This window comes from Zeus faber (assembly GCF_960531495.2).
Source record: "Zeus faber genome assembly, chromosome: 5".
NCBI lineage: Eukaryota > Metazoa > Chordata > Actinopteri > Zeiformes > Zeidae > Zeus > Zeus faber.
In genome coordinates, this window is record NC_137192.1 from 16,414,812 (window position 1) to 16,486,900 (window position 72,089).

General features: G+C 42.7%; 3 protein-coding genes across 3 annotated transcripts in view; 1 reads left to right on the top strand and 2 right to left on the bottom strand.

Annotated features, from left to right (window-relative positions):
- Positions 1-2,136: 2,136 nt before the first annotated feature.
- trim62.1 (tripartite motif containing 62, tandem duplicate 1) lies at positions 2,137-29,726 on the bottom strand (the record flags this gene model as incomplete). Its single annotated transcript, XM_080000826.1, has 5 exons — positions 2,137-2,687; positions 4,962-5,077; positions 7,188-7,444; positions 12,661-12,756; positions 29,319-29,726. The coding sequence occupies 5 exons, from the start codon at positions 29,724-29,726 to the stop codon at positions 2,137-2,139; spliced, it is 1,428 nt and encodes a 475-aa protein (XP_079856952.1).
- Positions 29,727-40,258: 10,532 nt separating this feature from the next.
- On the bottom strand, positions 40,259-43,671 carry miip (migration and invasion inhibitory protein). Its single transcript, XM_080001665.1, has 9 exons — positions 43,561-43,671; positions 43,284-43,468; positions 42,824-42,926; positions 42,616-42,727; positions 42,435-42,511; positions 42,043-42,169; positions 41,488-41,584; positions 41,035-41,142; positions 40,259-40,651 (listed from the first exon to the last, which is right to left on the bottom strand). The coding sequence occupies exons 3-9, from the start codon at positions 42,876-42,878 to the stop codon at positions 40,502-40,504; spliced, it is 726 nt and encodes a 241-aa protein (XP_079857791.1). The 5' UTR covers positions 42,879-42,926; positions 43,284-43,468; positions 43,561-43,671; the 3' UTR covers positions 40,259-40,501.
- Positions 43,672-68,054: 24,383 nt separating this feature from the next.
- mmel1 (membrane metallo-endopeptidase-like 1) overlaps positions 68,055-72,089 on the top strand; it is a gene marked incomplete at both ends in the record, with an annotated part of 6,923 nt that continues 2,888 nt past the window's right edge. Inside the window, 13 exons of the mRNA XM_080000500.1 lie at positions 68,055-68,211; positions 68,471-68,515; positions 68,853-68,912; positions 69,009-69,170; positions 69,288-69,368; positions 69,510-69,605; positions 70,101-70,219; positions 70,356-70,421; positions 70,527-70,661; positions 70,839-70,928; positions 71,517-71,653; positions 71,749-71,842; positions 72,037-72,089. The exon at positions 72,037-72,089 is cut by the window's right edge and continues 76 nt beyond it. Coding sequence (XP_079856626.1) covers positions 68,055-68,211; positions 68,471-68,515; positions 68,853-68,912; positions 69,009-69,170; positions 69,288-69,368; positions 69,510-69,605; positions 70,101-70,219; positions 70,356-70,421; positions 70,527-70,661; positions 70,839-70,928; positions 71,517-71,653; positions 71,749-71,842; positions 72,037-72,089 — 1,295 coding nt within the window. The remainder of the gene's footprint in view (positions 68,212-68,470; positions 68,516-68,852; positions 68,913-69,008; positions 69,171-69,287; positions 69,369-69,509; positions 69,606-70,100; positions 70,220-70,355; positions 70,422-70,526; positions 70,662-70,838; positions 70,929-71,516; positions 71,654-71,748; positions 71,843-72,036) is intronic.

Genomic DNA, 72,089 nt, shown 5'->3' on the forward strand with positions numbered 1-72,089 from the left:
AGAAGAGTGATCGGAGAAAACCAATAATAACAGTTTGTTTTGGGTGATTCTGGCCCTGGTATTACTTGGTATCGGATCGAAAAACAATTTTGCCGTATTGCCCACCCCTACCGCACTGTTTGGAACGGGCTGCACTGCCAGACGTAAGTGACTCAGTGGCAGATCACCTGAGGCCCCGCCCCGCTGCTGCTGCACTGCCGCTGTTCGCTTGTTTGTTAATATTACACGTGTCCAAATTGCACAAAATTCGACACTGCACGTACCGTGGGTCCCCAGCAATACATACACACAGAGATTCCTTCCTTTATAGTGAGATGCATTTAGTGAGTGCAAAGAAATGCTTGGAAGGCCGGACGGGTCGTTTTTTTTTTTTTTGTCAAGCTGGTAGGATTTGAAATTCGATTTGACCCAGGCCAGTTACACGCACACACGCACGCACGCACACGCACACACACACACACACACACACACACACACACACACACACGCACACGCACACGCACACGCACACGCACACGCACACCCCCCCCCCCTAATGGCTTGTGTACAACCAGTGAAAAAACAAGAGCACTTGAGGCACAAGGATAAAATAGCAAAGATATAATTAAGCCTCAAAGGACATTTTCAGTGATTGCACTATTATGTAATCCAGTGACAGCCATCTGGATGCCAACAGCGGTCTAACAATCCATCAACCTTTTCATTGGTTACTGCAATTTTCTCCCGTAGCCATCTCCATCTATAACAAAAAAAAAAAAAAAAAAAAAAAAAAAAAAACACGATGCGAGAAGAAAAACAGGGACCGTTTGTCTTGATTGCACAAACGACGAACACAACTCTTCCATAATTCAGGATCGGCAAAGTCACGCTGCCTCAATCAGCGACGTCCTTTTAGTATGGAAAACTAGTGTGAGGTTGGTTTTCTATTCATTACGATTGACCTTTTTAACACCAAGAGGGAAACATCATCAATGGAAGCGAGGGAAGTAGGAATGTACTTGAGAGTTAATGGGAAGTCGAGAAAAGAAAGCACCTGAATACTGTATGCAGAGAGGCATACCTGTGGTTTAAAAAGAACACACCAAAAGGTTAGAAAATAGAAGGGGAAACGTATGCCATAAGATCACCTGATATTTACATACGCTAACATGCACCGGCAGTTTCCTACTTTCCAAATAGCAGCACGTTTCTAGACAACTCCTCGCCACTTGAGACAGGGCAGTGAAACTCGACGGCAGAGAGACGGGGGACAGAGCGAGGAGTGTGAAATTTCCTGATCGACAATTCAATCGATTTCTCCTTCCCTAACAAGAGAGATGCAACACTGCCGGAGGAAAATGGAAACCGTGAGCGTAGGAAAGTCATTAAGTGACGCCACTGACTTTGACATCATTTTTTCTCTTTTGGTATGAAGTTATAATACGAACGGACAGAAGGAAGGAGGAACACGTTTGACGAGCTCTGAGCGGCTGAAATGCTGGCCAAACAAAAGGAAAAGGGGGAGGGAGTCGAAAGTCAAAAGTGCTGCCAGACACATTCCACAAACACAGTGAAGCCAATGTAACAGCACAGAGGAGATACAGTAAGTGACCGGTCCTCGGGCTCGAGGAAGAGAGGGCCTCTGCGCCAAACGTGACGAGTCTGTGGAGCGTGTGAGCGTGGCCCGCGGCGATGTGCAAGCTGGGTCCCAGAAAAATCCTGTGCAGTGTTGCGCCGATGACCCCGGTCTCCGGGAGCCCCGGGGGGGGGGGGGGGAGGGGGGGGGTCCTTCTCTCCACCGTCGTCTCATCGGCTTTGTAACCGCAGAAGCGGAATGAGACGCAGGTGTAGGCCAAGCTGCGTGGTCACTTCAAAAGCCCCCCCCGCCCCCCCCGCCAAAAAAAATAAAGAAACTAACAAAACAACACGGACTGGACACGGGTGAAAAGAGTAGCAGCACGCAAAGGCCCTCAACACCAAACTGAAAGTAAGTAAGATGTCCAACACCCTTGTCGGACAATTGCCGCTGACAATTTTTTTCTTTCTTTTCCGACCCATTAGTCCTGTGAATCTCATCGACGGTGGGAAGGGCCGGTGGTCTGAAAGGATAAAACATCACGTCAGGTGAGGTGAGCGCGCGCTCGCGTGGGAGGGCTCTTAAAGGCGTACGGTGTTGATTCGCAGCGGCTGCACGTTCTTGCCGTTGGCGTGGCTCTGGCCGGGGCTGAAGTAGGGGAAGAGCTTGGCGGGGAACTTCTCCCTGTAGGTGTAGAGCCAGGACATGTCGTCGGCGTTGTAGAACACCAGCAGCCCCCGGGGGTGGTCCAAGTAGACCCCCACCTTGTCCAGCTTGTTCTTGACGTTGAGGCGCGTCCACGGCTCCGTGCAGGCGCTGTACTGGTTGCCGTCGTGCATCACGATGCAGTAGAAGCCGCGGCTCGGCTGGATCTGGATGCTGCCTTTGCGGCTGACCGCCTCGTTGGCCACGCCGATCATCCACTGGGTCTTCTCCGACACCATCACCTCCCAGTAGTGGACGCCCGAGCTGAACCCCTCGGCCCCCAGCACCGACACCTCCACGTCGAAGCGGCGCGGGGAGTCCTGGAGCGGCTGCGGGTGAAGGTTTCCGTAAGCTACGATGGTGCAGTCGTCCGACAGAATGAGTCTCTGGTGGGCCGTGATGGGGTCAAGGGTCAACGCTGCTGGCACTGGGAACCGTGAGAGACAGAGAGACGTTTAGTGCGGAGACAGTGGATGTACTTTAGTTACTTCTGAAGGGAAACGCAGAAAAGACCTGTGGTGTGGAAGAAAACGGTTTCATAAAATTTTTTTATTGAATTAAAACGTGAGATCCATTTCTGAGGACAGTGGTTCTGAACTGGTCTAACCTCAGAACCCACTTGAGTCCTTTGAGTTAGAATGTAAACTCCTTTAAACAGAAATGAAGTTCTGAACCATTTCATTTTTTATAAACAGTTATTAGTGCAGTAAACCACAATACTCAATAACAATAAAAAAACCCAATAAAAAACATATTATGGTCAAAATCCCAACTAAACAAAAACAATAGCTACTAATTTCCAAAATACAATTTTATCTGAACTGCAATAAAATGAGACCAAATGATAACATTGGCAAAATAACAAGTAAACTGCTGAATTGCTTTACTTCACGAACATACATATACCGTGACCCAGTTTTGGAAGAGAATCCACCAGTTAAGAACTGTGGCCACACAGAATGGTTGGAATTGCAGCGTCACTCTTATTCCTCTAGTTTTATTTTTCCATATTTTTTGCAGTTGCTGAGTTGAGAATTAATTCTGCTGAGACAGTGAGTAAATCCAGCCTGGATGTACAGTGAAATCAGACCACTAAAAAAAATATATATACATATTTCTTTAGGTGATTGGGTTTTTTAGGATGTGTGTGCTTTAAGTTTGGAGCATGGAAGTAACTGAAAGGGTTAAAAGCCAATGGACTGGCGGAATATTTATAGCATTTGCTCCTCATAACGTGGTTAAAAGGAGCTGATCACAGCTCTGCCATAGTGGGAGATGACTGATGGCTTATTACTGTGACATGCCCTGCTGCCTCTCTGGTCCAAGACTTCCAAACAAAGAGAGCCCCCGTTGTGTGTGGCGACGAGCACGTCAAACACTCTTTGGATTTTAAATGTATTATGCATAATAAATTTAGTTATTTATATATATATAAAAAAAAATCTTTCCTCCATATACATAAAACACAGTCGTCCACCCTCCAAGCCAAGTGTTCTCCAGAGGCTGACAGAGTGGTTTAATTTGAGCAATGTCACACCAAGGTATGCAAATATTGCTGAGAGCAGTAATTACAGCTATGGGAGGAGTGCAGTTATGTGGGTGAGGGAGGGAGTTTTTTCCGTGAGTTTCCAGCCCAGCCGGCTCCACACAACGCGGGGTTCAGTTCAGTTCAGCTCAGCTTGGTCCAGGCAACGGGGATTGAACCATATCGGGCCAGAACCAAAAAGAAAAAAAAATGTAATGAAAAAACCTGTTTCCACACTCTCTGGTGTCCAGAGTAGTCTGAGAATAGAGGTGGGAAAGGAATTTCACTGAACCTCCTCTATCTCTTCCACGCGAGTCAGAGGAACCTCTGGCAGCTGGCCAGCGAGCAGGACAATGTTGTTTGCAGCCGGCGACGTCGCCGGTGCGTGGGTTACAATCGATTCATTAAAGTTTCATATTGCCAGAGCCTGTTGGTGTCACACATGGAAACGCCAAGGTGCAAGCACAGGCCTGTTTCTCTCCCCGTTTCTTTTTTTACTCCTGGATGTGTGACAGCAAGCGCAGGGCATCACTAGTTATCCTCCAAAACCCATCACAGAGAGGGATGATGGGAAGAATGTCTTTGTCCTGTCTCCCTGGCAGCTACGGGTGATGGATCATAACCAATTGTTCAATTTGGCAGGCAGTCAAGGGAGGCCAAGAATCTGCCCTGCTTCCCTGCAGCCGGGAGGAGGCTAAAAATGGGAGAATTGATTGAGAGGAGTAGAAAAAAAAAATTTTTTTCCTTGGCACATTATTTCAAATAATCTCCTGAGAGAGAGAGAGAGAGAGAGGGAGAGGGAGAGAGAGAGAGAGAGAGCGAGCGCGCGCTGCAGGCGGACTGTGCAGGCAGCGCTCCCTCTACACAGAAGGGCATCTCAGCCCCCGGGGACACAGCGCCATTTCTCATCACAGCCCACAATAAGGGCTCCAAAGCATCCCAGAAATTTTAATGCAGGCCAGGATTAGTTCTCCCACCGCAGTGACTGCACATTTCATCATCCCGGTCAAATATGCTCCTACCACCGCTGAGAAACTTTTTAATAATCTCTCCCATTTCAGTGACAGCCTCCCACAAGGTCCACAATACGAGAGATTGTGTTGAACTCCTATTCTCATGTTTGTGTAGAGGCTAGTCCAATCTGCCAGTAGTGTGCATACAGTAGTGGCTACATACCTGGTGAAATATCCTGGAACAGGGACTTCCATATTGTGTACTGTAATGGCCCCATGTACTTGGACGTTGGGAAATCCTCATAAGTCAGATTGGTTTCATGGATCTTCCCCTTAATCCTGGTAAGAGGAAACAGTTGGAGGTCATTCAATAAAAGTCTCTGTGCCCAGTGTCGCTTCCTTTAAGTCACTGCATCTATTTCACATTGGCAATTTAAAAAGAAAAAAAAAAAAAAAAGGAAAAAGGCCCAGATGCCGTGGCCATATTCTGACAGCAGAATGGATTATTATCAGTGAGTGGGGAGGGGGTGAGATTACTGCATCAGCCCCCACATGAATCATTTTCTACACTCCCGCGTGAAACCGGGTGTTATGTGGGTTATGTGTTATGTTCTAACGTCGCAAATATTTTACACAGCTATGGTCGGCGGCAAATTTCCTGGACCATTTCCACAACATAATGACCCAAAGCTTGTCTAACAGCGTGTTTTTTGATTTAGTGCCGCGACACATGTAAGGACTGTTATTCGAACCCGAATATGCGTTATGAAGGGCTGCTGAGGTATTAAAGTGTTTAATTAAATACCACCTGAGCCCCCTTCACACCACCCCACCCCCACCCTCTCTGTCTCTCCCCCCCCCTGAGATTAAACATTCTGGCTGGTTTATATCTGACATAATACCATCTGCTCCAAGGATTAGCTCCTCCTGTTGCTTGATTCTCTTCCTCCAAAGTGTCAGCAGGTTCACTTGGAGAGGAAGGACTAGGCTTGTGCAGATTTGCGATCCGATCGCATATCGACGATCGAAGGGATGACCGGCGAATGTTTTTTCCCACGCCGATATTCAGGCGATTATTATATATTTTTTTAAACTAACTTACTCTCAGAACAAAGATGTTAATCGCTTGAACCTGCACCCTACTGGGCATTTAGAGATGTTTCTGGTGAGTCAGCGGGAGGAACATGCCACTCCATTATTTAACGGGGCTCAGCAGCAATGAGCCCCGTTAATCAGCACGAGTGACGAGTGAATTTTAAATCCTTAATTTGCTCTGTGGGCCATAAGAGTAGTCTGGTCTGCGGGAGAGAAGATGCTCGTTCTTGGGTGCTCAGAATCCGCGTCACCCCCACCCCAAAAAAAGACACCCTTAATCTTTGAATGCTTCTCAGATTGTACGTGCGTGCGTGTGTGTGTGTGTGCGCGCGCCTCCTCCTCTGCGCCCTCTCGGAGATAGTGTTGAATGGGAGTTGACGGGACAAAATCAATAACAAGGGCTGAGCATTCATCCACCCTCGCCCCCTACTCCCGCCGCCTCCCAGGGATCGGATATCGGTGATCTCGAGTAGCCACGATTTGGATTTGAAAATAGAAATAATCACCAAACCCTAGGAAGGACTGGACTCGTCACGGTTGCAAGGTCTTCACCACTGCACTGATCAATATCCCCCCTCAACCCTCCAGTGTCTCAACACACACACACACACTTTACGGGGGGCATGGTTCTGTAGTGTATTGAGTCACCTTACCCTGCAGAGGTGTGATAAAAGAACTGCCATGTAAGAAAATACAGTATACATTTGTGAATCGGGATTCTTTGTTTTCAATAATTCATCCATCCTAAAAAAAACCCCAACATAATATAATTTATTGATGAGTGTGACAGACAGGGGGCCCAGCGGAACCTAGCGCAGGCTCCTTCCCACGGTGGATCGGCTAATCTGTACTTTGGCCGCCGAGTTGGTCCGAGCGATTGGGGGCAAGGTTTTATATGTGTCGTGTTCCCTTTCAGTGAGGAACTTGTGGGGCAGGAGCCTGCCGGACCGAGCCGGCAGATTAATTATCGAGCGAGCCTTTTTGTTGTCTTGTCAATAAAACCCCACCTTGTCGGCACCTCACTGCCAGAAAGTCTCTGTGTCTCCCTAAACCCATACCTGTGGGTGAAGTCTCCTAAAACGAGAAATGCAGTTTGTTCCTGTACTCAGCCCCCCCCCGACTAAGTTGTACAACAGTACTGTAATATTCTGCTACAGGACTGTATCTGTTGTACTGACCATAATGTATATTACTCTATTACCTGCATTGACAGTATTAATGTACAATGATGTATTGAATTGAACTGTAGGCCTTGTATCGCTAAACTCATCTTTTCCCACCAGATGCTTGCAAACACACCACCCTCGTTATGAGTGCTGCATTAGAAATGTGTTGGGTCAGGCAGGCAGAGCACCTATCCGACGTGATGGCCACGCCCTCCAGGAAGTCGTGGCGTCCAGTCTCGTTGAGCCGCTCCTGCAGGATCTGGATGCCCTCCTTGACATCACGCAGCTGCTGACTGTAGCGCTGGATCTTGTGCTCGATGTCGGCCAGCTTACGTGCCGTGTCCATCTCCAGCTCTTCCAGCATGCTCTTCTGACGCTCACGCAGAAACCGGTGCAGGCGCTCGAAGGCGTCGCCGATGGTTGCACGCAAGCTCTTGGCTGAGGACTTAAGAAAAGAAGGAAAGTTGGGAGACAATTCTCCACTGGCGCTCCACGTAGCGCTAGTGAAGTGTGACAACAGGCTTTGTACACGGATACCACAGAGGACTTTGTCTCGTGTAAACTCCTCAGCCTGACTTGTAATTGGAAACCAGTCCGCATGTCAAGTTAATGTAAGGTGCCTGAATTGCATAATAACCATCATGTAAACATTTATTCATTGATTCAAATTCTATCATGTGTGCAGATTTTAAATGAGCTACTGTGAAAAAAACCCATTTGTATATTAATAAGGTGCAGTGTGGCATTTTTAACAAGGAAAAAATGTGAGACATATCTCAGCAGCAACACAACTGTGAAGTGTGTGAAAGGCTGGTCAGGCGGGGTTGGCCGGGGACACACCATGTTCAGTCGGGTGATTACGAGCCCGTGGATAGACAGATAAGCTGATGCTATTACAGAAGGAAGCCAAGTGAGCTCACAGAGCACTGGGTGCTGAAGAGAGAGAGGAGAGGGACGGGCGGGTGGGCTGTTGAAATTGATTTCTACTTGCAGTAGAAAATGGGGAAGCTGGACATGAGAGGGAATGAATCATCTGAGTGTTAGAGGCCTATCTCAGAGACGGAACAACAGGCCTGAGATGGGAGAGCTGTGTAATCAGGGTAAGCAAGATGAGCATCTCTCTGTATAATGGCTGAGCACGGCCTCAAAGACAATGGCTGGGAAACTTTGCTCATTTATATATGTCTATATAGAGCTGTCATGATTAGGAAAATGTAGTAGGCGATTGATTATCATGCAGGTAAAAAGGACCATATCGGTGTCAAATTGAGGATTTTTTTTATTTTGAGGATAGCTTACAAGTTTAGATTTTTATTTAGTCTCCATTGTCAAGGTTTGGAAAATTATAACAATACGGTGAGAACCCTTCCCTAAAATGATCTCCTGGTCCAGCAGACATTTATGGCACACATATCTTTGTCGAAGGTACCTAAGTTTGTTGTATTTTGCATTTTCTCTCCATTTATGGACATAGTATAAGCCTATAACAGTGTAATAATCTTTATAAATAAGAGCCATGTATTGATATTCCACATTAAACAATTGGGTAGACTAAATTGTGCCAGCTCTATATAAAAAAAAGTTTTTAAGTAAAGAAAAAAACATGCTTTCTAAATGAGTAAAATGCTTGTTATGTTCATTTTTCAGATCAAATCTTTGTGAATGTTTGATAAATAAGACTTTCCTCGGCTCAGCAGTTGTACATTACTTGCGTGCACGTCCCTTCAACGTGGGAAGAGTTGCATAAAAGGAACAATGTGCCATGACTCCAGTTTCCTGTCTCTCCTGCTCTCTGGGGTTCCAGAGGACAGATGTTCTCACCCAAGCATCAGCCTTTTCAGGACCAGCCGTCTCTCTGCAGGGCTGTGACATTAGGGTGGGCGGTGACCGAGCCCCCCACCTGGTGAGAACTGAGGGTCAGTGACATGACGGAGGCAGGAGGGGGGTGAGCCCTCATGGAGCAACTCCACTCTCTGTTCTGACTGATGTGCCCGCTGGCCCCGCAGACTATGGTGGCACGAGGAGCTGCAGCTGACAGAACGATGGGGCTGGCTGGCTTTCAAGGCAGCATGTGCTTATCGGAGAACTTCCCTTTGCTGTGAAAATGGGACACAATGTCTGCTTGTTTTGTTCTCTCCCGGGCACACCCAGAACTGGAGCACGAGGTGGCCAATGCTGAGGCAATGTTGAGCTGGAGGAGAGCCGGGCTGCTGCAATGTCATCTGTCCTGTCCTCCCTCCTTACCTCCTCCTCGCCCTCAAGTCTCAATAGGTGGAAGCACTGGACAAGACCAGACAACAAGGCTTAACATTTTAAGTTTGTGCTGATGAACTGAACTTTGCATAGTGACATTGCTGTGTTTCTAGCAAGAGGTCATATCAAGTACTTTGTATTCTAATATCTCTAAATGAATGAGAAGCAGATCGGTTTAGTCACAGCGGCATTCTTGAAAGAATGGATGTAGAGCTAATGAGATTGAGGCAGGGTTGGGATGAAAGACCTACAACCGGCCAGCCGTCAGACGGCTCAGTCAGATGGCAGGATGACAGAGAACAGGGCTGGTTCCCTCTGGTAACTGGGGGCTGGAGGGGTCCTATACTGCAGAACCCTGAAGGCACACAGGAAACTGCTGTGGCATCAGAAAGGGCTGCTAAAGGAGAAGGGAGGGATGCGCTCTGGAATGACAAATACCACTGATGGCACAATTACCCCCCTCCTTGTTCAATAACAGTCGTCTCTGCTCAATAGCTGCTACAGGGAAGAGACACCTCTCACTGGGGGTGAGAAATGTGTGTGTGTGTTTGTGTGTGTGTGTGTGTGTGTCAGCGCGCACCTATACTCACGTTGGAAAAGGTCTTATTGACTGGATGCTCATTCTACGCTGATTAAGATTAAAGAGATTAAAGACCTATTCAATAAACCAATTTCACCGTCAATCGAAAACACTTGGGAAGGTAGATAGAGAGTAGGGGTGTCACGATTCAGATTCAAAAATCACCAGCAGTTTCGTGATTCTCTGCGTATTTTTGTGGGTTATATTGTCTGACATGGATCTTGACCACCAAGAGAAAATAAATATGATCTGTAATTTGTTAAACTCAAGCCACAGGCGCCGGAGTTGAGTTGGCAACTTCCTATATCTACTTATCGCATGACGCTGACGCATATACGCTGACGCATATACGCTGACGCATGACGCCTATATCAACATCCAAGCGTTTCTTTTAAATATGGAATTGTATGAAATATTTTGTTTACTACAAATTCCACCGAAAGAAATAATATTATTCATAATGACTTGATGTGACTGGACTCAAAATTACTTATTGAGAGTGTTTTTCTTTACAAATCAAGACTCTATAGTCTACAATGGCATAGCCATCAGTGAAAAATAATACATATGTTTAAATAATCAAATCGAAACCTTAAAATCGAAAGTCAGATTGAATCGCCCCTACTAGAGATTAAGTAATTAAATGGCTGCACACATTGGAAAGGCCGGCACCGTGGTCACATGAACTGCAGGTCTTGATGACTGATTGAGCTGAATTTTGTTTTGCTAGAATCTAATCTTCCGTCCATTATGTTTAAATAATGCCTGTTTGTATACACGCTGGTTCACCTTGCAGGTCGTTGTGTCTTCACATTGTTCAAGTTGCTGACAGTAATGCATGTGAGGTTGATATACTGTATATAATGCAGGCAAAGAACAGACAGCAACACACTGAGCCAAGCAAACTGAAAAGGCTTTTCTTGATCAATACCCTTTGCTTCAAAGGCAGGTCTCAAATCAGGCAGTTTGCAATTTGAGAGATGACAGAGGAGCTTTGGGGTTCTGTGCTTCATCATTTGCTACAGCATTATGCCCCCTCTGCCAATAGTAGATGCACAGAAAGAGTCTGTATTGGTGTTGTTGTGCCCTGAGTTGTGCTCACAGTGTGCTTTCGATTGACTTGGGCGTTTATCTTTCACTGCAGGGCAATTTATTTTGCCAGGCAATGTTTAGGCTGTTGAAGGCCGTTAAGCTGCAACGTGTAGGTCCCCAGCAGTCTGCTTATATATTAATTTTATAATAATGCCCATATTTTAATAAAGCATTTCACTATTACTTTCTAGTGAGTGCCTTGGAACAACTTAAGTGTTGAATTTCAAGGTGGCTGTTGAGTATCAGAATTTTATCAAAATATATTACTGCATAAGAGGCCTGCATCCAAACTCCGAAAACAGAGACCATGTGTTTTTAGCTGTTTCGATTCTGAACAATGAATGATATGTAGAAAACAGTCCAAAACAAATTCAGGTCACGTTAGCTTAGTAGTGACATACACCGATCAGCCACAACATTAAAACCACCTGCCTAATATTGTGTTGCCCCCCCTTCACCAATACAGCTCTGACCGTCGAGGCATGGACTCCACAAGACCTCTGAAGGTGTCCTGTGGCATAGACATTAGCAGCAGATCCTTTAAGTCCTGTTAGTGTGTGAGGTGGGGCCCCCATGGATCAGGCTTGTTGTTCAAGCACATCCCACAGATGCTCCATCGGATTGAGATCTGGGGAATTTGGAGGCCAAGTCAATACCTTGAACCCTTTGTCATGTTCCTCAAACCATTCCTGAACATTTTTTACAGTGTGGCAGGGCACATTATTCTGCTGAAAGAGGCCACTGCCATCAAGGAATACCGTTGCCATGAAGGGGTGTACTTGGTCTGCAACAATGTTTAGGTAGGTGGTACGTGTCAAAGTAACATCCACATGAAGGCCGGGACCCAAGTTTTCCCAGCAGAACATTGCCCAGAGCATCACACTGTCTCCGCAGTCTTGCCTTCTTCCCATAGTGCATCTTGGTGCCATCTCTTCCCAAGTTAAACGACACACATGCACCCAGCCATCCACATGATGCAAAAGAAAACGTGGTTCATCAGACCAGGTCACTTTCTTCCATTGCTCCATGGTCCAGTTCTGACGCTCACAGTCAGTGCAGTCAGTCAGCTCAGTGTAAGCACTTTTAGCGGTGGATGCAGCACCATACACAGCAAGCTGTGATGCACTGTGTGTTCTGACACCTTTCCATCATAGCGAGCATGGATGTTTTCAGCATTTTGTGCTAAAGTAGCTCCTCTGTGGGATCAGACCAGACAGGCAAGACAACACTCCCCATACACATCAGTGAGCCTTGGGCACCCATGACCCTGTGGCCGGTTCACCAGTTGTCCTTGCTTGGACCACTTTTGGGAGGTACTAACGACAGCATACGGGGAACACTAGACAAGACCTGCCTGCCTGCTCTGACCCAGTCGTCTAGCCATCGCAATTTGGCCATTGTCAAAGTCCCTTAGTCCTGATGTCGCAAAGTCCTCACGCTTGCCCAAATTTTCCTGCTTCCAACACATTAACGTCAAGAACCGACTGTTCACTTGCTGCCTAATATATCCCAACCCTTGACAGGTGCCACTCGAACAAGATGATCAATGTTATTCACTTCACCTGTCAGTGGTTTTGATGTTGTGGCTGATCGGTGTAGTCTATATATTTCTACCTATTACAGATATGCTGCACGTGGAAAGTAGAATGCCTGTTTCCAGGAAATTCCTGCCCCCTCTCCATGTAAAAGAAGAGATCTATCCATACAGATAAGTATAAGGATTGTATGTGTGGTACCTTGGTCTCAGTGAGTTGTCTCTGCAGGAGCTGCAGGGCCTCGGTGTGGCCCTTCTCACTGTCCTGCAGTGTTGCCAGCTGGTCCCTCATCTCCCTCTGCAACACATATGACAACAGACCATCAGCAGCTGGAAGCAGAACTTAATTCTCTGGTGAAGGGACACAGTCGTCACATTTACACTTACAGCTACATTATTGTAGTTTGAGGTTTATCCTTATTTTCTACCGATCTGTAATGCTGTTAGATAAATGTGATTTTGACGTTAATTTGAGATTCGCTAGGCTACATTACGGAACAGAGTGAAGCCAAGCATCATATTGTTCCAAAGCACTTAAAAATAATAACAGTGTACCTCCATCACATGCACTGATCTATTGTTGCTCATGCACACATTTATTTCATTATTTCTTTGAAAGAAAATAAGAAAAATAGTAATAAATAAAGATCTTTCAACTCTGTTTTGATTTGAATTCTGCATGGATGAACCTGTAGCAGAGGGATGTTATACAGACACTACAGAGAATAGAAAAGTCACATGAGAATGATTCTCATACACCATGAAGCTTAGATTGTGAACAGATAATTGAGAGGGAATGAATCTGAATCAGATAATCTTGGCAAGTACAAAGAAATTATGAAGCTTAACATTTGTTCAATTTGTACAACTGCTAATTTTTTAGTAACAACATTTTAAAGTACTTACAGTATATGACAGTAATATTTGTAAAAATTATCTAAAACATTAAAGGTTCTATCATTCTTATTTGTATTTAGTATGGGACTAAATTCAGTGTAATTTTATATTTCTGCACAGATGACGTTGAGTTGACCAAAACATGTCAGCAGCCAGTAGAGTCCGTCTTTGTCAATTTAGAGAAATTTATCATTTATTTTTTTCCCCAATTATATTACATAAATAAAATTTGGTTTATTAACCTGATTTGCGAACATGCAGACAGTATGATTCAACTTGTTGCTAGGAGAGACCAACAAACTTCGAGTAGACTTCAAGGTTGTCCGCACACGGTCTCCTCCTCCTCCTCACACGGGCTCAGAGGGAGGTTCAGGTGTCTCAGATAACTGTTACTGCTAAAAGGTTTTATGGACCTATTGATCAAGGTGGGCTCTATTTAGGGCGCCGCAGGCTCAGACACAGCAGAACAAAGGTCACGTCTGGGATGAAAACAGAACGGGGGAGATGGAGGAGGTCGCTCGAAGACATGGGCTCTGAAAAATAAATTGGTCCTTGTTGCTAGACAGACATAGCCCTGGAAGAAAACAGCACTTAATAACCACCTGCACAGAAGAAGGGGGCGGCTGTCACAAATTGTGACTTGTACAAAGGTCCCTCAGGCCCCCACAGGTGCCTTCTACCAGTAGGATTCAGGATAGCAGCGACAGAGCGCATAGACCCTGCGGCAACACTTTATATGGATGGACAGACAACAATATGAGAATTGCGGTGCAACTCTGCTCCTCGGATGGAAAAGACACTCTAATTTCAGAATGATCTGGCAGCTATTAGGCAGACATGTCCAAATTGTGTCTAGATAAGATTGAGATGGATTGCAGTCAGATCTGGCATCGACATGCGTCTCCAGTGACCACTTGAGATTAAATTTTGCTTCCTCGCTCAATATGCAAATAACTGCAGCGTTGTTGGCTCTCCTTTAAGCCAACTGAAGGTGTTTGGTTCTTCTTTGGGCTTTTCTGCCATGATCAGCTGTAATTCTTTTTTTATTCTTTTTTAAACTTTTTTTTTTTGTCAATGTCCTGTACTGTATCTGCCGTGGTTGCAATATGATTCAAGATTCAAGAGGTTTATTTGTCATATACATATATATATACACAGTACGTTCATACATATATGCAGTAAAATGTCTTAACTGCAGATATTTATGAACGTATGTATCTTCAAGATGAATCATTACTGTAAATAGAAGGTAAACAGCTGCTCCAACCACGTACATCTATTGTTGTAGTTGAGCAGAGAGAACGATTGCACTCTTTTAATGCAGTAAGGAAGACATGCATTCATACAACATAACAATGTGGCTACACACATCTCTGACCAACTCCAAAAACGGTTTGGGCCATTAGATCCCTCAATGCTTCTCAGATGCATTGACACCTGTATTCATTTTGCGTCCAAATGGCACACAAGTGCAGGCAGTGGTTCAGCGTCTTGCTCAAGGACACGTGAGCTGCTAGGAGACATTGACTTTTGCAAGAAGCAAACCTCTGACCTTTCGACGACGAGGTGGACTCATTAGACCCTGAGCCGACCCTTACAGAGTTGGAGAGAGTGAGTCACGTTGGTCTGTGGTCCAGGAGAACGACACCTCCCAAAGCATCAACACCTGCCGCAGCAGAAAACCTCAAAAGTGAAACCACCGGTAAAGCAGGTCCATTAAAAATGCCATCACTCAGTGCCCAAACCAAATGGAGTCACAAAGCAGTAACTCACAAAGCCAATAACAGGAAATAACTATAGTTGCTGGTCTATTGAGATCTTGTCTCTTCGAAAAGGTACAGATTCAACAAGAGGAAAAGAAGAAACCATAACAATAATATGTTTAAAGAAGCCCATGAATAAAATTCTGTTGTTTTTGCCTTTGATAACACAAAATGTATTTCCCTATGGCTTTTGCAATACTGACATAGAAACTATGAGGAGCCTAAAACGCTGATTTATGTACAAAAATAAAAAATAAAAAGAGAAGAAAATGTAAATTATTATTATGCTAATTTATAATATTATAATTTAGATCATATAATGGCTGGATTGTACTGTTGTATGAAAAAGCTGCCTTACAATTTATTACCCCCTCCCCCCCTCAAGGATGGAAACCCGAGAAAACATTCCCTATGGCAGAAGGGGACGTGACTCTCCATGCTAATGATATAAGTGCAGCAGGATCTGCAGGCTCTACACAGCTCACCGGCAGGCTCTTGTCTGCAGCAGGTCAAAGGCCACTTCCAGCGGCTAGGAAAAACCCATTCTGAGAAATGTGCTCTCCTTCTTTGGATGCATCGCTGACAGACAAGCTTGGAGGGAGCCAACTCAGATTTTCCCGACTGTCACCGCTGTTAACAGATGAGGTACTTTTTTAAAATGTTTTTTTTAATAACAAACAAAACAAAACACAAAGCGCAGGTTACCTACCAAAATGCTTCCTGCAATAAACAGAGCATGGGAAATACATACTCTGTAAAAAGAGGATTAATTTGTGTTGCAATACAGTATATCAAATATGAAACACCCAATATTGACAACTACGTAGAACAGTTATTGAATTATATGTTTCCTTTCAAAATATTTGTTGCATTATATATATGTAGGATGGGACTTTTCAATCAAGAATTAAAAATTGTCCTTCCCTGGAGCTACACTGCCCAACACCCGACTGATGATCCGTTTTAAGTTGCCCCGGGGTGAAACGATGCCTTCGGTAGCTCACAGAGAATTTCCGTGATCACAACACAGAAAGGCTACAAATCAGCTACCACCACAAGGTCAAACAAGTGATGAAAGGGATTATTTTAAAAACAGGGAACGGATGCGTTCCTCAACACTGGTCGCACTGATGCCGAAGATATGCATGACAGTGAGCAATGCTTCATTATGTAGCATTAAAATCACAGAACGTTGGTCGAAACTTCCACCCCTATTCAAAGACTTTCTCACAGGACTGGGTGTGCATCCGGTGCGTCAGTGTTTGCTCATCTTGTGTGCGGAGGCGGCTCTCTCCCGTCCATCTCATATGGCCAACCAAATTCTGATGTGACATTTTCCCCAGGATACAATGCTGCAGGAAGCGGAGAGGTGGGGGTGGTCGTGGTGGTCATGACTGGGGGGGTTTTACAAATTTCAAACTAATTTCATTCTGACCCCGCTCCTTTTCTTGTCCCCTCTCATGCTCTCACAAACAAAACCTTAAAAACTGCTGCCTCACATTTCTGCTCAAATTCATACAGGGCTTAAAATTCCACAAACTTTCCTCACAGCGAGAAGCCTTATTAGATTCAGCAGCTCATTCAGGAGTTAAGGAGGGTTATTGGCTTCAAACTGCCAGCCCTGATAAAAAACAGGAACCGCACAGCATGAATATTGAAAAAGCCAATGTGAACAAGGGCGCACACACACACACACACACACAAACACACACACACACACACACACACACACACACACACAAATCAAGAGACTGCAAGTCTTTCCAAACGGGTTAGGATGATAAATCCACTGAGTTCAGAGGAAAACACAATTTCATATTCTTATCAATAAGGTGATGTACTTCGCCATATCAGTGCTCAAATTAACACCTATCGGTGACTTTTTACAAGGATAGATAAGTGTAACCTTCATCAAGTCTAATTCTGTCAGGTAGCATCAGAAAAGGTCCATGGCAGTCAGCAGCCAAGCTGTAAGCACACATAAGCTGCAAGGATAAGCCATTTTGTTTTGCCTTTCACTTTTGTAATTCACTACGGATGGATTCAGAAATATGCCACCCACCCTCAATCGGCACTCAACCGCACCTACAGAGTGATGACAGCAATGACCTAAGTCCAAAACTATGAGATTATATTTTACAGGAGAGACACGTACACTGCACCCATATGAAAGCTAATTAAACCACACTGCTGTATTACAGATTATTATTATAGCACAGCAAGTGGATTCTTTCCATCTTGGATGAAAAAATACATTATCTCCCACTCTACAACAGCAAGGGTATCGATGACTGCTGGCTGAAGAAGAAAATGAAATATTTATCAAATTGCAGGGGGATACAAGAGAGGGCACAGGTGTGTATCAAAGGTTCTAGTTCTGGTCAAACAGGATGACAAGTGACGCACGTATGCAAGTACACAGCTTGTGCATGGTCATGGCTTCACAGTGCCACAGCTTTGTCTCAGGAGTCGATGGCACAGAAACTTAAGGCTGGTGGGAAAGGGCCGGCATCAGACCAATGGAACGGGGAAACGGGGTGTATATATGATGTATGAATCAGGCATAATAGTGTTTTCAAGTTCTGGCACGAGTTTGAGTTGCCATGTGTGTGATGGAAGGAATGCTTCTTTGAATTACTCTTCATTGACTCAGAGAAAGGCCATTGCAGTGCATTGTCCAGTGCAGCATTAACACCCACAACACTGAGGCATTGTTTAGTACTCATATAACATTGACAGAATTGGATCGATACCATCAAGTGGTGAAATGTGTGGCATTTAAGACCACATTTCCAAGTATTTTATCTCTTGAGTGGCAGTGAGCCAAAAATGGATCTAGACGTCTGTACAGAAGAGAACAGACATGCAATGCAATAGCTTTTGTTGAAAGTCAAAAGCAAAATATTTTAATTAACTCTAGGCAAATACCATTTGTATTTAAAGCAGCGCATTACCCTTAAATTATTATCATTAGTTCAAAGAAACATTTATATTGGAGAGAACCTGTATCGAAGTTAAGATATCAGAAGTTAAGATATTTTAAATGTACCATTTAAAAACTTTAAACAATACCACAAAACATTTTAAAGTGTAGGGCACTGACATATAATTCACATTTTCATGGGTAAAATAATGCATCCTGAATAGCATGCAGTAAGATGTCTACATTTGCAGATGGATAACCTTGGGAACATTGGGTATTAAGGTTAATATTTACCAATAGCTAAAAAATAAATAAACAAACAAACAAACAAACAAATAAATAAAGGCTAAACCACAAACCTCTTCCCTCGTTCATCTGGTTATCACTATCGCTATGTTGACGCTGGGACCATAATAATAAAACATAAAAATAAAAACAAGGGGGAAAAACAGCTTATAGACACAAAAATGCTTTCTCAAGCTGCGCCTTCCATGCCACAGCCAGTCTCCCCAGTTTCCCCTGGCGTCAGCAGAGCCTGCAGGCCTCCTCATACTGATGGTTTGATGGTAACACAAGAGAAGATTTGACCCAGATCTTTAAAACATATAAATCTTTAGGTTTTATTTCAATACTACAGTTTTGGTCCGATCATTATTGGCAGTACAATAAAATAGTTGAATGTGATGCTGCTCAGTTGGATTCTTCAGCATCAGCATATTTTTATATATTTTGTAATGCATATTGATATTGTGTAAAATTAGCAATGATTGCAACAATAAATAATTTCCACCAAATTGCCAGACCTCAATCTGCCCTCAATGTTCACACATGGCAGACTTTTAATTTCTTGTTGTTTACCAGGCAGCTGGAATATTAAATACCAATGCCAAAGGGGTTGATAGGGAAAACACATAACTGTGGGGGTTGTCCTCTCTCTAAACAGATTACATTCCAAACAACAGAGCATAACAAATCTGAGCCCTTATGAATACACCTATGCCAGAACCCCCAATTCCAAACATATGACAAATCCCAGTTCAAGAAAAAGCCCAATGCAATTCATTGATAATAATCTCACTATAGAGAATATTTTGGGCTGGGTATTAAAAAAAAGGTACAAGAATGTGTACAGACAGCATAAACAGGTCCAGTACTGTATAGAAAGTAGTACAGATACTTATTTGAAAAAGAGTTAATCGATCAATCTATTTTTCTTAATCTGTTTGTTGAGATCAATTCACTGAAATACTCATACGGTTCTGAAATAAAAAACGTGAATTTAATTTGTAGAATTACATGGCACCTACATTTATAGAACACACACACACACTGCATAAGACCACAAGTTGAAAATACATATCTAAAAGGGCAACGTTCGATTTTGATGAAACACTGCTTCTATAACTATAACATAATTGGCTAGTGAGCAATAAGATGTCTCAAAACACAAAAATGTAAGGTAAAAATCATATTTATCAACCAACACCACAGGCTCAAAGAAAATAAGGATAAACATAAAGAATTCAAAACCGACCCTTTAATATTAAAAAGGGGCCATCATAGACCCCATCTGGTCTCAAAGCAACCCTTACTCTCTCCGCACACACAAAAAAAGGAAATCTAAAAGGAAACACTGGTTTAAAGAAGTGTGGGTGCGGGTGGAAGTGCTGATGGCTGCTCTAGTCGTTAAAATGCAGGCCGTGTCATGTAAATGATGAATGTCCACAGTCTGCTGCCCCACTCCGAAGAATGAGGAAGGGCACAGTGTTTGCCATGTACCCACAACAAGGAGAACCAAGGATACAACATACAGATTATGGTAGTATTAATATTTTCTTCCCCCCATCGTCATAACTTACAAATGTGTGGTTGCTAAATTGCTAATGGGAGCTTGTAGGACTGTCTTATGAGAATTATGCTGAAGAGGTAAAGAGAGCAGAGGGTGTCAGAGTTTCAGCTCAGCATAGTGGGTGGACACCAGAGCTCATCACGACTCATTCAAACAGGCAAACGGATCTCAGTACTTGATAGTATGTTCAATATTTCCGCAAAACAAGATATATATCATGGAGATTTGTCGACATTGTGCAAAACCAACCTCGACCAAGCTGTTGCAAAACTAGCCATGCCAACTTGGCCTAAAGGAGAGTGTTTTTCTGCTACTAAAGCTATCTTCAATGGGTTAGTGGTTTTACCCTGTGGCAGAGTAAATACACCCTGAATATGACCCTCAGATATGCTTGAATGTCAGGAGATTATCACCATAGCCAAATACATGGTCATGTCATCTTTTTTTTTTTTTTTCTTAAAAAAATAAAATAAATAATAATAATAAAAGCCTCTTAGGATTAGGCAAGCATCTGATAGATAGCATGTTGTTTGTTTAAGAAAAGAAAGAATTAAATAATACATGGGCAGCATAAGCACATCCTCATAGAATAACATTATGTCTTTGTATCAATCAGCACCACGGCAGGATTAACAAACATTTAATTCCCACTCTTTTAACATTGGGCCTTTGAAACAGAACTATGTTCTGCTGCTACGACTCGCCAGCATTGCTGGGTGACCAAATAAGTGCATCTGCTCCTTCTTCACTTAATCCCTTCATTAGATCCTATTGATCGTATTCTATACAAACCATTTTCACACCTAATATAGGCATAACATTTTGTTCAATATTTTTTGTTCAAATCCTACATCTGTTTTAATAAGCCAAAAGTAGAGTAGGGTTGTTGTTGCAACCTTCGAGCCAACAAATGGAGAGTGTGCACCGAGGCTTTGAACTAGGCCATGAACAACTAATAACTGCCTTTTTTAAGCATATCTAGCAAACGCAGGAATAGCAAAACAGATCAACATGTCTGAGCAGAGTTCATTATACTCCTATTACGAGTGTCCTAAGGACAAGGACTGTGTAGTGAAGAAACTCCATTTAGTGTGCATAGTTCCACCCGCCTCCCTTTCTACAAACAGCTCATTAATGAAAAAGATTCTTGTTCCCAGCAATTTTATTCCTAGTTTTGCTTGCACAATTTACTCAATACCGTTAAGAGTGCTTAAATTGCCCTAAAATAACAGATAGAAAATGACTGAGCACTTGGAGGATTGGGATTTACCTATACCTGCCTGTCATCTCTCTAAACTTTTGACTCTAATAAAAAGTCACTATGTCAACGAAAGCATTGCAAGGTAGTGGCAGGTAAAGACCTTCAAAACATAATGATCTTCAGTATTTTTCTTTTAACATTCCTGCTATGGACTACTCTGCCTGAAGTAGGTTGAGTCGTGCTGAGAGTTGAAAGACTTGAAAATGAGAAATGCCTAAATATAGCTGCAGGCAGCAATACACAGGGACGAGGGTAGTCGGCCCTTCGTTAAAGTTCAATGGACGAGTGTGCTTTGAGTGACTGCAGAAGCTCATTTGTTCTGGCCTGGTTACAGTGTAATTCTATGATTGGGCGCTGTTTGCGGCTGTGGGTGGGTCATTATTTATTTATTTATTTTTAAATTGCAATTTTTTTCTTAAACCTGTGCTGTCAGTGTACTGGGCATACAACACAGAGTACTTGTATGCTACTGCATCTCGGACAGAGTTAGTCTGCAAGTGGAGTTCAACTTCTCAACCTGCAATGCAACTCTTTAAAATAAAAATAACCTACATCTAAAATAAACAGACACTGTTGTGGCGCGACGATCGCGGGCACCCCCGTCGCTGCCGCACGCATTGTCAGTACCGTCAGAGAGGGAGACAGGTGCGCAGATTGCGCCCTGATCGCTCCCTCGACGCATCCCCCTTTCCGGGTTGCTGCCCGCTGCCTATCTCGCCTATAGGAAGAGCTGGCGCTGACTGCACCTGCTCAGCTGTCGGATAAAAAAAATTATTTGAGCGCACGGACAAAGCTCATTCACTTCCGCACACAAAGAGGATGTATGTGGACGGATGCACGCAACATTTTTATAAATAAACATTTTTTTTTTTGTGTTAATTTTCATATTCGAACTTCATTTGTTTTTAAAATTTGAATATCGAACCGTCGTTTGACAGCCTGTGTGTGTTTGTGTGTCAGAGAGAGAGAGAGAGGGTGAATGAGATAGATATAGATGGAGAGCTGAGGCTCTTATCATGGTTGTTAATGACAGTAATGTATTGACTACATACCTTGTTTTTTGTTAATTTACTATTTGTACATTTGGTGTCTAGGTTTAAAAAAAGAACAATTTCACTTCATGATTTTTTCTTGTTAAAGCACTACTTCAAAATTGTGACTTTTTCCCTTCAAAATAAAACAGAACATTGTCATTTCTGTAAATTGTAAATTTATTACCAAAACATTTATCACTAATACAGTTAAGATGGAAAAAATATGAATATGTTGTGTTGCATGTCGATATCAGTGGTGCTCCAAAATTTTGTGCTGCTGCTCCAAAAATTTTCAGTGGGGAGCACCAGTGCTACTAGTGGAAAAAGTTAGTCTGGAGCCCTGCTATGGCCTGCCAGACCAGTTCTCTGTAGCAGTAGTAGCACTCCCAAATCAAGCAGCTCTGCCTACCGATACCATGCGACGCATTCCAATTTAAATCTTCTCCAAACAAGCATGACGGATCGTCAAGTATTGCTGGTGTTCCTATGCCTGTGGGGCCTACCTAAATGTGTGGCATTGATCATAGAATAAAACACAGGAATAGAAACAGTACATGAAGGACAGGACAACCTTTACAGCAAAATTGAGGATATACAGTAGATTTGAAAGAACAATAGTAGATGTACAGCCTTCTGACTCCGCAAACCATTCAGAGTTTAAAGCAATATACAACTTACTTGGATGATTGGACTAATACTTACTGTATCTCTACATAAGACATTACACTTCCACTTGCTACAACCAGTAACTGGTTGTATTTTATTCTTGTAAATGTATTCTTCTGGTTGAAGAATACATTCCCCCTCTCCACCACAGCCTCTTCCTTGTAAATAGAATCTCATGTTTCTCAAGGTCTCTTTTTTCCCTTAGTTTATAAAAACAAATATTACTCTCGTTCTTTTAAGGAATGACCAACAAAAATAATTACAAATCAAAAATATTTAAGTAAATAATGGAAACTACTAGTAAAAATATATATATTAAAATGTAGTGAATTCAAGTCAAACTTTGGAGCGTTTGCAGCGGTCAGCCATGGTCCAGGTCGTAAACAGAAGTGTGTGCGCACCCCGATACCGTTTCTATCGTTATGTTCCTAATCAGCGGCAGAAGCTTTACGACAATATTTTATGCGACAGTGCTTTGTCTTATCTGCAGGTGTGAGCAATGTAAACAAATATTGGGGAATGTGACGCTTCGGGACATTACTCATTGGATGGATTATTACAACATTTGCCCATCTGTTACTGCGCCGCGACAACACAAGGTGAGCACGTCGGGAGCACGATTATGCTAAAGTTAGGAACCGATTAACCGAATCGAAATGCAAGTGTCTCATCGAATCCACGGTTCTTGTAAATTTTGGAAAAATAAATAAATAAATAAATAAAAAATACTTAAATCGAGTAAATTCTGTTATATCAGACAGACTTCTCTTGTAGATTAGTCATGGAAAATAAAACCCGTGCAAGCTTTCCTTTTGCAACAAGCAGCAAAAAGAGTTGTGTTTGAGTTAATTTGCCTTGACATTGCACGTCCTGCGATGTGACTATTGCGCATGTGCACATCACGATGACGATGCTGAAACCATATATCGTGCAGCCCTAGTATATTGGTTTATAGAAAATTAAAGAACATAAAGACTACAGTCAAATATGGTACAATACTTTCATATTACATATTGCCAATTATTGATACCGATCCCCAAGTTATCAACAGGCTTGGTATCCAGAATTTGTAACAAAACATTTCCAATTTGCCTAATTCCGCAGAATCTATAAGTCACCAAATTAACAATTCCTCTTATCAATATTAACCAGCTGGACGCTTCTGGAAAAGCATGTGTGAAATTGAAACAAAGCAATCAAAATTGCAGGTCTACTTTAAAAGAATGTACTTTAGAACAATTTGGCAAAATATAACTGTTGCTCAATTAAAGGGAACTACAAACATGCTCAAACATTTGTTGACATAACATGAAACTACATGAATGTAGCTCTTGTTATGCGCTGCTTTGAAACGTCATTGTCACATACTGTAAGCACAGCTACTACATGGAAGCATCTTTCCGGGTAAACATATTTTACTCTATCAATTCATACTGCACAAATTGTCTGGAGTAAGCAGGAGGCTCTAAGATTATCAACAGTCGTCACCTAAACAAGCACCCAGCCAGTCACAGCACCGTCTTGCCTTGAGCTTCCTCAGTGACAGCAGCACCAAGTGCAGCACAAGCCACCGCATCTCCCCAGATGAGGATGAAACGCCTGCACTGCTCTAATACAACATGACAGTTCTGCCTTTCCCCATGGCTCCGTTTCTGCATGAACGCAACTTATTTGTAACACCACCTTGACTGACCGCCAAGCTGGACATGCTTGTTTGTTGAAGGCGGTGGGGGGGGTTCATCTGGCACCCATTTCCCTCCAAAGGATGAGTTAACGAGGTTGATCCCTGGTATTTAACCAAGCACATACCTTTGGAATGAGAGGAGGATGAAGAAGGAATAGACAGAACAAGAGTAAACGAGAGAGGGAGAGAGATGGAGATGGGGGAGGTGGACTAAGGCAAGCCACAGGAGAGACAGCAGGGGAGGCAGCATCCGTGGGTGACCTTGAAATCGCCTGACTCATTACTGCAGCAGAGATGGCCATGCGTGCTGATGGCAGGCTGGGAGAGAACTCTGGGCTCTGGCTGTCGGAGTGAAAGACAGCCCTGCATGGAACCCACAGAGGAATACCTCAAAAGGTCGGCCTGCTCTTTCTGCTCTCCAATCTCAAAGTCGTAGTGGAGCAGATGAAGAAAAGGCTTAAATATTTTCGTGCTTTACCTCCATGGGTGGAGACTGATAAGGGGGGGTGGGGTTAACGGGCTGTAGGGATGATTTTTGTGAGGAACATCCCACTCCCGCTTCTCTCTCTGACTGCTGACAGACCTGAGTGCAAAAAAAAAAAAAAAAACCCACACAAAATCAACAGTCCAACTCTTGAGGCAGAGGTGCTTCACTTAAACTAACAGCACAGCACAGCCATCTGCTACAGCCCCCTCTGCCATCAATCTATATTCTCTAGGGCACGGTTAAACCTCCACACAAACAACCCCGGATGCATAGATAATGAGGATGAGTGTGTCCATGTCAGTCTTGGATTCTTCACCACTTGCTAATCAAGGCTAATGACTTGCAAGCCAGCCTATCTCCCTAAGATACATAGACACAAACACACACAAGCACAAGCGATGGTCTCATATAGACTCCAGTGGTGATCATTACCAGTGTGACAGCAATCACTGTGGCTCTTAGTTTGTCCCAAGTAGAAACATGTTACCAACCATGAACCAAAGTAGTCAAACCCTTCTGCTAAACTTGACAGACTGAGTGCAACACTGAAGCACGGCAGCACTGCAGGGAAAAGAAAGGTGCGGCTGTTGCGTTCAAGCCAAAGTTGTCAAGCTAAACTTATTTCACCAATTCATCAAATGGAAAGGTTAAAAAGATAAAGAGAAGTGACGGCTGAACAAGAAATTGTATGAACCCACAAATGTGTGAAATAAGTGAATGAGTTTAAATAGAGCTCAAGCATAACTAATGTATTTTCTAACATTTTGTCTATTGAAAGAAAAATTGCCATTTATCCGAAATGCTTCAACAGCAGAGCTGATTTTGTTGCTCATTAATAATAGTTAAAATACATTTAATCTATATAGGGGTTTTCCTAATACTCAAGGCCACTCACCATGACACTTTACAAAAATACTAGTATACTTACAATAATTTATATAAATTATTGAGAGATGTTGGGCCAATGATGTTTAATGCAGATATGTCACAGTTCAGTTTGAGAAAGTTAGTTTACCACCAGGATTTTATTGAGATGGGAAAGGGAGTTGGGAAAAAATTGGTGGAGATAGAACTGAAAACTGTCATCACTGAAAACACTTTTTTTTTTTTCTCTTGAAGAAGCGATGATTCACGGTGTTTTTCCACTTTTATTATCGGTCTTCACCGTGTCCAACTGTCCGTGTTTATAGACTACTCTTGGAGAGAATTGTCTCATCGGCATATGTCTGCCAGATGTGTCCTTGTCACCACACAGAAGTCCTGGATGAGTTTATGCATGGCGGATTTGAATGCACAAGCATGCACAGTATAGAGCAAAATGATGCAAATCAGCAGGAGGCAAAGCCCTGCTCGCAGGGCCAGGGGTCAGGAGAGCACCATGCCAAGCTAAGGAGATTACCAATGCCACAGACTGACCAAAGCATGTGCTCTTCAACGGATGGCCAAACACGCTGTGGTGCTGCAGCTGCCTTATACTAAGTATGTGTTGACAGAGGTTACTACAGCAGAACCACGTTCATCTGAACTGCTGTGGAAAGACGAAAATGTGCGTATCGAATCATTTGAGTGCTGAAATCAATCACAATTTCAAAAATGTTGTGGAATTTGTGTCTCATGGAAGCATTGCATGTATGAACAAGGCAAATCAAAATACTAGGTCAGTAGAATGTATTTTATATGGCACCAAAATACATTATGCATTTCTTTTCCCAGTAATCTGTCCATTAGACTGTTTGGTTCAGTGCTCCGAGCTACGGGCTCTCCTGTTGATGTAGATAAAGGCTCTGTAATTGATGTGGAAACCTGATATTTGAGTCATCCTTTAAGAGGTTGATTATTAAAAACAGTGATTGTCAACGCTTTGTTCTCCAAGATGGGTAAACAAGAACATCAAAAGGGACAGAGGGTGTGTCATCAAACTCTGAGGGGTAATGGGGTGAGAGTATGAAACAAAATGATTTAGTCAGTGCTGAACCAGTTCAAAAGAAATCAATAAATATCAGACAGAGGCACGATTGTGTTCCTGAGAAAAATCCCGTTTTTACATGAGAAAACGGAGTCAGAGTACAGAGGATCCGCAACACTAAGGGAATCTCCGACGGATTCCGGTTTACGTCATTTGTGTTTTCTTCTGGGCAGGGTGAGACGTTGCATAAGAAACTACCCTACTCAGATTACTTGTAGAACTTAAAATGCAAGAGTGTCAAGCTCATCGCAGGACATGGTTGTTTGAGATGGGTTCTCTGTGTACTCTTCCTCCCTTTCTGTGCTGGGGGTCTGGGATGCCTCCAAAACTCCTGTCTGACAAGAAAATGGCAGATCACTGCCTTGAAAAGAGCTCAGAGTGGAAGAGGCTGTACAAAAAGAGCGCCACATCTTGTATGGACCTAATTACTTCTGCACTGAGATTATACAGTTTTGACCTTTCTCATGTTTCCAGCGCTAAGTCTGGCTAATTTTATGGTCACAGTGCTGCGATTAATCAGAATGAAGTATTCTGTGCCACTGCTTAGGAATATACAGCAAGGGCAGTGCTCTTTGTACGAATTACTGACTTCTCCCTGACCAATGCCCTTTTCATTAATGGGCATTTAGTTTAAAATTACAGTATTTTCCTTTTAATTCAATTGTCTTATAAAAATACACACAAAATACATACAAATTCCAAGTCACGTTTTAAGCCTTCAGCTACATCACTTGAACACCAGTTGATATCATCAGTAGTTTTGTCAGGTCACATTTCACTTAGTTGGGATACACAGACAATCCAGTTTCTGCCCAAAACTGCATGTAAAGAGTACTTTGACAGGGTGGTGATTAAGGTTGACCAGGGTAAGGGGCTGCAATTTGTTTCCCAAAAGGGCATAATTTCAAAACAATGTAAGATGATAATGTCGAATGAACAGTCAATGTCTAACTCAGCCAAATCACCAATTAAGTAACGTGGGTTTTTTTTTAAAGTGAATTTACCTACAAAACTTATTTGTTTAATACTAATAACGATGCTTCAGCAAAATAAGTATGCATAGTATTTTATTTTTATTTTTTTATTTTTTTTTGTATTGTTTTATTGCAACACAGGGTTTAAAGCCCTTTACAAAGTCAGACCGTTGGAGTCAACACGCCAAAGTGTTAAACACCAGCACATTGGTCTGTTCCTTATCAGTACTGTATCTCCACCCTGCTGCCTGCCAAGAGAACCGACGACTAAGTGTTTTTGTGTTTAACACCATTACAAGATCTGGACAATATCCTTGTGATTGGGATAGGCAGACACAAGAGTATAACATGAAAAAATGGGACTGGTTTGTTGTACTACGCAGGCTGGAAGAAAAAAAGAACAGGATTAGTGGCTTTGTTTGACAGTTAAGGGATTTTGGATGTGTGGCGATGGAATTACCTAAATGCTGAGGAGAAGACAAACTGAATTATTCAAATATATATGAAAATGCCTCTAAAATACAAATGTTTTCATGCTAAAAATGTGTATGGAATATATTGCGTGGCAATACATTTCACACACACGCACGCACGCGCACACACACACACACACACACACACACACACACACACACACACACACACACACACACACACACACACACACACACACACACACACACACACACACAGACACACACACACACACACACACACACACACACGATAAATAAAGGCTTAGGCCAAGAATTTCTGGAAGCTTAATAATGATAAAATAGGCAAAACAACATAAGCAGAAATTATTCCTAGAAGACTCACTCGTGAGTGGGCTGATAAACAGTGTGGGTTGAGGTCAATACATAGACAAACTGAAAACGAGGAAAAATACTTTCCTGCATGAGTCTTAATGAATGCCACACTCAAATTTCAACCCAAATATGCTTTCCCCTTGAAGCCTTGTCCACAATGAAATAATGTGAAGATCAGTGCAGCCTTGTGTAAATCTTAGGAACTATCAAGTGCAACACTGACAGTCATGGACCATGTTCACCCCAACAGGCAGTGGTTCACAGTTAAGCCGGGACAAAAGGTGTGTCAACCATCATTGCCTGATAACCACAGAAGTGGGTGGGAAAAATGATTGACTAAGACGATCCCTTACTAATACTGTTGAGGTGCCATTGAGCAAGGCACTTAATTACCAACTTCACCGGTGAAAGGTACCATGTAAACGTAAAGAAGGCTGCATCTGGAACACTTGCAGCTTTAGGCGACTTGAGAAAAGTTTATCGAGGATTAAAATAAAAAAAGAAATATTCTTGAAAATCATATGTCTGGGTTGTTCCTTAAACTGACCTGTATCTCCTCGAAGGCCTCGTCGATGGTGGTCACCTGGTGCTGCTCGTGCAACGCTGGTTCATCACAGAAAAAGCACACTAGGCTCTTGTCACTGAGGCAGAAGAGCTTGACCTTCTCGTGGTCCTTGCAGGGGTACGAGCTTCTTTGCGCGTTGAGGATGGCGTCCAGCGGGAAGGCGGAGTAGCGCTCCACAATGTTGGACAGCTTCAGACTCGGGGAGAGGAGGGGGTCGGCGAAGGTCCTCCGGCACTCCGGACAGTCCCGTGTCCCGCGCGGCTCCTGTCTGCTCCAGTGCTCGGTGATGCACTTTCGGCAGAAGTAGTGCTCACAGCCAAAACTGACGGGGTCCTGGTAGATGCTCAGGCAGATGGAACAGAGGAGCTCGTCCTTCAGACAGCAAGCCATTTGCAAACACGGAGAGTAGGTTGCATCTAATGTTCCGGTATACAATAGAATATAATATAATATACTTGGTGTCACCGTTTGGTTCCGTTCTCAGTCGGTTTGTGAACTGCTGCGGAATCTCGGGATCATTCTGTTGGGGAATATTAAAAAAAAAAAAATAGAAAAAAGAAATGTCCGTCATCTCACTCAACTGTTGAATGGCAGCAAAGCTTTTAGTGTGAATGACATGTGATCACGTTGTTCAACATGTGATATCGTTTAATGGTGCCGTAGTTATTTGTTATGGCCAATATTCCTGTAGTCTGGGATGGTTCAACTACCCTGTCACAGGTGGGGGCGGGCATTTGTGCTCTTGATATATATCTGAGTTTGAAAGTATAACTGAAGACTTCCCAACCTCGCCAAAACAACTACTCAGTTGAATTCTATTCATTTTTCAGTCGCTGTCCACCAGCTAAAGAGCCCCAGGTTATTTCCTGCCGGGATCATCTTTACACGCGTTCCTTATTTCGCCGGTATTTTGAGAGAGCGAAGTCGAATGTACTTTGCCCTGTATTTTAATCCTTCTACCGCCACTTAATCGTATCTCTGGAGTGCCAGCGCGGCGGCTCATCCCCGCCGCTTTCTGGGTAAGTAAATAACAGCGTTATATCCAAACACCAAACACCAGAGAGAGAGAGAGAGAGAGATGCCGAAGACAGGCAAGAAGAGCAGGACCACCGGTCGTAGTTTCTATCCCGCAAATTAGCGCGTGGCTGACGTTCACGACGGCGCGACATAATGACATTAAGCGGCAAATTACAACTAGTCAGCCATCGGGTTTATAGTGAAAGTCCGACTCACCGGCTCGGCCGCAGCAGCGTCGGTAGTTTCGGTTCCGTGGCGCCGCTGGCTTCTGGTCCAGGAAGCGGAGAGACGAACAGCGGCGATGGAAGAAACCACGTGCTTAAGGTAAGAGGGGGCGGCGGCGGCGGCGGCGGCTCTGAGGACATATATTCCCAAACGGGTCGGGCAAAATGACGAGGATTCGTCGACGAACTGTGCGAACACGCGTTCTCTGATATAGCTAGTTCAAATCGATACGCCGGTGGAGCGAAACGAACCGCTAAATACCGCGACTGGTTTACTTGCAAGACACCCTCTCCCCGCGAATAATGGAATGGCGCGGACTCACCCCCCCTCGCTGCTCGCCCAGCTGACGGTCTCCGCTTGCGCTGTTCACTTGCTTTCACCTTTAGTGGACGCCCCAGTCAGCAAATCGCCAACGGAGTTGCTTCAGCATGAAACGATTACATTCACGAAGTTCACTCCAAAATATGTTGCCGGGGGAAAAGTCATAACATGGGGCTCATTATTTTTTTTTTTCCCCTAGTCCATTTCAACCACCAGGTGGCACTAGAGTCTAGGGATAGAACGTTTGGGTTTGGCGATCCGTGCACATCGCGACCAAATAACTTAACAATTTTTGTTTCTTCATTATATTTATTTACAGTTAATACAGATATGGATGCAAAGATTATATGAAAAAGGCAAGCAGCACAATGACTCCTCCATAATAGATATTATTAGTTCTGATATATACTTTTCATTGTGCTCCATTTGATGTATACTTTGACATATTTGTCACAATAAATAATGCACGCTTGCACAGTTTGTCAATGCATGTTTGCACAGTTTGTAAAATAATCCAAGTCACCTCGATCAACATTTGAAAATGCATGTTCTCATAAACACCCACGGCTTGCACAGGTGGTTGTCGCTCAGTTTGATCCTTTGATCTTCGGTAATATCTATATTGTTCTTGTTGTTGTATGGTGTCACACGTGGTGACTCTTCATTAATTGTTCAGTGTAACTAACACTATCCTCCTGCATGGCCATGTGTGTCTGCTTGCCAGCCTCTTGCTGCGGCACGCTGAGGCACTCTTCTTCTTCTCCACTGAGAAGGTCCATGTCTGTTGGTGCTGAATCTGTGGGCACGGCGGACGCCTTCCTGCAGGAGCCATTTCCGATGTGAAACGTGATGTTGACGTTGACATTGGGCGCAGGGGCTGGGGGACTAGTGGCCTGAGAAGAGGGTTGATTTGAGATAATAGTGGGCGACGACGGAAAGATGCTGGACTCCATGTTCGATAGTAACGTGGAAGGCTCTGATAGAGGAGAGGGTTGATTACACAGATATACTGTGGACTGCAGAGGGCCTATGGATTCATCTTCCTGGCTGCTGAGGTCCTCCGTCCTTGTTAAAGGTTCAAGCTCATTATTGCAATGATTGAGGCCATTACAGGGTTCTCCTGTTTCTAACACACTGGGCGGCTCCAGGAGACCAACAGTGAAGGAAGTGAGCTGAGTATCTCCAGAATGATCCAGATGTATCTGCAGGAGACATGGATGGAATGTTATAGTCTGTCATACTCTGAAAGACCATAAATATATTTAATTAAAATCAACATAGGGATTCTTACTTTATCGACAGCGTTACGGTTTCCATTTGGATCTGTTAAAAAAAAAAAAAATTCAGCCCCTAAATAGGAAAACATGTACAAGTACCGTCAGAGATTCCCAAATTCCAATGGATGGATGGATGTGACTTCAGGTATAATAACTACGAGGTTGTAGGTTGAATCATCCTATTCACTGTCAAGATAACCACATCCAAACGTAACGATGCCAAAGAGGAAGGAAACAAAATTACCTCTCTTCTGGATGACTTTGCATCGAACAAGAACCACCACAATAATGATGAAGAGGAAAATAAGTCCAATGACGCTGGTTATGACTGCAGCTAATAGGTAAGTAAGGACACACACACACACACACACACACACACGCGCACACACACAGTGTGAGAAGATGAAGTGATTTATGATTTTAAAAAGGATGACATCTCACAGCCACCTCATTACCACATGATTATTTATTTTTTTTAACATTGACTCCATGAACCCACCTGGTTCCGTGTCAGGGCCTTGTGACAGAGCTAGTATTGGATGAGTTATCATTGGCACCGCGACAGATGACCTGGCAGACGCCTGAGCAGTTAAGTGGGCTGGGATTGTGGTCGACAGATTAGCGGTGGTATAGGCAGAAAATAAATCCTGTGCCTCTGTCCGTAGACTTTGAGGTGTAGTCGCGTACGCAGCATCACACAGAGTGTCGGCGGCCGAATTGCCCTTTTTCACCACAGGCCTCCCGTCACACCTAGAGAGAGAGAGCGAGAGAGAGAGAGAGAGAGAGAGAGAGAGAGAGAAAGAGGAGAGAACATGTGAGCCGAAAAGGTAAGGAGCTACATGCCTTCAAAAGTAACGAGTGCACATGCGTGTCTGTTCGTCACTCACTTTGTATGAGGCTTACAGCGCTGAGTGTAGGAGGAGATATCAGAGAATGTTCCGTCTGGGCACGGTGCACACTTCACATTGGAGGACGTAGTCCCTGAAAACCCCATCAAAATATCCAAATAAATGATCCTTTAACCGCCGGTCATCAACACACACTGTGTTTGATTTTAATATCAGCAACGAGAAGGAATCTACGTATCTTCTGTCTAATATGCAACGCCTCGCTCGCAAATCTATTTAACCGATTCCAAAACTATAAATACCCCGGAACTGTAAGTTACTCACTCATTCCCTTCAATGATTTTCAGGTTTTAATTACTGACATTTTCAACGACACTTGTCATTGCTTCATCCCGTGGTTGGTTGTTTCATCCGCGTTGCGTGAACTGTGATTTAGCAACACGAGACGGAATTGTATTATTTGTTCTCAGGCCGTGCTAAGGAAAGAGATTTTAATCTCCATGACAAAATGGAATTACCAAAAGCTATATATTCATATATAGAGTATCGTGTATAATTTTTAGTTAGGTTATGCAACAGCCTTATAATTACTAAGAGGACCCTGTATTGTGTCACTAACGATAGGGAGCAAAGATACCTTGTTGAGAGACTCCGTAACCCGGTGAGCACAGCGTGTATTTTCTGCACTCGGAACAGTACGGGTCGTAGAAGTCCATGATGCAGTACCTTCCAGGCAGACACATACACTTGGAGTTGGTGGAACTAGAGCAGTTCCGGGCGTATTGTAGACCCTTGACTGGTCATACATTAAACAGAATGGATCAGACAGAAAAACACATAGTGCATTATGAAAAACGATAAGAGAATATGAAGTATTTTTGAACTAAATGTACCATTGCAAGGGCTACTCACTTGCTTGACACTTGAGGCAGGAAAAGCACTTTGAAAAGTAGTTTGACTGTTCAATGTACTGGCCATTTGGACACGGTTCACACACACTGTCTGCAGTGCCATGACATTCCGTTATTAGCTTCTTTCCTGTAACATAATATTATTATTAACATATTTGTACACTACAATAAGCTTGTACTACAGTAGTGTATTTGTATCATTTATTTTGACTCAAATATTACACTTTTCATTGCAAAAGTAACATATGAATAAGATTTAGCATTAAACTCTGGGTACTTACCGGGGGGACATCTGCTGCAACACAAATTAGAATCATGTCTGAGATAGTGTTTCTTTCGGTCCAGACAGGTTTTATTAGCATCTACCTGATAAGGCAGGGAGTAAACCTAAGATATAAAAATTTAACTGTCATGAGGAAACTCACTCAAGAAGTAACGGTAGAATACAAAATTAATACAAGAATACTAATACGATGAATAGATTTTGGATCTGATACACACACACACACACACACACACACACACACACACACACACACACACACACACACACACACACACACACACACACTATATACAATACAGACTTCGGAATCATGTGCAAAATTTGCAGCAATCACCTCCGGTGACAGGCAAAAAAAAGATTTGCTGACAATGGCAACTCATTTCTTGGTATTTCTCTTCTAACAGGAAGTGCTTTATATGGCAAAGCCTTTTGCTGTTTTCCAGCATACTGCTCATGGCAGTATAGAGTAGTTTTTTCTTAGCCTCAACAACAAAATAAGAACAAGAACTAAGAACTAAGAACTAAGAACTAAGAAATAAGAAATAAGTGTTTTCCCTTAGTTTTTTTGGTCACTCGTATCTCGTATAAACCAAACTGAAAATTTGGCAAAGTGAATAGTTAGAGAGTAAATATGAGTTAAGTAAATTAATAACAACCTGGTTACCAGAGCAATGACTAATTATATAAACAACAAATCAAAACCACTAAACTAAACAGGGTTGGGTAGTAATCCTACTACCCAACCCTGTTTTCCATGGAATGGAAAAACTTTTACCTCACAGAAAAATGACATTATTTCCCTCGCAGACAACTTCATATTTCATTAAATGACTCACATCCACACACATAAACGACGTCTACATTTAAATCTACGATTCAAACAACGGGGTCCAGATATATTCCTGAATTACATTACCATCAATGACACTATAATGATATTACCCACTTTCAAATAGTCCTCACATCAACCAGAATGCGCGGTAAACGTTGATATTAATATTATATATATATATATATATATATATATATATATATATATTGCATAGGCTATTTCGTATTTAAAATATATTTTTATATTAAAAATATTAAAAAAAAAAAATTATTCGCTAATCTCTTTTTTTTTTTTTTTTAGTTTTTAGACAACGACAATTAAAAAAAAAAAAACAGTTAAAATAGTTAAAATGGCTAAATAAGCGGCGATGAGACAAATAACGAAAAATATACAAATAACGGTCCTGTGCCGCCTGGTTAACGCGCCACACCGATGAAAGCGTGAAAACAGATGGACATCTCACCTTTGCAGCCCTGGCAGCCAGCAGCAGCAGGGCCAGCAGCGGAACCGTGTCCTTCATGCTCTTTTTTTTGTTGTTGTTGTTGTTGTTTGGTTGTTTGTTTGTTTGTTTTTAAAAACCGGGACAGAACGCGCCTCGTTGCGCCGTCCACGGTTCGCAGCGGCGCACTGACGCCAGATGCGCGTTTTGAAGCAGGAAACCAGCCCAACGCAATCTCTCTCAGCGTTATTCTTCTGAACGGGAGGGATGTTTCCCGTAAAATACACACGGGAGGTCCAAAACGCATAAGGGCCACGTGTCAGAGGCACCCGGGCCGCCAACTTAAGTGAAAGTGAAAATACCCCTCACATACCCCTCACACACCCCTCACACACAATGGCTCTAGTACAGCTTTAAGCACCACAGTGACATTTCTACCGACTGGAAGTTAAACGACATAGTACTTGTGTCAAAAGTGAAAAGTACTTCTCATATCCACTGATATAACATGACTCATAATATGGCATCGTGCGGATGAGTGTTCATGCGGATCTTGACTACAATTTAGTAGTGTCAGTGATTCGGAAGAATATGGACTAAAATCCAGAAAGTATAGATCATGCTTTAAGGTCCAAAGTCTCTTGACACTGGATGTGCTGAACTGAAAAAATGAACTGAAGCACGGTTAAAAAAAAAAAAAGGAATGTGAGGATGGCATATCTGCTCACCCACATCAAGTTGAACAGTACTGTTTTGATTCGACCTTTGAGGTAGCCACTGAAAGGCCCCGTGCTTTTCTGCCTCTGCGTTTTGCGACAAATTTCCCCCTCCCACATTCTCAACATGTTTATGATGCTTGAGGGAAGCGGCATCTGTGCCACTTTGTTAAAAAAAAACAAAAAACAAAAAAACAACGTAGGCCTATTGCAGATTATAACCCTACTTGCTTCATCAGCTAAAATGCGACTGACATTGCTGTTGCAGTTTTTTTCTCAAGTGTTTACACACTAACACTGGTGCATGAGACACAATGACCACAACCTGTGACTCACGTACCAGTCTCTTGAAGTGATTCTGATAAAATTCAAGCACATTTCCTGCTTTACACTGATGCAGTTTGAAACCACTTTTTTTTTTTTTCTCCAAAACACTACACACAGATCTCGACAGTTGGCACAGTCTTCACAAATAAAATCGCTTGTGTTCATATGGAACACACTGCCGTTCAAAATGCTAAAATTAAATTCCATACTATCCACACTGACTGCACATTCAAGATTCAAGATTCAAGATTTTTATTTGTCACATACATATACATACTTCCATACATATATGCAGTGAAATGTAATGCAACGCACCCGGTGATAGCACACAATAAGTCCTAGGAAAAATTACAAAAATAAAATAAAATAAAAAGTAGAAAATTCCTTTCTAATAGACCGACTAACTGACTCCTAAAACGTAATACAGTAAGTGGAATACTTATAGAATAAGATAAAAAATATATAGAATAAAATACAATAAAAAATAAATTGAAATAAAATGGAATAGGTTGAAGGAATATGCCTATGTATATGGGCAAACACATGTTGCCAAAATTGTTCAATGGGCGATCAGAGCTTTAGCAAAAGGGCCGCAGGCGAGCTCTTCTGCTTTGGAGCAACGAGTGCCAACATATTGTAGAAGAGGGAGGCAAGAGCAGGAGGAGTGAGCGTGAGGAGGAGGACGACGGGCAAGAGGAAGAGCGAGACCAAGGAGAGCCATAATGTCCGATGAAATCGGGGCCACTTGGTCCAACAATGAGGGAGGCTGGGCAGAGAGTACAACCAAACTTGAGCAGGTTGACAGTAGCGTCCATCGTCTGGACTTTCCAAAATTTGAATAGGTAAGACATCTACTCTCATTACAATATTGTAGTACTGCATATTAATACAGTACTCAATGATTACTGTAGTACATTATTGCAAGTGGACCATAGTACTGTAAACAAAGTATGTTCAATGTATGTATGAGATTGGGAACTCTATTCCTAGTTTATATTCCGACACAGTATTTACAGTAGTTACAGTATTTTACTTTATTTGTATCCTTTGCATAATTGAAAGATTCTCTCTCTCCTGAACAGGAGACCAAAATCGTCAACATGGTTCTAGAAAACACCACCGTAACACTAAAGCAAATACAAAGTAGAGTCATAGAAAACAATGACATATTCCAAAATATTGACAGTTTGTCAACACTGGACCGTGTCATGCGCCGAAACCTGATGAGGATGAAACAGGTTCACAGGGTGCCATTTGAAAGGAACACAGATAGAGTCAGAAAATTGCACTATGACTATTGTGCATGTAAGACCTACTCATTCCTAAAATTGATGCATACTATCAGCACTGTGTAGACGTACTGTATTCCCTCATTATAATCCCGCTCTCGGTCTATTTTTAATAGTCATGTTGCCTGTTTCAGAGAGTTCTTGAGCTAGATGCAGCTGCAGTGGAGCACAAATTAATCTGTATCGATGAGGTTGGTTTCAATCTCGCGAAAAGATGAGGGAGGGGAAGGAATCTCATCGGCCAGTGTGCAATTGTCGAAGTCCTTCGCCAGCGAGAAGGGAACATCGCTTTGTGCGCAGCCGGTAACCACCACAGTGTCGTCCATCACCATGCCACCCTCGGCCCCTACATCACATTCCAGGACACGCTCCTCAACATTCTTATCCCACCAAGACCAGATAGATGGCCCAGAGCAGCCCAAGTACTTTGTCATCTGGGGAACATAAGTTTCCACCGGGCTTCTCTGGTTCATTGACCACCTGCACTTTTCAGTAGTTTATCTAACGCCATATTCTCCATTTCTCAATCTGATTTTGTTTTTTTTTCTGCCTGGAAATTAAATGTCCATGGCCACAATCCCCATATGTGTATACCCCTTCTGCAAGCTATGGAAGATGCATGTGCAGATATAGCTGTAGAAGCTTTTCAGGACTGGATTTTCCATGCTGGGCGATACTTCACCCGCTGCTTGGCCAGGGAGTACATTGCTTACGATTTTAATGAGGTGCTGTTGCTGCAGCCAATTTTTTTTCACTGTATACAGAACATTTTTCTATTACTTGTTCTGTATGTGGAAAACCTTAGACATCAAACTTTGTGTTTGTTGGGATGTACACAGTTGTGGTGTGGGGGTGGTGCGGTTTAAGCAGCCACACCCGTCTTGGGTCCAGGTAATTGGGCCCGGAATCAGGGTGGCTGTACGCCTGGTGCTCATAAGAGCAATCAACAAGCGACAGATAAAACCCCCATCCCCCCACACACACACGGAGAGCCTCGGTTATGACAATGTTCCACCCGCTCCCAGCTTGTTCCATCTCTCCCACTCTCTACAATAAACTGGTTGAAACATCTCTGCCTGTGTCTCTGTGTTGGGGGGCCCTGAAAACGTCACTCGCGTGGCAGGCGGATCTGCTACAATGTTTTTTCGGGAAATAGTGTTTTTATTACAGTATATTGGTGTGTTTTATATCTCAGTATAAAAGCATTATACAAAAATATTTTAGGACAACTATACATACGTAGTAAGTATAACACTGAACATGCAAAAGGCTCCTGAGAAGGCATTTGTACTAGTGTTTTCAGTGTTCAATTGGTTCTTAGAAATGTCTATTCATGTGTGTCATTTCAACACAAAATACCATTTTAAAACAATATTGTTTTGAATGCAGTTTCATTTTGTGGGAGACTTGTGGAGCTTGGCGTTTTGTGTGTAGAGCTCTGAGAATATGAGGTGTGTCTTCAGAAAGCGTGTGTAAACAATTAAGCAAATGTAAATGGGGGACATATATACGGTTCATATACAGTATATAGTCATGAACTTGGATCAAAATACAAATGTGCACTTTTCTTTGCTTCGTTTTGGGTAATGCGGGGGACTGGAGTTTACTCTAGGTTCGAGGGCGTGATGGAGGAAACCAATGAGTGGAAGAGCTTAAAGCATGCAGATTTAGTAGCCGAGTCACAAGATCGTGGCTCACACAATCTTGTAACACATCACACCAGTTGAGAGAGGGTTAGAGGATTTGTATGTCGCCCTTTTATTGTTAGCACAAGAGATTTAACATCTGATCCTGTGTATTATTGTATAGGTCCCCCATCAATACCATTAAAAACTGCTTTTCTGTACCAAATCTTAAATTGTTCAAATGTTATCTGCCAGTTTTCATGGTTACCTTCAGCCCAAACTAACAAATGTAAGAAGAGATTAAGGAATAAAATACTATCTTGATACTACATATCAGAGAACCATATATTTCCAGCAAGATGCGAGCACAAAACCAAAAACGTCAGTACACAACTTCTTAAGTGCACTCAACATTACATAAAGACGGTAGCATTTCAATTATTATTTAAATTATATTGTTTATAATTATTACTGCCTATTGTTTTTTATGTGAGCGGCTGGAACTGTTATTTCCATTTGGGGATTAATAAAGTATGTATCTGATCTTATAAAAATTCACATTTCATCTCTCAGCACAGAACTGTGGAAAGTTAAATATCATCTTCCGGGGCATTTAGAGGAGAAGTGGGGCAAAACTCAGATTATTTCTTTGTTTTATTTTAGATGTAAGAGACTGGACATAGCAAACTGAGACACTGTAACTGTGGCCTAGATGGTCACACAGTTTATTGCGACACCTTCACACAATGCCGGTTCAATTTGAGTCAGCGGTAAAGGTTTGAGGGAAGTTCAAAAACAGAAGTGGGTGTCTGCCTTGACACCAAAATAATCGCAGAGAGAGGGAAATACGTGCATGAAATAGAGGGGACATCTCCGAAACCAGTCTTAAAAGATTTAATCTCACTCCTACACAAAATGTGATTCAAATCAACTGCTGATCATCACACTTTCACATTCAAGAGAAAATGCAGAGAAAGAAATAAAATATATAAAAATAAATCCCTAAATTACAATGCTCAAAAACATGAATCTGAAAACAGGTAAATGATAGGTTATCCTGGAGATTGGGAGGGTGCTGTGTTCGCGGTGTGCCGTAGTCTGCTTTTAGGAGAAAGGTGCTGGAGATGATAACGAGCCAGACACGACACATCTTGGATCTGCTCAGAACGCCGGCAGCCAGATGCTTCTGGCACAGGGATGTCCTGGAGGAAAAATACATTAATCACACACACACACACACACACACACACACACACACACACACACACACACACACACACACACACACACACACACACACACACACACACACACACACACACACACACACACGTGTAATTGTGCACCTGCATTTGACTAAGGATTGCGTAGTTTGTACACAAAATGCGTGCAGGATGGCAGACCTCCATAGATATGGAATAGAAGGAACAATAGATTGATAGATGACCACACACAAAAAGCTGTTCTATGCATTTTCTTAATAATTAATAAATAAGTTAATAATTTGTATATCAAGGGCTGTTACAGTATTAAATTGTCCACCCCCCCTCCCCGTCTTTTGACAATCTTAACATCTCATGTGTACCGAGTCCTTTTCAATGGAGGTCCTGATGTTCACATTGCTGCGTAGATCCAGGCTGCTGGGCTGCAGAACAGCGGTCTGACTTGTATTTGACCAGCCTAACAGACAGTGCTGCAGGAAGAATGAGGCAAGGGATGAGATTGAATTATAGAAACAATCAAATAGAGGGCTGAAATTCTGTTAAAAAACAAAAACAAAAAAACAATGACTGACAACACACACACACACACACACACACACACACACACACACACACACACACACACACGATAGTGCAGAGGAGTAACACACTGTGCTCCCCTTAACAATTTATCCCACCAAGTCTTCACTAGTTGAATGGTACAGTATGTTAGCCATGTCTGTAACGCTCTCTTGGAGTGCTTTCATTTTTTTTTGTATGTGCAGTCGATGAAAAAAAGTTATTGCAGTGAATAATAACAGGAAACTTTTGCTTACCGAAGGTAAACCAAAGCTATCAGATGGGTCGAAACTGCACCGGCGATGGGCTTTGTACTCATAAGCCGGCATGAGAGCGGCATGAGGAATGGTAACCCTGACAGAAATAAATCAAGTCTCTAAAACAACATAATCGATTTCATTGGCTACTACTAGATAAATACAATTACTTAATAATTAATTAAAATTAATAATTATGTTAACTGACGATTGGTGAGCAACTGTATAAAAAAGGTACACGAATCAAAAATACATTTTAATGAGATTTACTCAGGACATGCACAGATTAGTTGAGCGGCAGGACATCAATTCGTGAATTTGAGTTAATTATAGCACATTTACTATAAAAACACACAAAGTGAGGCTTCAATGTCACATGATCAATAAAACCCCTTTTTCAATGATGGGAAAGCTTTCAGTACAGTGGAAATAGCTTTGAGTGCTCAAAATATGTACATTGATCTGTTTACATCTGATCTGATCTGATCTGTTTTTTTTATAAAGTAATGCATGTACAAGAGGACATTGTGTCAGAAAAGGTATAGTTGTTTTTACCTGATAAAAGCAGGTTCTGTATTGGTGTGAGGTATAGAGGATTTGGGCTTTTTGCACACCGGACAACACTCCTGTGGATCCAGTGGGATTGGAAACAGTCTACTGTTAATTCTATAACAGAAGGTACCTAAAAAGAAAGGCCACAGGGAGACGGTAGAATTATGTGTTTGGTCAATGACGTGTTAATAATGTATGCATTTTGACAGCCATCATATTTTGTTGACTATATCTCTTAGTCATCTTAGCTGGGTAAATCCATATAATGGGTCACTGGATTCAGGGACTGGTAGGCAGAAATACATTGCAATAAGAAGAGTAAACAAATGCAGTACTAGTAAAATTAAATTAGTAGTAATAAATAAATAAAAAAATAAACAAACGAACAAACGTACACTGATGAGTGCCGACGTTGGCCTCTGCATCATCCTTGCCTGTTACCAAAGGTTGAAGGGAATGGTCTTCTAAAGATCTACAGAAAAAACACACTTGTAAAAAAATAGTAATTCAAAAGCACCCTCAACAATCAATTGTGAAATAGTCCGTGACAAATGTAACCGCGTGACAAAAGCTCACTGTGCTTGGCAGCTGTTGACACATTCATCCTTATTTATTGATCGAAATGCACGTAGGTCGTGGAAGAAGTCCTCAGAGCGCTCCACTACAGAACTTTCAACGTCTAGGACTCCTGCAGAGATGAATTCAGGAACTTTTTTAATAATGCACTCATTAAATTTGTCTGTTTTAAACAGAGAACTTGCAAAAAAACCCCAACAATAAGTACCTGCTATCCAGTCATATCCAAGTAAGGGCTGCAAATGTCTATCTGATGGGGACATCTCTTCCAACTCAGGAGAATGAAAAGTGACCCTAACATCGGCCTGGCTCTGCAAACAGAAAAATGATGCTGACACTGAGCGCTCTTGGCAATATGTTGCACAAACACATTTGATACACTGCTGATTGTACTTGTTATCTTTGAGGCCTTTGCTGATGATAACTGTGATGTACAGTCAGTTCCACTGACATATTTATCTGGTGTAGGCGGCCTTAACGCACAACAGGCAAAAGTAGAAAACACAAAAGGCTCACTAGTCTAAAGCTCCATCTAGTGGTTAAACAAGACCTCACTGGGCACCTGTAACTACATTTGTGTTGTCGTCCCCTCTGAGGAGTGATGACATTAAGGATATTTTCAGATGAACGTAATGGTTAGTGGGTTTGGAAACGATCCTTTTGCTCACATGTCTCTGATCCAGGAAACTGGACCTGTCAAAGCTTTTCCTTTCTCTTGGCAGGCCAGTGACTGGAGCGAGGCTGTCCTGAAGCTCTGATGGCACCAGATGATCGGCGGTTTCTTGACAATGTGTGGCTGTCGCAGGTGGTGGGGAAACATCGGGTTTGGTTGCTGTCCGACGGGTGCGGGTATCTGAAAGGGTGAGAGATGAACAAATTTGCTCAGCGTACGCTTTCTTTCAGAAAATACTTTCCCAGGACATTGTTCATGTGCATTGTGAATACCTATGAAAGACCCTGTCCACACACATCTTTGCGCATCTCTTCTCAGGGGAAACTGGGTGTGTACACTTGTATGACTGGCACCTTTGCGACTTCTTCTATGTCAGTTTTGTTGCAGCCCTGGCAAAGTTCGACCTGAGAAGGAGTCTAATCAGCCAACCACCTGACAGAGGGGGTTCCCAGAGAAGCAAGTTTACATGTTTTATAGATAAATATGGTATTAGGTGAATAGTCACAATAAAACGAATTTTGTTGCACACTGAATATAAATGTTTCTGGACTGGTTTATTGTGATTTTTTTTATTTCTATTTTAAACCAACCAATTCTTTTCAATTTGAATTACTTTGCAGTGATTACCTATTTGCTGTATCTACCGATGCCAATTTAGTCATATTCCATGACTTTTACACGACTGTAAATCTACATTACAAAATATCTATATATATATATATATATTTTTTTTTAGTGGGAACCCTTGTTGATGATTTAAAAATGTGACTTGATCAAATCATTTCACATTATAAAAGGTCTTGCCTTGAATCACAGTTCCGTTCTCCTCAAAGGTCACGGCAGGTTTTCTGCGCGGGGCTCGGTCCACTGACGCCTTTCCCTCGGGTTCGCCGTTCTCTGTCGCCTCCGCTACTCGGCTGTCAAAGCGTCGCAGTCGTTCCCTTTCCTGCCTCAACTCTGCTAGTAGCTTTTTATTAAGGTCTCGTAAAACACTCAGTCGATCTGTGAGCGACATGATGCCGTCATTCATCCGCGCTGATACCAGATACCACACAACATTAAATACGAGAGCATCCGGAGGTCCACACGCAAACGGTTCGTATTTTTAAACTGACTTTACTTCCGGATCTCCATGGCGATGCCTTCCCCCACCTTCGTTTTGATTGGTTGGATTTGTACTTACCCATAATGCTGTGTGCTTTTTTAAAGCGATAGGCACGTCGTTTCTTGCACCCCGAATGGACGTCATTACTGGACGTAATGTAGAAATCTACATTTTTATATTATGTCCAGTAGTGAGAGATATATCAACACTTTCTTTAACCAAGTGTTTATGAGATGATAGAAAACTTGTAACAAGATGTGGAAAAAGTGGGTGGACAACTCCGACAAGATGTTCAAATGTGACAATCATTATCAGTCATCAATTACTCGATTCTTTCCATGACCAATACATTAATGTATATATTTTAGAATACCTTGGATGACATAAGTGTGCTTTTGAATACATGATCTCAAACCTTTCTTTGTGAAAGAGATTTAACATCGATAACAACAATAATGGTACATTTTGTCACAATACACAATGTTGTGTATTTTTCGGCGTTCCGACACAACATTTTGTAGGAGATTTTGTAATTAGCAATCTACTGATTTGGGATCTATAGTTTCATCACCCCTCATTAGACCACATATATATATATATATAAAGTACTATTGTTCTTTGTCTTTATCGTATGTCCTTCTTTGTTAATCTGTTCCCTCTGATAAATATGGAATAATAATAATCTCATGGCATTGTGCCAAATTAAATGTACCTACCATGTTCGTAAAAAAGAAAATAAACAACAGAGGGCGCTGTTGACATTATATCACACACGTACAGTATATACAGTATGTGTATATATATATATATATATATATGACCCTTTTATTTTCCTATATATGTATATAGGAAAATTACATGTAAATAATCTCTACAAATAGGAGTCGCTTATTGTTCATATGCTCCTCTATTGGGTCAATAATGCTTATTTCCTATACAGGCTCTCTGTTGAAAGCCAACCCTCAAAGCAATTACACTGAAACACAAAAGGGATTTTACATGTATTATATTGAACTGATAATATAATTTGGATAATAGAATTTTGCAGAATAAATGCCAAAGTAATACCTGCAACTGTTACCCTTTTATTTTAGCGAGAACTCCAAGATTCACATCTTAGAATAGAATATAAAAGATGTAAAGCCTTTATTGTCATTGTATAACTCTTCATACGATGAGATTTCGGAATGCTGCTCCTGCTGGTGCACATGGAAATACAAAGTTTACAAAAATACAAATACAAAGTTTAAAAACAGCTGAAACAAATACACTGGTTCTATTGGTAATAAATAATGTAAAATATCCATATGTAACACTAAAACAATATGCTAAAGTGCAGAGGTGTGGGTGTCCCTTCACCAGTGAGGGTGGCTATTGCACTTAGTGAAACATTATTGCACACTCATTGATAGCAGCACGGCTACATGTAGCTCCACAGTATTGCACAGGGATGTAGTTCCAGTGTGGGTGAGGTTCAGAGTTACGTAGCCGCCTTTCGGTGCTTGCATACGTGCGTGTTCAGGTCAAACAAGTGGTGTCCAGGTTGTGAAGGGTCCTTGATGATGTTTTTGGCCCTGCAGAGGTAGCGGGAGCAGGCGATGTCTTCTAGGGGGGACAGAGAGCTGCCGGTGATTTTCTGAGCTATGTTGATGATTCTCTGGAGAGCTCCCCTGTCTGCTGCTGAGCAGCCGGCATACCACACTGAGATGCAGTAAGGCAGTATGCTCTCGATGGTGGAGCGATAAAAGGCCACCAGTGGCTGTTCTTCCAGGTTGTTCTTCCTGAGCACCCTCAGAAGAGTAGGCGCTGCTATGCCTTTTTAACAACCACCGTGGTGTTGGCAGACCAGGAGAGATCTTCATAGATGTGGGTGTGAACCCTCTTCATACCCTCCCCGTTGATGTAGAGTGGGGCCGGTTCTGCCCTGTGCCTCCTGAAATCCACAATGAGTTATTTTGTTTTTGTGGTGTGCAGTGTCAGGTGGTTTACTGAACACCACGCTGCCAGTTTCTGGACCTCATCTCTGCATGCCCACTTGTCACCTCCTGAGATGAGTACCACTAGTGTGCTGTCATATGCAAATTTGACGATGGTGTTGGTGGTATGGATTGGTGTGCAATCGTATGTGTAGAGAGAGTAGAGTAGTGGACTCAGCACGCAGCCTTGTGGAGCACCGGTGCTGAGCGTGATGTCGGAGGAGAAGTGGGGGCCTAGTTCAACAGTTTGAGGGTGGTTTGCGAGGAACTCCTTTATCCAGGTGCAGGTGGGGGAGGGGAGACCTAGGTCAAGTAGTTTGTCAGCCAGAATGTCCGGGATAATTGTGATGAATGCTGAGCTGTAGTCTAAGAAGAGCATTCTTATATAGCTCCCTCAATGTTCCAAGTGGCTCAGCGCGGTGTATAGGGCTATGGCGATGGCGTGGACCTGTTTGCCCTGTATGCAAACTGATGTGGGTCGAAGGTGGGAGGGAGGCTGGCTTGGATGTGCAGAGAGACCAGTCTCTCAAAGCACTTCATGATCACTGGTGTGAGTGCAACTGGCCTGTAGTCGTTTAAGCTGTGGGTGGTAGCCTTTTGCACCAAACTGGAGCTGCCACATCCATGTGCGCAGCCAATGTCCGATGATCTTCATCTTAATCAAGCGCTCAGCAGAGGAAATACTCCCCAAAAAAACAGAGGTAAACTGAAAAAAATCCAGGATTCCTCACCTCATTAGTATTATAGTGAAGTAAAATATTAGGTAACAGTAAGGAACCTTTAAGGTCATGGCAACAAGTCAAGTCAAGTCAAGTCACACTTTATTTATAGAGTGCACTTCATACCAGGGCAACACAATCCACTTTACAAAGAAATACAAAAAAGAAAGAGAGAACGTAGTTGTCAGCCGGTCATTACAAAAGAATGCCCCTGAAACAACAGCAACAACAAAAGCAACAACAAAGACAACAAAAATAACAATAAAAGCGACTCCACAGTGGCAGCAACAGCAACAGAAAACAACAACAGTAGCAACAACAGCCACAGAAACAACAACAACAGCAGCAGCAAAATCGACACCAGCAGCAACAACAACAGCAGCAGCGTACACGCAAAGACGTCACCGGAACCAGAAGTGGTAGCTCTCACCGGAACTGGAAAGGTCACTCAGGTTAGAGATGGTTAAGTCGAGGTATAAGGTTACGTTAAGTTGAGGTACAGTATAAGGCAAGTGAGAGTCAAGTTTAGCTACAAGGTTAGCAGCAGCAACGACAACACCACTTCAGGTATAAGGTTAGTGGCACCAACAACAGCACTAGCAGCAGCAGCAACGACAACACCAGCAGTGACAATACCAGCAGCAGACAACACTAGCAACAAAAACAGCAACAGCAACAGCGCACAAGCAAAGACGTCACCGGAACCGGAAGTGGCAGCTCAACCGGAACCAGAAATCTCCTCATCTGTATTGAGTCAACAGTGTGTACCATCTCATCTCAACGAAGTAACGCAGAGCAAAGACGTCACTTGAACTGGAAGTGGTAGCCCTCACCGGAAACGGAAATTTGCAGTGCACACAACTGTGTGCACCGTCTCATCTTAATCCAGTCACGGTCCTTTAATTAGCGTCCCTAAACTACGGGTTTTTAAAGTTTTTCATTCTGACCTCGGGAGGGAGATCCTTTTGAGGTTAGGTGTTTAAGTTAGGGTATAGAGTTAGAGATGCTTAATTTTAGCCATAAGATAAGCAAGGGTTAAGTTTAGGTATAAGGTTAGCAGCAAGTCCAGAGTATGCCCCTTATTGTGGGTGGGTCCAGAAACGTGCTGAGTGAGGTCAAATGCCTCCAATATGCTAATGAAGTGTTGAGAATCTGGGTCTGTTTGATTGTCAACATGAATATTCAAATCACCTGAGATAATTACACAATCATTATCAGTGGAGACCTTGGACAGTAGCTCAGAGAAATAATCAAGAAAGCCACATTTAGATTTTGGTGGCCGATAGATAGTGATGATTAAAATCGGGGCACTGGAGTTTATAGATATACGTAGCATGGTGCAGCAACTATTCAGCTCTAGTGGTTTGGATGAATTTGAAATTAGGAGGGGCTGTCTCAATGCGTGCGACCGAGCCATTTTTATCCAGCCAGGTCTCAGTTAATAGAACGAAATCCAGGGTATGAGTATTTATAAGCTCATTAACTAAAATAGAGACATTTTTATTGTTCTGGGTGCATGGCTTTGTGGGGTACTGAAAGTTTGAGTCCGAACAGGTAGTACATTTTTTCGATTCCTGTATGTTACAGAGAAGTTACGTAATTTCGGACTATGGTTTATAAGTACAGGAATTTGTAAAGCAGAGTGACAGTCATTAATGTCAGAGTGGATCGGACTCACCAAACATCAGCAGCGAACAGAAAATTTCCGCGTAAGTTCCATGTTTAAGGCAAGGAGGCGTGATCCGTGAAAGTTTGGATGAACTCCATCATGTCTGAAGACGTTTGGACAGTTCAAGAAGGTGCCGGAGTTGTCCACAAACAGTACGTTGAGGGAGCAGCAGTATCCTTTGAGCCATGTGTGTAGCTGAAGGACCATGGAGGGGCCAACAATGAGCATGGATGGAGGTCCGGCAGCAAAGGAGTTCCAAGGGACAGCAGCAGCCGGGCCAGGAGAGCACCGTCCTCCCGGAGGCGGCGCAGGCAGACAGTCCCAGTCAGTGGTGGCAGGGCGGCCACGGCTCGCCGCCAGGGTCCAAGGCTCTGGGGTGGAACAGGTCCGGGACTTGGGCCATGGCTCCTCTATCATAGCCGGCAGGGCGTCAGATTGATCCGACTCACCCACAGTGAGAATGGATCCGGGCCATGGGAGAGTGGAGTCTAAGTCCGATCCGATCACAGCGGAGGACATAGAGCAGGAGATGTGCTTAGCCTGAGCGCTAGCGATGGAGGTCAGACGCACGTCCTCACGCAGGCTGTGGATGTCTTTGAAGACCAGATTCTCTTAAGCACCGAGTCTGTCGACCAGGCGCAAACAGTTCCCACAATCCGTGGAGGTAGGCATCCATGCCGGCATAGTTAGCAATATCCTAGACTAACAGGCTAGCTAGCGTTAGCCGAGGGCTAGCCAAGCGCTAGCCAAGCCAAAGTCAACGTTCCAAAATCCGAAAAGACAGTTCAGGGGAGGGTCAAAGCCAGGAAAGAGTAGGTATATTGCAGTGTAAATAATCTGAGATTCGTAATCCAAAAAAACAAGCCGCTTTCCATTGCAATATGGAGCTGTCATTGCAACATAGTTCAAGTCATATCCAGGAACTGTAACAAAGTTAATTGCAGAAAAAAGGATAATCATTATTTTCACAGAGAGGTGACCAATAATTATCATATACTGTATACTGCTACCTGAAATTATCAATGAATATCTGTTATGTGCAACAACTGCCATTCTTGACGGCCAATCCTAAAAGCAATGGCACAAAAATCATAAGATGAATGGCTTCAAACTATGAGTCTCATTTAAAGACTTGTAAATAAAACCCTCTATTGTTGTATGCATTATACAGCAGTATACAGTATGGAAGTATGATTCACCACAGTAACTTGAGTGTAAATGTCACAATATGTTATGATGCTAATAGGCTATGGATTTAATTCTCTGCATAGATTCTTTTTACATACAGATTCAATTTAAAAATCACGAAATACTGCTTGAATAACATCTGGTAAAATGCCTTAATAGGCAGCAAGCTTCGGAAAATTCAAAGCACCAAGTCTCATCAATGAATGATGATAATAATAATGAATATAGCTGCAGGCGGAAATACGCAGGGTCCAGTGTAGAAGTATAGTTGACCCTTCATTAAAGTTCAATGGACAGGGCTCTCTGTTCCAGTGTGTTTTGTGACTGCAGAAGTTAATTTGTTCCGGCCTGGTTACAGCGTTATTCTATTATCGGGCGGTCTTTGCGGCTGTGGGTGGGTTTCCTAAGCCGCAACTAACGGTGGTTATCAATCTAAAGTAGGGCTGCATGATTTTGGTTGACATGATAATCACGATTATTTTAGTCAATATTGTGAATGTTAATCAATTCTGAAAGGAATGTTATTGGGTTTTTATCTTGTAGAACTAACTCTGGTGTGTGCCAGTTGTCCTCAAAAGCGTATATATTTATGACGTTTAATACGCTGTTCTTTGTTTAATCCAATAGTCTTCTGGTAATACTATAACCATTTTTTACAAACATAATAAAGTTTAATAGCTATAAAATAATACCTGTCACTTTGAAACTTTGTATGGTTAAGAGTTTGTATCTTATATTCCTTTAGTCAAACTCCAATCGCGACTTCATCTGTCAAGTGATCTGTATACTCAACATGCGCATGCACGCTGTGTATGGCACCATCTTGGTGAGGTTGCGATTTTTTACATACTTGTTCCACAATACTGAATCACCAGATCCATGACATCCATAAAGTTAATCTTGGTGCGGTCCCGATTGTTGACTAGATTGCAATGCTATCATGTGACCTGTGCGCGCTGTAATTTGTGTGCGTTGCGGCGATGATAAAAAAAAAACACGATAATGGACCAATCTGGATCAAACTTGGACGATGGCATGTCGGAACTGCCCAGAATACACATTTTATTCATCCTGTCTGTGAGTGCAGCGGATCTATGACATCCATAGACTACTGACATCAGTTTTTCATTAACAAAAGCAATAGTGCTTGCGTCACTTGGGGCTGGAACCCCAAATATAGCTGCAGGCAGCAATGTACAGGGTCTAGGTCAGTTGTGTTGGTCACAAATTACAGTTTTCTGAGTTCCCGAGAAACGCAGCATCACTTCCTATCAAGCCAAATGACAATTATCCGAGTTCCCATGGAACGCAGAATTACTTCCTACCAACACAAGTTACAATTGAAGTTCCCATGGAACACATCATCGGCTGGCTCCCTCTCGTCTCGACCCGGCCAAGATCTTGTGCAAAGCAACCAATACACACTAATGGAGTCTAGACCGCAACCCACCGAGCACCTCCCCCCATGCGAAAGCCCCCCCTCCCCAGTCACAATCTGCACATACATAACAAATTGAATGATGATGTCAAAAAGCACCCCGCTCCACCACCCCAGCTGGCTTGGTTACTTCTGGTAGATTGGCAACAGTTTTTCACTAATTCCTGCTCCAAATATAGATCGATGTGGATCTATATTTGAAGCAGGAATTTGGCAGCTGGACGCCTAAATTTAGTAGCATGTAACAATGCACGGGGTCCAGGTTAGTCGCAGCAATTGCACCGGTTACAATAATGGGATCAATTGAAGACAATAATTAAGATAAATTTGCTGTGTAAGTGTGGCAGTTTCAGGGCCCTCTGGCACAGATGACGGGGTTTTGGACACACAGATTATTGTAGAGGTGGAATAAGCCCAGGAGCAGATGGACACATGTTATGACAAGGGCTCCTACCCTGAGTGTGTGTGGGGATGGGGGTTTTACCTGTTGCTTGTTAGACAAACCAACAAGCAACAGGTATGCAGCCACACTGATCCTGGGCCTCAATTACCTAGACCCAGGACAGGTGTAGCTACTCAAACCACACCATCCCCACACCACAGTAAGGTATCCAAGGAAACATTTATTTTGATATTCATATCAATTTCATATAGCAGTGTCCCTTCCTAGATTGTGGCCTTGTCGTGGCGGAAGGGCTTCCGAATTTTAGTGATCCCCAGAGCTATGTCCTCAGAAGTTTCATGCTACCGATAGGGTATCCCAAGGTGAACAGGCCAGGGGTGAGAATCCAGACAAACATGATCCCAACACCCCAAGACATGGTGAACATGAAGACCAAGTTTACCCTGTCCAGAACAGGGTCACTTGTACCCACTCCTGGAGCCAGGCCTGGGAGTGGCATTCGCAGGCAAGCACCTTGTGGCCGGGCAGCCCACGTAACCTGTCTTGGCCCAACCCCAAAAGACTACGTTGGACCATTGTGTAGACCACCCGCAAGATGCAGGGTAGGCGTGGGGTGAAATGCCCGACGGCAAGGCGTTGAGTCGGCGGTAACAGACGTTCTGGACTTGGTTGGTTGGTGGCCGCACAGTTGGAGTTTTTCCTAGTGGATGAGAGGGTCGCCTTAATGTGACTACAAGTTTTTTTCGTTTTTTTTTTTACCTGTGCTGTCAGCATGCTAGGCATACAACAGAGTATGTGTATGCTATTGCATCTAGGACAGAGTTAGTCTGCATGTAGCGTTCAACTTCTCAACCTGCAATCAACTCTTTATTCATACTTAAATCATTACTCTTTGGAGAACTATTTTACCATGTTTGGGTCTATAAACATCTAATCAGTACTCCAAGAGGGGGAGATTCACCACGAGTGAGACAATTAAACATAGAACCAAACAACATTTACACGGAAAACATAAACAGATGACAGATGACAACATGTGTTGAAAAACAGAGTTTTTCAGATAATCAGGTCCAGGAAAACTGGAACAGCAATTTGGCACGTGGCCTCTTCCTGTCACACACATGACACACATCACACACCGAGGGCGCCAGGCATGGCTCGCAGGCCCAGACCCGACAGACCAACATCCCGCCTGAACCGCCCGCTCTGCAGGCAAGCTGGCAGTACACACATGCCCACCTTGCACGGGTGAGGCCTGCCCCACCGCAGCTGACCAGATGCCCCACCCGGTCGCGAGCCCCAAGCGCCCATCCACGTAGCAGAGTGTGCAGAGTGCAGGCAGTTAGCCCCCCCCCCCGCCAAAGCCAGCAGGCCGCCCGATATATGGGCCCTTGGCACCCGGGGCACCTGCCACAGAGAAGCCATGCTGCAGGAGCAAAGGCGGACAGCCACCCCACGCCCCCCACATCCCAACCCACACCCACAATAGCAAGGGGCCCCCCAGGGTCCGGAAGGCTTCTGGTTACAGCATGGTTCTGGGTTACAGCATTTCAGTCCTCCCCACTGAGTGGTAAGACCATGGTTTTAGTCCAATTTATTGAATAGTCTGAGATAGCTGAGAATTTACATATAAGATTGAACACTTCCGGTATGGATGATATCGGGTTTGTAAGTACAGCAAAATATCGTCTGCATACAAACTGATTTTCTGAACAGAGGTTCCTGTTTGTTTGCCAACGATATTATTGTTTTGATGGATGGCCGCCACGAGGGGTTCAATAAAGATGGGGAATAATAAAGGGGAGAGCGGACATCCTTGTCTTGTTCCGCATTGTAGAGTGAAATGCTGTGAAGTGTAACTGATGGCGATGATCATTGGTGATGACAGAAGCAGATGGAAAGTTGTACAGGATTCTGATCTCACTCTCCATAGCCAAATTTGATGAGGGTTGAAAAGAGATATGTCCAATTAACTCTGTCAAATGCTTTTTAGCACCTAAAGAGGCAATAACATTATTTAAGTTGTTCCTTTAAGATATGCTGATCAGACTGAATAAACGGCGCATATTACTGGATAAGTGTCTGCCCTTGAAAAAGCCTGTTTGGTCTGGGTGAATTATGAATGGAATTACTTTTTCAATTCTGTGGGTTAGTGTTTTACCAATAATCTTTAAATCGCAATTAATTAGGCTTATGGGTCTATAACCAGAGGTGAGGGTTGGGTCCTTAATTGGTTTGAGCAACACCGAAATGAGAGCAGTATTCATGTGGGAGGCATGATGGAGGTTGACTTAATCTCTGTAACCATTCTGATGAATAATGGGGATATACGTAAGTGGCCAGGAGTGTTTATAGAATTCCCCCGGGTAGACATCGGATCCAGGTGATTTATTGTTGGGCATAGAGAAGAGAACTTGAGTTTTTCTAGAGTAGGGGTCTCAAACTCAACTTACCTGGGGGCCGCTGGAGGTAGAGTCTGGGTGAGGCTGTGCAGCATCAAGTATTCCACAAAAAAAGGGTTTCAAGTATTCCAAACAAAAGTACAACTGATCCAATCTTCTCAATCTTTATTAATAACAGTTCAGAACATGAACGGTTCTTGAGAACATAGGTTTATCTTACTTACTCCTTGCTGCCAGAGACCTGGCAGCACTTCCTCTTACACAGCTGAGCCACATTTGGCTTGAGGAAGGAAGCGGTTGAGACCCTCAGTATGGCTTAAAGATGCTCATCAGTAACTTTGGACCTGTACTTTGACTTATTAAAGTTCATGGTGGAGAAGGGCTTTTCACACAGATATGTCCACGTTACTCCACCTGTCTTAATTCTTAACATCAAATGCATAGTCTCATGTTTTATATCTTTTAATTTCTTGCTCTTTTGAGTAAATTGTTCTTGGAAAATTTGTTTTCTTTTGCGATCGCACATATCTGTCCTTTTTCCTTCTCTTTATTTCTCTTGTAATAATAATCTATAACTTATTCTTTATATTATTCAGGTTCTAACTACCATTTGGCTTTTGTTCTTGCTGCCCATCTCATGCTATTTGCTATACATGTAATTATTTTCCCTTTCCTATTGCAACACTCTGCTGTCTTTATTAGGTCACTGATTACTCTTGTTGAGTCCGCCCACTTCCTCAGTCCTCTGTACCTTGCACTGGGTGACAGGATATATTTTCCTTCCACTTGGTGTCACTCCGGAATCACGTTTCAACCAAGTGACTAACGTTGCTGATTTGCGTTGGCTAACTTGTCAACAAACACCACCGGAAGCTGTCACGACCCTGAGCTATGGTAGCCAATAAGTGATAAAAAAATATAAAATGCCCGGGGCAACCACTCGGCAAAAAGGTGCGTGTGAGAAAAATGTGCGGGCCGCACTAACACTAAACTTTGATGTCAAGTCGGGGGCCACAAAATATCGTCCGTGATATCGATTATTATAAAAGTCTCTGAATATGTTATTGATGTCTTGGGTGTATGTTATCCTACCCTGTGGATCTTTGATGGCTGTAATAAGTGTTTTTTCTCTATCGCATTTCAATTGATTGGCAAGAAATTTACCTGATTTGTCATTGAATTCAAAATAATTTTCTCTTGTTCGTTGCATGAGCAATTGTGTCTTTTGATGGATGATATTATCAAGTTGAGATGTAATTGTCCGGATCTCATTTCCAATTTGCTCAGTGGGTGAGTGGGCTTGTTGGGAGTGCAAGTCTTTTAATCGTTGTTCGAGTTTATTTCGGCATTCTAGTCCTTTTTTTTTCTTGTTAGTGGAGAATGAAATAACACTACTTCTTAGAACTGCCTTGCTGCAGCTGTTTCCCAGAGTAAGGATGGTGATATTTCTGGAGAGTAATTCAGTTCAATGAGGGAAGTCCATTCTCTGGGAAATAAATGGTTAAATTCTTTATCTTTCAAAAGTGAGGCGTTAAACCGCCGTAGGGTTCTGGTTGGTTTCATTTATGAGGTTGAAATGAATCAGCCCGTGAACGGAGATTACTATGGGGTGGATTTCAGGATAAGTGATTTTGGACTTTACAGTTACTTGTCAAGAAAAAGTCGGTTCTAGAGAAACTTTGGTGGTGAATAATATGTGAATTCTCTGTTATATGGATTATTTGATTGCCAACAATCTTCAAGAGAAAAATCACTCAAATATTGTTTTATAGAGTCTGACGAACGCCAGGGCTTGTGATTATTCCTGGTTTGTGAACGGGTTTCGAGAGTTTTGAAAATATATTGTGAAATAAATTTTGGTCGTCCTCGTTAGGGCCATAAATATTGGCTATGGTTAATTATGTAGCGCCCTTCTGTGTATAATATTGTGGTTTAATTCTGATATGGGATACTTTAATTGATCAATATAGAAACACCACTTTTTTTTGAGTTAACCCATTTAGCTGTGAGTTTGAGGTGCTCGGATGCAGTGAGGTGAGGTGCTACTTTTTACATCTCACAGTATATAATTACCAGACTTAACAGAATACATAGTAATTATCAGAATAACCATCCTTTGCTTTTAACCAGCTCCTTGTGCTTGAAGTGTTCAAACGTAGCAATGATGGAGCGGTGATGGTTTCTCATTTGGTGAACCCGGTGTGGAGGAAGTCTTTCAACGTGTTTTCTGGGGACTCTGTGTTGTTCTCTGGGATCCCAGAGAAGATGAGGTTGTCCCGCATACTTCTTGATTGTATATCCAAGATTGTCTCTTTCATTATTATTATTATTTTTTTTAAAACCTCCATCTCCGTTGTGAGACGCTTCATGATGGTTTTTAGGTCTGCGTTGTCTTTTTGCATCTCACCGACCGCACGGTGCAGGAAATCAAGGCTGGCTTTGATCTTGGAAATGTCTCGGAGAAGCGGACCAAGCATGTCCGGCTTCTTGTTAATATCATCCAAGACACTAACCTCAACAGCACTGGGGATTGGATTGCTTGTGTTGCTGAGTCTGCCTTCTTTCTTTTCGCTGGATTGTTCAGGTCATGGTCCTCTTCCATCACGTACTTGTTATAATAATAATCGATATAATCCTCAAGGTCCACTTTGGTTTAGCGCAGTGTTTTATATATATATATATGTGTATATATATATATATATATATATATATATATATATATATATATATATACACATATATATATATATATATATATATGTGTATATATATATATATATATATATATATATATATATATATATATATATACACTACTCACAAAAAGTTAGGGATATTCGGCTTTCGGGTGAAATTTCAGGATGAACCTAAAATGCGCTATAACCTTTACAGGTGAACTTAATTTGACCTTCTCTAAACTTTTGAATGCACATGTCCAACTGTCCAGCTGATAGATTCAGTCGGAACAATGCGGTTTTCGTCCTGTCCTTGGTCCACAAGGAGAGGAGTCAGTTGAAGTGGTTTGGGCATCTTGTAAGGACACCTCTCTTTGTTCAACTGGGAGGAGACCAGGGGCCGACCCAGGACACACTGGACAGATTATATCTCTCGGCTGGCCTGGAAACGCCAAGGGATCTGGGGAGAGGGACGTATGGGCTACTCTGTTGGCCCTGTTGCCACCGCGAGCCTGACCAGGATAAGTATGTTAGAAAATGGATGGATGGATGGATGGATAAAGCAGTGTAGGAGTCATGTCCAAATGGATAAAGATGGCACTATAGCCCCCCTAATGAATGAATCTATGATCTATCATGATGTCGATAGGCCCTGAATGAGATATCGCCATTGAAGGTTATACGATTGCCAGAGTCATATCCTGCACATATCTACTAGGGGGGGTGCTGATCACATGATACAGTGTTTCCTCCAGTGTATTGCAAGCCCGGCTGCCCTCCAGGCTCTACATTTTTTTTGTATGTATTTTTAAACATTGTTTTGTTATTATATTTTTGTTTTAATCAAAATATCAAAACTGACCACCAGATATTGATTTTGAAAATATTTTACTATTTTAAATGGGTAAAATCTTATTTCATTGTAGCGTGCAGCGCATCGATTCTCTTTCTCTCATGCTTCCGATCATGCATTAAAGCCCTCGAAAATAATGTGATATCGTTAATCAAAAATGCAAGTACGTTTTGGGTCCTCTGTGTGTCCTGTGAGGGAGCGATCAGGGCGCAATTTGGCAAAAGGAAAAATAATAAAGGAAATAATAAAGTGTTTTTATTAGGAAGTAATAAGTATTTTATTTGACTCAATTTCCTTATATATATATAAAAAAAAGCACCGTACGTAACAGGGACACTCAGCATCACTCTCACACCCCTTTTCCGGTGGAAACCCTGTAATAGTCATAATCGATTTGTATCCGTAAAGTGTACCCCAATAGTTATGATCAGATGGTTGGATCAGAAAAACCAGAAGTTGCCTAAAATGGAGGTACTGGCTTTTATTGTGAAAAAAAAAAAGATGTTATTTTTGCCAGAGGTAAACGCTGGTAGTGAAAGGAAAATTAAATTGTACTAACACTACCTGTGTCTGCTACATGTGCGATTGGCAAACAAAAAGCTGCTTGGGTTCGGTTCAGTAGTCAACCCTCACTTATGTTGTCGTGGCCCAGCAGCAGCAGGCAAATGTTGTCATAATCCGTGATCCATCCAATTTCCTGAAGCGGAAATCCATCCATGCTCTCATGTGCAGATAACTTAAAGCACAGTGGCGTAAAATATTGCCGTAAAGCAGTTCTGCCGGTGATTTGCGACATAGCTTAGGAGAGGGACTGATGTGCAGCTGTCTTATCACGTTAGCGTGATCAGATCGTACAGCAGATACACCCCATGAGACCAAATGATAACAAAATCCCCGATCATGGATATAAACCCAAAATGATCGAATGACAGTTGTAATCAAACAAAACCCAATATCCGTAATGGATAGTCGTTTCATCCAATCGAGCTGCCCACCCCTAATATCTACTAAATTGGATGATGATGGCACAATGTGTTGATGAGTCAGGGCAGATTATGTAAACTAGGCTAAACTTTAATTACTTTAAAATTAATTGTAAGGAATCCATGCATGCAAAAATTTGTTTCAGAAATGATTAGACAAAACATAAAAGTGGTCGTTATAGTGCCACCATCTGAGCGATGAATCCCATTTGTGTTTCCTAGTTTGAGAACATGTCAAACCTACGGTCGAAGTTTTGTGTCCGTGGGTTTTACGTTTTCTGAGCGCCAGGCACCTCTAACCGAGGATAAGAATAATAATAATAATTTTCTGGACAAAAATAACAGGGTTCCCGCACCTTGCGCTGGACACCTAATGATAATGTGATACTGAGCTTCTATGCACCATTAGAGCCAATCACAGAGAATGTTGATTTCTGATGTTGATTGTTGATTAGATATATTGTGTTGCTATTGTGTCAACTTAACAGGATTGTAGGTGTTTGTAAAAGTAGTGACATTTTACATCCTCGGCTGTGTTGCCAGATGAGATTAGTTTATCTTAAATTGAACCTGGCCATCCGTGGTGGCACTAATCACAGGCCTGCAGGTGGCAGAGGGTCATAATCGTAATGATATGCATGATCCCCCGTGGAGTGAACCGCGTGGGCGAGCTGGCACTCTGTATTCCTGTCACGGCACATTTGCATTGAGATGTGTACAAGCCAGTCCGCTGTGATTAGCTGACCACAGTAGTGCAGAGTTGCACCCCATTATCATTAAATGGTGCCAGTCATGAAGCCATAAACTCTTCTCTGTCCATGTAATTACTCTCCCACTGTTGGGCTTGAGGCAATTACTGCCTGCTGCCGGAATGCCTCATTGTTCATTAGGCACAGATAATGGAGACCACAAAAACACAAAGAAAAAAAAGGCATTACTTCTGATTTATAAACATGTCATTACGAATAGTTTGACAAAAAAAAAAGGTTTGTTCTCCATGTCATCATCACAGGGTGACAAACTGTGCATTTTAGGGGAGGCTGATCTCCCTGGGGCACGAGACCCAGTGCACCAACAGAGGTTGGGAGGAGTGATCAGGTAAGGACCCTGAAACATCTGGGTTCCACTGCACCGATGCATCTGTAAACAGTACTTAATTTTAAAATAACCTGTAGAGGGCAGCATGTGACTCTACAAAATGATTCTAAAGACTCTTAATTAAGCCCAGTTGTGCTAAACCTTTGCTAAATTGAGATACAAAGTGCAGCAGAATCAGAACCCATGCATCCCATAAAAAAGTCATAATGCATATAAAACAATTTTGGATATCGCATTTACAATAAGGACCATTTATTTTTTTATTAAAGATCACAAATGCCCCCACATATAAAACATTCAACAAAACAACAAAAACATTCTGAAACTTCATTGTGGTCGAGTCAATAACATTATTATTAGAATTCCTATTTTAATATTTTTTATTTTATCATTTGATCTTTTATTGCCCTATTTTAATGTTTGCCGGGGGCTTGGGATTTATAGGGTATTTAAAAATTTAATCCTCAGAATAAATACTCCAAAGACTGAGCTTGTAATTCTACACAGAACCATTACTCACGGACTTGTAATTGGGAAACGTGAGTTCCACATTGCCTGTTGTTGACCATTTAACCGTGATCCTTATGTAGCAGAGTTCATATGTACCTGTTGACTCCCCCTCTCATAGGGCAGCTGATGTCACCGTGGGCATATGCCATCATATATCCAAGTGAGAGGAAGCCAAGCTACACCTGGGTGCTGCATGCTGTGCTGAGGCCAAGTTGCCCTATGGAAAAACACAAGGCCACATTTCATTGCTTGGGATATAAAAAGGGTCGGGCAGTGCAGAAAAAATAGCTTCAAAAAACGTAACAATAATGAGTTCTTTTCAGTCGTCAGGACACATGCTGGCATGCTGTCTTGAACAACAAAAAACAAAAACCAAAATAAATGCGGATGAGTTGTTGATGAAATGAGATGAGATAATGCACGGTGAAAGATCAATCCCGAGATCCGATAGAGGACGGGGTTGCCCGCATGAGCGGCTGGCAGGGTGCGATTCAGGAGAGAGGTGGTTTTAGCTGATAAAGAGAGCGAACGGGTCGATTGTCCCCGCCGCTCTAACGATAGCACTAGATGCCATTAAGATAAGGCGGATTAGACCTTGTGTAGGCAAAGGGCCATCCCTGCCAAGTGACAGCCGGAGAGACCACACTGCTGTGGCTGTGAAAACGCTCAGACGGGAGGTTTGCTGCGTGGCGTCCGCACGTCAGTGACCAGAGAAGCCTTGGCACGTACAAAGAAACCAATTTTAAAGGAAACGTCCTCGCTGTGATCTTTGGCAGTTTAAACCGCATTTGTCAACACAATTAGGTTCTGTAGTCGTGGGAGCTCTGTCCGACAAGCGAAAACGCGCAGTGCTGATACGATGCACTCGCAGTTTGAAGGTGGAATAAAACAGTAGGACTAAGACACTGACTCTGAGCTCAGAGGCAAAACGTTCAACGGATTTATTTTCACGTCACTAAAAGTGACACCCGTGGTGATTCCCCCCTCTTGGAGTAGTAATGATGATTCGTTGTTTAAAGACAAAAACATGGTAAAATCGTTTTCCAAAGGGTGGATTGGTGGCGGTTTTGTATAACAAAAAAAATCCCACAGGTTGTCCACAGAGTTATCGCAGCAGTTCTTGATGGTTAAAGAATGATTAAAGGTGGCATTGCAGGTTGAGAAGTTGAACTTCACTTGCAGACTAACTCTGTCCTAGATGCGATGGCATGCACATACTCTGGGTTGTATGCCAAGCATGCTGACAGCACCGACAAAAAAAACCCAAAAAACACACTGTTATTATTGGTTTTGTTTGGAGAATCGGGGACGCAACGGTCAGCGTGGCGGCGATCATGGAGATGGGCGGCAGGTTGACAGCTATGTATTGAACGTCTTATCTTGAATAGCCCATATAAAGTAAGTTACAGTTTGGTTTTGCAAAAGATATTTTTCTAAATCACCAGGGCAATTACGCTCAAGTATTCAGATGTCTTGAGTTAAAACAGGGATTTTGAGACGCCATTAAACATCACTGGTGCAGTCTAAACACAATATGGTGCGGTGCAAAATAGTTCTTCTGGTAAGCCCCGTACAGGGCTTGAGATCAGCCCTCTGTCTGACAGGTTAGTCCGTTCAGCCTAGAGGGCATTACCACCTTGATTACAGTAGGTAGTACACTCTCACCTCTTTTAAATCAAGGCTGAAGACTTTTGTGTTTGGCGCTGCCTTTTACGAAACCAAATATTATGAATGCTGCCCCAACCAATTATAATGTGTTTCTTGTCACTTTGTCTTCATACTTTTTATGTTTTATGTAATGCTCTTTGAATTGCCTTGTTGTTGAAATGTGCTATACAAATAAACTTGCCTTGCCTTGCCTTGCCTTACCAAAGGATCTGATGGCGAGGAGGCTGGTCGAGGTGTGGCGGCCCAAGGTGTAGGCTCCCATCCCGGGGTTTTGGGGACAGGATCAGACACGGCAACACTGACGCTAAGCGCAACGGACGGCCGCCTTACGGCAACAGCGCGCACAAGCGCAGACGCTCCGGACTGTCCCTCTGTTCGCCAGAGAGAATATGATTTTGCCTTTGGCCCACGAGCCACCTTTTTGTTCAAATCTGTGTTAATAATAAATACACGCCAACTGGCGCTGTTTTGCCTTCGCCTACCTCCCCTCGCTCATTCCCTGGCATTGGGCCAGAACACCCGTTCACATGAGGTTAATATTTAGAATTGAAGGCAGTGGCAAACAATGCAAAAAGTGTACAGTAATTAAATTAATTCAATCAAATTAAATTTAATACAAAATTGATGGTTGGTCCTTCCTGAAGCTGAGCTGTGGCTTTGGTATCCAGCTTGCTGAGACCGTTACTTCCCTAAAAACATGCCTTTTAATAACTTTATGACTATCGTTAGCTATCTTTCCTCCTAATATGCATATGATGTTAAGTTTTAGCCATACAAAATCTTCCAACACTTCTTAATATGGTCGTGCAGCTCCATCATACATCTTTTAACAATGTTACAGGATAAATGGTCTCCGTCTTCTACCTCCTTCTCCACCTCATCTCCCTCCTGGTGCAGGGTTGTTCTCATGCCCCACGTTCTCTTCCTTGTCCGCTGTCCCTCGCCTCCATTCTCGGTTCTGGGTTCATTGGGCTCCTTCTCTCTTGTTTTTGTTGGATACATCTTCTCAGATCGGTATCCTGCTGTTCAGGGGCAGGACCCTCATTGTTTCTGTTGTTCCTGTACCAGTAGTTCCCGTAGATACCGTACTATGGGTGAACTGTGGCACAGTGTGAGCCTCCGGGTCTTGCCCTATTACCCCTTTCCCCATCTGTGCGCCCCGGGCACAACCCCATGCGGGTGCCCACATGGGGTTGTGCGGTGATGGTTGCTGGCATTGCATCGTGACCCTTGTATCTCTCCCCAAAGAGGCGCCTTCCCTGCAACTTACCGTCGTTGATTTGGGATACTTCCTTCTCTTTCTTTACGGTATTTGTTATTGGTTTCAGAGATTTGATCCACAGGGGAATTCATTCTTTTGACACTTGGCAAACAGTGTTTTAATGTAAGGTCACAGACACTCAGGGCTACTTTTAGGGTAGAAATGACACCTTGTAATGGGGCTTTTATTTTGCTGCTGTGCCTAATGGCCATCTGTGTGGCCTATTAGACACGTGCAGTGAATCAACAGAGGGGGAGCATACCAGTTAATCACAGTCTTGGTGTCAGGGGAAGGGGAACACATTAATTTACCCAGTGGCCACCACCCTCAGAGCCTTACACACACGGACAACTAATGTTGTCAAGTTAAATGGACAGAATGCCTCCTCAGCAGTCCCTGTCAAAGGAAAATCAATGCTTCTATTTTAACCAATTTAATGCTTTGAGCAAGTCTTATGTAACGAATAATACACATATGTTCCTATTAATTTCACCGTAAACTGAATGCATTTCCTACATTATATAATGATACGATTTCACAGGATTTTCTGCATGAAACCATGGGACTTGAAGTTATGCAATTAAGGACCAAAATATGTTTGGTTGGATGAGCAGTGCTTCTCTAATCCGCCAATATTCCACAGGGGACTGTATTGAAAGTAGAAAACCTATAAATTAATCTTATTATCAAGCTGAACGCTTGACTCAATACTAATTTCGTCCAAATCATCAATGAAAGAAACATGTTAAATATGAAAAAGTGATTAATTCATTGGCAGCCAATAAGAGATTTTTTAAAATATATTTCTAATAGAAAAAGGAAAATAAATTCAATATTTGGTTGGAACGACCTAATAGGATTGGTGTAATACTATAAACAAATTACTGTGGTATTGTAGTGCAACTAAGCAACACTCTTCTTCTGTAACTTTTGTGGTGTGGGGTTGGTGTGATTACGCAGCCACACCTCTCTTGGGGCTAGGTAATTGGGCCTGGGATCAGAGGTGGCTGTACGCCTGTTGCTCGTCAGACCAATCAACGAGCACAGGTTAAATCACCCATTCCCACACACACGGGAGGCGCCCTGATCATGACACGTTTCCATTCTGCCCACTCTCGTCAATAAGCTGGTATGTTTAAACACCATCGCCTGTGTCTCTATGTTGGAGGGCCCTGAAAAAGCCGCCCGTGTGGCAGGTGGAACTGCCACATTTTCCAAGCCCAGTCAGATTGTCTGGAACAGGCTTTTAGCAAAGTTGTGCAACCATCTTCACATACACATCATTCATCTCCATTAAGCTAATTAAAAAGCTTTCAAGGTTGTTTTTCAGACCACGTAATCAGTAAGACTTGAGTATTTATCGTCTGCACAAACATACTGTCTTACGCTTAGTGCTGCAAGTAAATTTCCATTAATGGGGATACAGTGTCAACGGAGAAACAAACAGATTGAGGACATCATGTACAATAAGAGTGTCATAAATTATATGAGCAAAATGCTTACTCTGAATCATTCAATAACAATGGAAAAATGTAACATGAGACAAGTAAAGCATGAGCCAGTTTAGGAAAAAAAAAATGAAACAGAACAATTAAGAAACCATTCCAAAGCACTATTTTAAAAACATTTCTTGATGTGCTAAAAATAAAGCCAAAGGAGATTTAGCAATTTGAAGGACTAGGACTCACAGCAGGATGTTGTTAGTTTCTCCATGAAAGCACAATTTAACAGCCATTTTGTACCACTATGCTAATGTAAAAGATTGTGCAGAGATATTCTGTTATGTATAGTTGTATGTATCAGTACATCATATGTACAATTAAAAATATATTTATGGTCTGTTCAAACAGACATTGTCTTAGGCTTAGTGCAGAAAGCACATTTCCAATCATTTTATTTGCAATTCCAAACATGAACATAAAATAAAGAAACTGCATTAGAGTTTTGCTTTAAGAGTTTGGACTACAAACTGGGGAACGGTGCAGACAGGAAGCTGGTGGCTGACAAACTGGAAGAGCCAGGGCAGGGAGGCTCGAAGCGTGATCGGTCGTCAAGGAAGGGAACAGCAGAGCTTTTACACAGAGGGTCACCAATTGCTGGCATTTGCTGTACTCCCAGTGGAGTGGGCCTGATTGCTGACAATAATCAGGTTGTGGAACCAGGAATTGAGCGGAGGACAGAGGTAGAGGGACGGACCAAAAACCACCCGACAGTCACAGTACAAAGGAAAGAGAATTATTATTTTTTTTCATTACTATGTAAAAATGATTGAGTAAGTTCAGAGTACGTTGGAATTTCTTCTCTACTTTATCCTCCTCCGAGTTATTTTTCTATTTTGGGCTTGATTAATTTTTCCCTCCCTTTTTAAAGATGGTCTCAGTGTGAAATTTAGCCACCAGCATCATCACCATGGTTCAGCACATGCGAGCCAGCTGAAGGGACTCCTACTTTCACTGTAATACCAGTTAATTAGTGTGCTTAATCAGGCTGATAATGAGTCTGGGCGTCATGCCATTTCAATCTGACACCAGGCCAGGGTTCATATCTCCACCTGCTGCTTCACGGGTGTCCATGGTGTGATGGATCGTCCTCCCGGAGGAGAGCCTCAGGAAGGTGTTGTACGGTTTTATGAGAGAACTATGTTTTTATGATGCTTACAGGAGTAAAAGATGTAGTGCTTCTCATTTATCATTTCTCACGTTTAAATTTTCGCATGGTGATGGAGATATGTTCTCATTTCTTTCTAAGCTTTTTATCCGCCAGGCCTTCACATCATTTTTCATTGAACAGTGCGAGAAAGAGTGTTTAAAGTAATATATTTAATCTATAAAAAAAAATATCAAACACTGTCCCCCTCTTTGTCCAACAGACTACCTCACAGCATGTCCCATAACAACAATATTTACAGTCAGTATTTATGTCAATCTAAGCAGTAGCCTCCAACTATCCCTTCACTCTTATTCACCCCCTGCTTTGTGCGCTCTCTCTCTCTCTCTCTCTCTCTCCCTCTCTCTCCCTCTCTCTCTCTCTTTCTCTCTCTCTCTCTCTACCCCCATGAGCAGCAAAGTCGACTGGATTGAGCAGCACAGTAGACTGGATTGCCTCTCCATTGAGCAGCAGGATCTCATTTCTCCACACACCAGCTCTGAGTGGAAGCTCAGTAGGGGTGTCTGGGATATTAGCACGCTGTGGAGTGAGGGACTTCACTCTACCGTCCACACACAAAGGTAAGCTCTGATTCTTCGGCAAATAACTAGCTTTTCCCCATTTCCACCGCTTAGTAAATTGACGATAATTAGGGAAATACAAAATAAAAAAAAAATACTAAAATTGTTTGTCTTTATGTAATATTGTCCTTATGTGTCATTTATATCATACTGTATCCCAGAGGGTCTGTGACCTTACATTAAAATACTGTTTTCCCACAGATAATGGTCAAAATTTCTCTTATGGTCTTGTAGCACTTCTGCAAAGTCAAGAAAAACTAAACTTTAGCAGTGGTGCATGTACTTTACAATGTCATGTTCCAAGTGTGGGCTGTCAATTTTATAGTATTGTATAGCTGTTGTCTGAATGAATAACACAGGAAAATACAGTGTAACCCAGTTCACGTGGCCACCCTGACCTGACCACTGCAATAAGCCTTGTTTTTGTGTCCGAGACACTGAGTTTAGAGTATTGGCGTACCAGCCACAAAAGAAACAGAAAATCACATATAATCCTATCTGGAAAACTACCAGGAATACAACTACAACTATTTACTATACATTGGTTCAACTGTCTGGCATCATTTGGACATTTTTAGCCATTTAACTTTTAAAGCATTACATTAAAATAGATAGTGAACTCTGGCTTATTTTTTCCACACTAATTACTTACATACTTAATGCATTGTTTACATTCTTTCAGAGATGATGGATATTCTGCATAAAAGGAAAGCTATCCCGGCATATAGAATCGTGAAAATTTAACGATCTGGTATATATGTAATAGACCTACAAATGAAAACAAATAATAATCTTTGAATGACGGGCGGGAAAGAACAAGCCACGTTTCCTATCGCTAGTGTCATGCCATGGCAGAGAAACTCGAACAAGCCGCAATCTATCCATCACAGCGGTGCCAGATATGTGCCCATGTGTATTCATCAGTGGCAGCTAATGGGGCACAGCAGCATGAACCTCTGATTTACAGCCCATCCTCTGTCAGGCATAATGATAGAGCAATAGGCTGGTTGTAGAGGAACAGGTGCCGGGGAGTGAATAGATGCAACGGAAGGCTGCTGAAAGCCATGGGTGATTGTGGTTTTGTTCCTGCTCAAACACTCTTCTGCGATATTGCATTCACATACATAATCATTATGAATAGGAAATAGTTCTCTTGATGTGGGATTATTGGTTACAGTCCCCCGGAGTGGGGAGACAGAAGTCCAATCCGTGCGCAAATATTTCAAAATGACAATGGTCTTTGGAGGACAGTGTAATGGCCCACTTACACTTTCACTTCAAGGTAAATATGAAACTCCTTACACAATGAGTTGCTGCATTATTATGAACAGATGTGGTGCAGTGATAATGCCAGAAGTGCTCTCCCACGTGAGCACATGGGTTGAACGGACATATCGATTTTTGCCGCAACAAGGCACGTGATGTCCCAATGCCAAGTGTGCATCTAAAAGCCTTGGGATTGATAGCAAGAACGTCTCTTTAGAGCAACGGGGTACATGCATTGCACTGCACAATGCACAATTCATTTACGGTGCACCCGGGGCCGACTCTTTCCATGCCACCCTTTCGTAGAGAGCTGGGCAAGGGGAGAATGGGCAAATCGGAAAGTCAAATGGATATCATGGAGAAATCACCTAAGCCAGGGAAGCGCCGCTGGACCGTCGCAGAAATCAGTCTGTCCATCCTGTTGCTGTTGGTCAGCTGTGCCTTAGCAGGGCTGATAGTCTTGTACACAACAGCAGTGAAAGGTAGGTTCCTCCGACGCAGCATTAAAATGGCTTCTCATATGACACTCAGGAGCAGGCCAGGCTAATACCCAAGAATAAAATAATAATAATAATAATAAAATAACTCATATTTGCATACATAAATGAAATACACAACTTGTTAAATCTTTATTTTATTTTGCCTTGGTCAAGTATAACAGATGCATTTGAAAAAGTTTTATAATATATACTGCTTTTACAAGATGGGGTGTTTTTACAATTTGTCTCTGTTTCAATTCAGAGCAATCTAAAAGACAGGGCGTGTCCAGGAGCTCCACACTTGAGGGTGAGTGCCGTTCCCAAAATGTAGACACACTGAATGCAAGACAGCGTGGGATAGTGGGCTGAGTACCCATCAGGTTAGGACTGCCCCGCGCCATCTCTGCTAGCCCCCTTAATTCCCTGTGCTGCCGGATCAGCAGGGTCAGACAAAAGTAAAAAATAAACAGGGTCACTGCTGACGAAGCCAGTTCCTGTTAGACATGCAGACGCACTTCTATGCCTGTCCCCACGTTTATATGCACCAAACACGTGTGAAATCCAAATTACAACTTCTAGCCCGAGTTCTGTGCCTCAGAAGGAATGTTAGTCATAAAACCGTCGACTTGTCCTCAAACTCACAGGGCAGCAGTACGACTCCAACGTCAACAATGTGTGCACGACTGTGGAGTGCGTGGTCGCAGGTAATAGCCGTCGCATGTTTTGCAAAGACGTTCACGCTGGTCATTAAAGACAACTTGTACCTGACTCGTCCTCTAACTCACGTTGTGCACCTAAAGCTGCCCGACTCCTGCAGAATATGGACGCCACTGTGAAGCCTTGTGAGAATTTCTACCAGTATGCCTGCGGGGGCTGGCTGGAGCAGCATGTCATCCCAGAGACCAGCTCCCGTCACAGTGTGTTTGACATTCTGGGAGACAAGCTGGAGATTGTCCTCAAAGGTCAGTGAGCGTCTATTTTGTGTTCGTGGAATCGCATGTTTTCATTTACCGGCCACAGTGTTTTCTTTTAATTTGTGAATATAATCACCAATCCCCGTGATGTTTTTGCCTCTGCAGGTGTTCTCGAGACGGAGAACGAACAGGACAGGGTTGCCATTCAGAAGGCCAAGGCGCTTTACGGCTCCTGCATGAACGAGAGTAAGGCTCTCCTCACTCAAGCGACCAAGTGTACATTCGAACCAGTAACATCTTGAATCTCATCGGACGGAGCTGCACCCACAGCTTAACTGGTGGATGAACCGGAATGTTGTTACGTGCTAATGGGGTTTTTCCTCGCAGGCCTCATAGAGCAGAGGGATTCCCAGCCCCTCCTGAGGCTCATGGACAGTATTGGAGACTGGCCGGTTGCCTCAGAGGATTGGAACACAACTACAGGTAGTACAGAAAGCACTGAGAAGGATAGTCAAAATATAGGCTGATATTATCAACCCAAAAACATATACGTACGCATGCATGAATCAAAACAAGTATGGACACCTGCTCGTTTTGCCATTGCCAACATATCTCGACAATTTGATCCACGATGAACCCGTTGTTGGGATCGGGGGCTGCGGTGAGCGGGCATAGAAGCAGGCCCTCAATCCGGACTGCCACCAATTCCTTAAATAGCTTTAAAATGCTTTGCTCCTCACCAAGCACCTGACTGACGCCGCTGTAATTAAATGTAGTCAAGGGCGGTGGCTTAAAACAGTACCAAACAAGCAGAACCGCACATGCACAAACAGATCCACGGGTGTTGTGGTGACCGTGCGGCAGGACTGTCATTTCGCACCGTCTGCTTTTGGAAAACCTGGCAGGTGTAACATCTTTGCAAACCCACTTACTTCCAATGTGTCTGAATTAGGGAATGATTTGTGTCTTTTGTGACAGAGGAAGCGTGGAGCCTTGAGGACAAACTTGCGATTCTGACGGCTCATTTTCATAAGAAGGTCGTGTTAGTCATGTACGTGTGGACCGATGACCGTGACTCTCGTCGCCATATTATTTATGTAAGGGCCCCTTTTGGCTAAGCACAAATCGAAGGTTAGAAGCATTGTGCAGTGTTAATTATTAAAATACCAAATATTCATATTATGAATGTGCGATGAGGATACACAAACAGGATTGTGTTCTACTTATGGACAGATTGACCAGCCAGGGCTTGGAATGCCATCAAGAGACTATTACTTCAATGATGGAAATTACAAAAGGGTAAATGTCTTTAAATCTACATTTATTGGATGGTAACGTGGCGTTTTTTGTTTTTTTTTTGCTGTGAAACGCCATTTCAAAACATTTTACGATTCTGCGACACAGGTACGAGAAGCCTATCTGCAGTTCATGGTTTCCATAGCGAAGATCGCCAGAGAGGACAGGAACTTGACGCAGGACGATGAGCGTGTGTGGGAGGAGATGATGCAGGTCCTGAATCTAGAGACGGATATCGCCAATGTAAGCATCAACCACAATAGGAAATGAAAATGTGGGAGGTGGGGAGGGACACTACTAACATCTCCTCCATCATTTGATCTAATAAATCAGGACAGAAGTGACTCTCTTGTTGATTGATGGTAAATACCAAACGGAGCAAATCATTTGTTTAATGAATGATTGTGCTTGTTTTTACAGGCCACATCTCCAGCGGAGGAGCGCCAAGATGTAACAGTGCTCTATAACAAGATGACAATTGGAGAGCTGCAGGAGACATTCAGCTTTAATGTGAGTCTAAACTTCTCCCACTAAAACGGTGATTCCCAAGCGGACCCGGTGCCGGACCCCCACAGGGGGTCGCCAGAGATTGCAGGGGGCTCGCGAGGCCTCTGTCGGTTTGAGGCAGATGTTTCCTACGAGTAAAATAGTGGTCCAGAAATCCACATGAGTTCAAATGTACATTCTACTAAAATACACGACTATATGTTATAATGTATTGTAGGGCCTAAAAGCCTTGCTCTCCCTACCATGAAAAGAGAACATTTACATTTATTCATTGATCACATGCTTTTGTCCAAAGAGACTCACATACATTGACCACTGGAGCAACATCAAACTTAAGTGCGTGGTCTCCTGATTATGGATTCAACCAGATACATGTGCAAGATGCTGTAAGGAATCATAATAAAAAAAAAGTGTTGTTAGGTTTTTCATGTTAGTGCATTATGTTAGATTTGTACAGAAACTACCTCTGATTGCTAATGAATACATGAAAAACTGCATTTACTTTGAAAAATAAAATAAAAAAGGTATCCTGTCTTGAAACGGAACCTTGTCTAGTGTATACCTGTGTGAGAGTGGAAATCTTTCTTTCAGGGTTTTAACTGGACCAGATTTCTACAAGGCGTGTTGTCCAGTGTGTCCATTGATGTGCAAGCCGAAGAGGAGGTGGTGGTGTACGGTTCTCCCTACCTGGAAAAAATGAATGAAGTTTTATCCAAACACAGCATCAGGTCAGCCACATTAATCAGCAGCAAGAGTGGAATTCACGTGATTTAAGTAATTTCTATAAAGATATGATCTATTATAATTCCCATTTATTTTCCAGAACTATGCAAAACTACCTCACTTGGCAGCTCATCATTGATAGAGTTAACAGCCTGAGTCGCCGTTTCAAAGACGCCAGAGCACATTACAGAAAGGTGAGGCTGGGCAGATCTGAGACGACATCAAGACATGCTAATACAAAAAAGTGTGTGTGTGTGTGTGTGTGTGTGTGTGTGTGTGTGTGTGTGTGTGTGTGTGTGTGTGTGTGTGTGTGTGTGTGTGTGTGTGTGTGTGTGTGTGTGTGTGTGTGTGTGTGTGTGTGTGTGTGTGTGTGTGTGTGTGTGTGTAGGCTCTCTATGGGACCACCGTGGAGGAGGCCCGGTGGAGAGACTGTGTCCGGTA

What these genes read in the sequence shown, in the direction of transcription:
- miip (XM_080001665.1), bottom strand. Translation starts at nt 42,878, where the DNA reads ATGTCCCCATCAGATAGACATTTGCAGCCCTTACTTGGATATGACTGG. An exon ending in GTCAACAGCTGCCAAGCACA is followed by an intron (nt 42,512 to 42,615) that starts GTGAGCTTTTGT and finishes TTTTTTCTGTAG; the next exon opens with ATCTTTAGAAGACCATTCCC. An exon ending in ATAGCTTTGGTTTACCTTCG is followed by an intron (nt 41,143 to 41,487) that starts GTAAGCAAAAGT and finishes TTCTTCCTGCAG; the next exon opens with CACTGTCTGTTAGGCTGGTC.